Source organism: Carlito syrichta, unplaced genomic scaffold (genome assembly GCF_000164805.1).
Source record: "Carlito syrichta isolate Samal-C Ts95f unplaced genomic scaffold, Tarsius_syrichta-2.0.1 Scaffold308120, whole genome shotgun sequence".
Taxonomy (NCBI): domain Eukaryota; kingdom Metazoa; phylum Chordata; class Mammalia; order Primates; family Tarsiidae; genus Carlito; species Carlito syrichta.
In genome coordinates, this window is record NW_007252216.1 from 1 (window position 1) to 72,089 (window position 72,089).

At 36.6% G+C, this 72,089-nt stretch overlaps 1 protein-coding gene across 1 annotated transcript; it reads left to right on the forward strand.

Moving 5' to 3' along the window:
- Nucleotides 1–50: 50 nt before the first annotated feature.
- Nucleotides 51–35,700, forward strand: SH3BGRL (SH3 domain binding glutamate rich protein like; the record flags this gene model as incomplete). Its single annotated transcript, XM_021716036.1, has 4 exons — nt 51–176; nt 16,920–17,105; nt 28,799–28,879; nt 34,393–35,700. Coding segments are annotated over 4 exons (426 nt in total), but the record flags the coding sequence as incomplete, so codon positions are not given.
- Nucleotides 35,701–72,089: the final 36,389 nt, after the last annotated feature.

Genomic DNA, 72,089 nt, shown 5'->3' on the forward strand with positions numbered 1-72,089 from the left:
GCGATCCCAGCAGATCTTCCCTGAAGCGGTTTGATGTGGATCTCCTCCAGCCGGGTTGTGATGAGCTACCCGTGCCAGAGGCCGCGGCGGGCGCGGCGACGGCGGTGGCGGCGGCGGCGGCGGCGGGAGCGCTGGTGGGAGGAGGGGCTGCGGCAGCAGCGGGAGAGGACGATGCAGTAAAAATGTCCAGTCCTTGCGATGTTCCAGTGATAGCGATGGCCGAGCTCTGTTTGAGGAGTAGGCTGCAATGCTGGGGTCCCCAGCCTCCCGGGGGCGAGAGTCAGAGACCCACTGCAGATCTCCCTTGCAGAGGGCTTCAGACACCGGGTTGCCAGGTCGCCATCTTGCCCCCCCCAGCTAATTTTTTGATTTATTGTAGAGACAAAGTCTCACCATGTTGCCCAGGCTGGTCTCAAACCCACGGGCTCTATCAATCCTCTCGCCTCGGCCTCCCAAAGTGCTGGGATTATAGGCTTGAGCCACTGCACCCGGCTCTTAAGATATTTTTATTGTATTGAGAGAGAATTTGGTTCTAGCAAAGAGACGTTTTACTGGGCTGAAAATGCAGCAAGACGTATGTAAAAACAAGTTACTTTCTCATTGAAAAAATAAAGGAAATTGGAAAAATAATTTTGTTTCAACCTAGAATCATTAAGAATTGCATTTCAAAGAATTTGCTGTGTCTCTTCATGAGTATTATTGAACTTCTTCATAGAATGATTCTGGGGACTTTCAAAGTTTAAGTCAATTACTTCCTTATTCATTGTTTCACAACATTTTTGGTCTTCCCTTTTTCTCAGAAACAAATTTTGGTAGATTTTCACAGTGAACACTAGCTGAGCACTTGAGTACGTTTTAAGTATAGGGATTGAGGTTCAGATTGCTTTAACTTTTTTACTACTTCAGATTTATCTTTCCATTGAGAGTGATATAGTTCTTCTGCATTTGTAGCAATTTAATAGATACAAAGTATGTCAAAATCTAATAAAAAGAATAATTTTATATTTGACAGGATATTTTCTATTGAAATTGACTTTAGGGCTCAAGCAATGTATTGCTTGACAGTATTTAATTTAACTGTTTCTTATTATACTCTCTTACATTAGAAGCTCCTTTTAATGAACCATTATCAGAGTATAATTTCTTACTTTGGTCAACCCTTTTTCTGAGCACAATACTTTTGGAGTTTTACTGTAATACAGTAATATTTTTTTTTCTAAGTTTCTCAAGGAGAAACAGTCTCCTAGTGTTCCTTCAAACATTTCTTGGGCATTCCATCTTGTTCTTAGAGCTCTATGATGTGAGCAAGGAAAGTCACTAAGCTTCATGAATGTTCAGGGATTAGCCTAGCATATAAAAAACCACTTGCCTTATAGTGACTAACAGATACACTGCTTTCCTTAAACACCTTATCATCCTCATATGTCGTTTCCAGAGCCTGGGCTCTTTCATATATATATATATTACATGAATACAAGGGAATGAATATCAGGAGATAGGGATTATGAAGGGGCCACATTAGAGTGTGTCTGCCACAGGTTCCACAGCCAGTGGTTTTTTTACTATAGCATGCTGTTTCTAGTAAAAGCTCAATATATATGAATATACTTTTTAAAATTATGTAAAGCATTATAACACTACTGGAAAAGTTTAGAGGTAAAATCCTCATAATCTCATAATCTCTTAATGGGTCTCTTGAGCAGGGTGCTAAGTACTGATTCTTGCTATCTCTAGGCAGTCATAATAATTGTATTTGACTTTATGTTAGTCTTTTAAAAATACCCACAATTCTCCTTTTTATGGTTGAAATCAGAACAAGTACATTATACTCCAGACTTACTTTTTCATGTTTGATATCATTAACATTTGTTCTCATTTCTATATAATTGTGCAGTGGCCACTTTCAGTGTTCTCATTGCATTCTTTCCATTGACTGCATCACCAAATGTTTAGTTAACCAGGTCCAATTGGTTGACTGTGTAGGCAATTTTCAGTCCTCCACTATTGAAAACAAACATATGAACAACAATAACAGCAAAACATTGCATAACTTCTACAGGCACATAATTCGTCCCTCTTTTGTATTATCTACTTAGATTGGAAATCCAGAAGTATAAAATTATCGGATTAAAGAACAGGAACATTTCCATGACTTTTGGTGCATGCTATCAAAATGCTTCTAATTTTATTTGACTTTGACTAAATTAATAGTCTTCAAAATTAACTCTGTGTTCACTGGAAAGAAAGACAATATCTTTACTTATTCTTAATCCAGGAATTTTGGTAGAGAGAAGTATGAGGGATTATTTATCTTCTCTTCATGACCAAGGGGCACCTCTTAGGTCTTGTTCTACACTGGAGTTCAAGTAGAGGACATGGATTCCCTCAGGACTTATCCTTTATACCAAATGATGTCATATCTATGAATATTTTTCCTGGCCACACTGTAAGATGGCATCTTTTCTACAATGAGGCAGAAGTTGTTCTCACTGGATTCTTGGGAAATCTGTATTTTATTCTGTACAGAGACAAATTGCACTAATTTATTTATTTAGATGCAATACTCTCCTGTTGTATGTATCCACTTTGGCAGCATATTTTGCAATAGGCTTTTCTGTAGTAGAAAAGGAAAATAAAAAGTCATAGCTAATGTAACACAGTAGAAAGGCTCATATTTGTCATCCAGTTAACACTAATAAGAACAGATTAATTACTATTTTCCTTATGATTCAAGAACTGATAGTTTGTAGTTTGTAGTTACAGCTTTTTTAAAAAAATTTAAGTATCTGTTGTGAGCTGGAGAGTTTAGTTACCATATTCGGTCCTCATATGCCTGCCCTGTGACCTCACATCAGCCTGTTTGAAGAATTGTGTGTTTTTGCTTATCTTTATATGGAAAGACTGCCTGGAAAATCTGTCTGACCAGAATTAGAAGCCCTGTAGCATTTGTAGGAAGTGCTGTTTTAGGACATGGATCATCTAATTGAGTTTCCTTGCTGCCAGAATTTGTTGCATAGAGAAGGTGATAAGTTGGAAAACATCTTACTGATTATAAAATCACTATATTTTATAGCTCTTAGTAGTCCTTATAGCCAATCAAACTTGCTTGATTCCATTATGACAAAGTTATCTCAAAGAGGATTGAAATCTATACAGGAACTCACTGTACTGTGTTGATAATGATAGTGATTAGGACAGGGAGATGGGAGCTAGAATTACTTTGTTTATTTTTCAATTTGTAGTGCAACCTTGGTCTAAAATTTTTCGAATGGAAGGTTTACATGTGCTAGATTAGCAATTGTTAAAAATATTTAGCTTTGGTAGTTAATTGTAATAGTATGATATGTTTTAAGGAAGATTTTCTTTAAGGGCACTCCCAACACTGCCAGAACAACCTAAAGCACCTGCTGCCCAGTTTCCCTCCGGGCACCGATTTCCTGTAGCCATCTATGTTCACAAGCCACTGACACTGTTGTGAAAGCACTTTGGAATATTCTTAACTTCATACTTTATTTGTCCAAATTCATAAAAACTATTTTAAGTAAAGATACAAATCCTTAAAAAAGTGATTGTAGTTCATATGAATTACTGCTACTTTTCAGTAAGTATTTTTTTTTAACCAAGTCTTAAAGTTCCAGGAGGCCTTTATTGCTGTTGGCTAGTTTCTTTGTTTTAGTGTAACAGAACCTCAGAGTCAGAAAGAACGGAAGGATCATTTAAGAAAACTTACTGTGTATAAAACCCTTACAAAATCAAGTTTCCTTGTTCTTACTTTAGACCAAACTTTAAAATTAAGAATGATACAAAAGTATTATGAACCGTATCTGTGCACAAGGAGCCTTCAGTAAGTTGACAGTCGAATTAACATGAAATAACATACATGGTAGTCCATTATTTTGGATGCTTAGTGTTTAAGTGTACTTTTTACTCTTAACAGAACTTGGGCAAGTGTGTGATTTGGAGCAAGTTCCATAATCCATCTGAGTGTAAGTTTCTTTGTCTGTGAATCTGAAATGGAAATAATAGCAGCTACCTCATAAGACTATTATGAGACTTAAATAAAATATGCATGTAAGGAGCTTAGCACAGTACCTGGCCCATATAAAGTAATTAATAATTAAGAATTATTGTATTATACTATACAGTGAGATTTCATATGGTACAATGCAGATAGGGACTTGATGCATATAGAATTCTGCAGCTCATTGCTAGCACTCTCTAAAGCGAGGTCTGTGTTACAGTGTTTCTTCTTATCAGCTTAGCCCTAATCTGCCCACTTCCCAGCAGGAGAAAGAGGCCAGACTTTGATTAAGTGCTGGTGAGAGTCCATCATTTATATTATCTGCTAGTATAGAATTTATAACCCTATAATTATAATTTATAAATTCATTGAGACAAAAACTAATATCATTATTTTATTTTACTTCAATCAGGGTAAGAACAGTGGCACTGAAGCCCAATGTATACTCTGTAGCAACATTCTTGATTTAATGGTAGCCCCTAACATTACTAGGAAAGGATTGAACACTGATCCTTTCCTAATAACAAAGGATCCTAGAGTTGGAATAGAGCATTCCATTCATTTTTGTTCATAATATGTAGAGATTGATTAAATTATTTACATGGTCATTTGGATAATAAAAGAAGCAAAATCACAGTTTGGCAAGTAGAAGTTAGAATTAAATTACACCAAGAAGACATCAAAAATGACATTCTTTGTAATACATTGTTGGCCTTATGTAAAATTTAAAAAAAAAATCCATACAGCCTATCATGAAACTCAATGGGGAAATGTAGTGGAACAAATTTAAGATTTAGAGTTAAAGATATTTAAATTTGAATTTAACCCTGCCACCCACTTGCTTTGTGACCTTGGGTAAATTTATTTAACTCCAGTCAATAAAATGGAGTCAATAATATCTACCTTACAGGACTATTATGCATATTACTTGAAATTGTGTAATGCATCCACTATAGCTGCTATCATTTAATTGGGCTTCTACAAGTGGTAGCTATTATTGGTATGAATGATATGAAGACAATATATGTCTCCAGTTTTTTCAGAACACAAGCTACAACTTGACATTTTCATGGATTTGGAGATAATTTCTAAGCACCTTCCGATGTTTCAGCGTGTCTTTCTATGCTGGATGAGCTCATAACTTCTGTGAAACCAGAGTTCTAAATCTTGTAAAAATTTTGAGTTTCAACTTTTCTGTGTTTTGATTAGAGCAGTTATTCTCTTCTGACTGTGGGATAGACTAGCATTGAGGTACTCTCTAGGGATCTGGAGATTTATGAATATTATCTTCTGATCAGCTTGGTTCTAGGATTTCCAAGTGGTGTTTTGAAGAATAAGGACTTACATTGGTAGTTGAAAATGGACGAGAGTCTGTATGCAAACAATGATTATTAACATTATCTCCCTGCATTCAAACATTAAGTAAAAAGAAGATATGAAGGCATAGTGCACATTCCACAGGCATTAGTAATTAAGGGTGGCAGAAATACAGGCATCAAAAAAGGTAGCTAGAACATAACTAGATCCTATTAATAAATGAAGTTTTCTCCAACTCATCATTCTAATTTGATATGAAATGTTTAAGCCAGGTAACTTGTTTTTGAAGAAATATTTCCAAATAACAGTTGAACTGTGAAAAATCCAGCCCAGTTATCCTCAAAGACTGATGTGTATTACTTTAGAATAAACTGTCATAGATTGCTGATTATAACTATCTGACTTTTCTCAAACTTCTAGGAACTCTGGAAAGTACTGTTAAGTACTGTTAGATTAGCGGTATACAGTAGTTTATAAAAGCACCTTGACTGCTTTAGTGTGGGCTCAATTTATTTGCTTGCTTCCAAATATACAGTGTGGAAAGGGGGAAAACAGTGGGGGACCCTGGCAGACACTACTTTAACCAAGTAATCAAGGTTAATATGACTATCAATAATTCATGTTGCCATCATGTACCCTCTGATATGGTGTGATGAGAAAGGCACTTCTTTGTGGTATTCATCTCATGTATCTATAATCCCAGGTTAAGTATCAGAAAAACATCAGACAAACCTGACTTAAGGTGTATTATACAAAATACCTGGCCAGTACTCCTCAAAACTGTCAAGGTTACGGGAAACAAGAAAAGTCTGAGACGTGACAACTAAATGTAACATAGCATCCTGGAAAGGGAACAGAAAAAGAACATTATTGGGAAAACTGATGAAATTCAAGTAGACTGGAATTAAGTTAAAAGTATTGTGCCAGTGTTAGTTTCTAGTTGTGACAAATGTACCACTGCAGTGTAAGATGTTAACAATAGAGGACACCGAGTAAAAGATATATGGGAACTCTCTGTAATTTATTTGCAAGTTTTCTGAAAATCTAAAATTATTCAAAAACTAAAATTTATTAAAATTAAAAGCTAAAAACTTACATTTTGGTGGTGCTGAATTTAAAATAAAATTGTGAGATCAATCGTATTGAATTTCTACTTTGTATCTAGACATATGGTGAGCACCTGGGGAGACAAAAAGCTAAAGGCATGGCCCCTACCTCCTGGTGGCTTATCAACTAACTGAAGAGATGTGACTTTGACATATGAAACAATTGGCAAACATTGGCACTCTTTGGTTAAGCTTCAAACAGGGTGATACAAACTGCAGGAGGTCAGAAGATAGAAATGGAGTGGCCATAGAGGACTTCACAGAGAGAGTGGACTAGGATGAATAGTTTAGAATGGCATCAGTGGAGAGAGGGATCACTTTTTCAGATAAAGGGAACAAAATGAGGTAAAGCAGAGGTCTTGGACACAGCATGTTCAGGAGAGAGCAAAGGTATCCTGATCTGAACTGGGGGCGGGAGGGGTAGCTGCATTTTTTTAGAGAGGTAAGTCGAGCAGTGCATCATTATGCAGGACTCTGAAAGTTAAGCAGTGGGGCAGGGGAGGAGTTGGAGCTGGTCATTGAGAACCAGTGTAGCAGTTGGATTACTGTTATGTGTTTTGATTCTGTGGATTTCAACCTATGGTCAAGTTTATGTCTATCATATATTAATTTGCTAACAGCTCTCTTGGCATGTACATTTGATAAGACCATGTAGGAGTGATGTTTACCTACAAGAGATCAAAGTAAAGTCATGCTCATTTTCTGGATCAAAAAAGCTTTTCTTAACTAAATGAAATATCAGTTCGGAATAATCCTGGGTATTCGGCCCTCTCTTATCTGGATCATTTCTCTGACCATACTGTGTTTTTGGAGTCAAAAGAAGCTTTAGTCTGTCTCCTTGTTACTGACTCAGTTATAAAGCTTGTTTCTACTGTCAAGAACAATGCACTGTAATTAGTTCATTTTCCTCTTTGAAAACATTGCTGGGCATCTTTTTAAAATAATGGGTATGTTGCTTATAAAGCAAAATAAAAAGAAAGAATGGGAGGGTTCTGATGACGTTACAGTTTCTTGCATGTTTCTTTGTAAATTTAAAGTAGAGAAATTATATCTTCCACACTAACTTGGTCCACTCAAAACTATTAAGTGACTGAGCTCTTGAAAAAGGGGAGGCATGGGCTTCGTTGTTCTAAGTGCAGTCAACGAGAAACCAGAGGCTTCGAGGCCATTCAGTTCTCCTGTGTGCATGCTTCCTGTGTTCATGAAAACCCACATAATGGTGGACTTAGGATGTAATTGAGGTAAATTTAGACTGATCAAGGGGAATAAGATCATAATAACTAGAAATTCATATTTACTAATTAAGGATATTTGGAATGGAACATAAGATGCCTCAAACTTTGTTGTCTCATTAATCAACTTCACATAGCTTAGAAGGAACTCTCTAATATAGGTCAGTCTGTTCTCTAGCTAGTTTTGGAATTCTAGTATATCTCACCCATGGAAGTAGCAGACTTTATACAATGAAAAAGAACAGCGCTTTCTAGTCAAATTTGTAATTTGACTTATCAGCAATAAATAACTTTTTTTTTTTTTTTTTTTTTGAGTTGGAGTCTCACTCTGTCGCCCAGACTGCAGTGCAGTGGCCGCTCCCGGCCACCGCAGCCTCGGCCTGCTGGGCTCCAGCGATCCTTCTGCCTCAGCCTTCCGAGTAGCCAGAACTACAGGCATGTGCTACCATGCCTGGCTGATTTTTTGATTTATTGTAGAGATGAGGTCTCACTGCCCAGGCGGGTCTTGAACCCGCGAGCTCAGGCAATCCACTCACCTCAGCCTCCCAAAGGCGCGGGATTACAGGCTGAGCCACCGAGCCCAGCTAATAAATAACTTTTATTGAGCCACAGTTTCCTTTACTGTAAACAAATAGCCATATTTTGGATTTACTGTGAAGATTTGAGTGGATATATGTAAATAGGCTCACAAAAATTTGATGCTTAGCAAACACTCAGCAAGCTTTAGTCTCCCTTTTCTCTTAAATATTTTTATCTGATGCAAAACTTACCAGAGTACTAACATACAGTGAGGCTTGGAAATTTCCCCTTGGGATTATCTGGGGAGGCTGTTCCTGTCCTTTTATAATGTAGCCCTCTGTTAGATTATATATAGGGACAACTCTAGGCAAAATTCTAAGACAGACCAAGAAACTTCACTGTCTTCCTTGCCTGCCTCTCTCTAGGCCTCCCTCCCTCTACTGTAAATATGCACACTGTATACTATTTCTGTGAAGACCAGAGGAGTGAATAAGTAATGGGAGGGTTTCAGGCATTAAGAGAAGAAGTGCATTTAGAGTAGGATGGTACTCCCAATGCCCCTTAGTTCACAGTCTTCGAGATCCACACATAAAGCCTTCTCTGAAGAAATGGGAGGCAGACTAAAGTTCTGACTCTGGAAAAAAGGATGAACAGATAAGTGTTCCAGATAAGAAAGATTTGGATGGATAAGATTATTCAGAACTGATATTTCTTAGTTAATAAAAACCTTTTTAACTCAGAAACTGGACATGAGTGGTTTTTAAATTTTTTTTTAATTGTGATCACCTGAAGACATAGGGGTGTGTGGTGTGTGTGTGTGTGTGTGTGTGTGTGTGTGTGTGTGTGTGTGTGTGTGTTTGGAGAAACTACCTTTAAAGATCTGCTTTTTTCTCTTTTCACACTAGAATCTATTTTTAAAACTTTAATGTCTCTTTAGAAATGGCACTGCAGACATAATTGTGGTAGAAGTGCAAGTGAAAAAGCAAACAATTACAGTAGAGCTTTTTTTCTTTTAGCAACAGTAAAATAGCAGCCTGAGATTGTGCTCTCATGCTGCCACATCTTGGAACATCTGTCAAGAGAACACCAGAGAGGTAGGGTCGGAGGTGGGAGATTGATGAAAATTTTTATTAGTTATTTTAACCCAGATTTGTTGCTTGTTGGTAAAGAGATATGAATTACAGGTTTTATTTGACTGATTGTAATCAAACCATGATTTGAAAATACTGCGAGGCAGACAAGCTGAAAACAAGTGTCTTTTGCTATAGTTGTGCAATCAGAAGCCAGTGGTTTAAGGACTCATGATAGTATTAATTTTAAAATGAACATGGATCTGTCTAACAAAAGACTACCCAGTGGCAATGCTGCACTGATTTAGTGCCAAACAAACTAAGGTTTCAAATTTTATTTTCCTTGTAGGTATATTTTGTAAGTGGAGTGAACAGGCAGCTTTAAATGCTATTTGTTCATTCCTCCTCCACCCCACTATTAAATCCTTAGGTATCGACTAGGCAAAGACCAGCTAATTATTTTCCTAAAAAACAGAGGGGATCTTCCTAGGGCAGTGTTTGAATTAAACAGAACCAACTGGAGAAAGACAATATATCCAAATTTCTCCTTGAGAAAGTTGACTAGGTCACACATCCTAACGTGTTTTAAAAAGACAAGCTATATACATATCCACACAATTATTTATTCATTTATAGACTTCAATTATTTGTATTTAGTATGAGTAATTATGAGCACACATTTAGAAAGTGTCCAAGTTCATTCTGTAATACAGTAGTTTAATTGCTCTAGTATAATAGGCTGCCACCTTTGTGAGTTCAGTTTTTACACATAGCCAGTTATACTAAACTTTACTAAGCACCACTTCCTTTTACTAAAACTATAAATTTCAAGCAATATAGATGGGTGGAAAATCTAGCGTTTGTGCTATACTTATTAAGGTTAGTCTAAGTGGTTTGCTAATAGCAGTAAGTGCTTGTTCTCTCTTCTCTATTGCCTTTGTCATTTACTTGACCCCTCTCACCTAGCCACCTTGTCTTAGCTTCTTATTTGAATACCCTACTGTAATTGAACTTTTAAATATATCTATGTCTGATACCTTCCACTAGGAATTTAATATTGGGAGATAGAGGATCACTGTTGCTTTTCTTTAGACATTTCAGACAACCTGGTAAAGTTCTTTGGATACCATTTAACAGGCATCCAAGAAATATTGTTGAATAACTCCTAAATACAATTTCCTTTTTTTTATTTTTTATAATCAATATTTTTTATTATGATATTGTGGGGTACAGTTAAGGGTTAGGTATACAAATATGCTTTGTTCAGGTACCCTTGTTGATAAGAGGTGTCTCCCCGTCCCCAGACAGATGTTTACTATCATTAATCCCATCTCCCTTCCCCTCTCCCCCCATAGTTTCCCACCACTATCAGTCATTTTCTTATGGTAATACGTTGAATGATCAAGGTCCACTATATGAGTGAGAACATGTGATACTCAGATCTTTGTTTCTGTAAGAGGTCACTCAGTATTATAGACTCTAGTTCCATCCAGGTAGCTGTAAAATTCATGATTTTGTTCTTTTTTATGGTTGCGTAGTATTCCATCGTGTATATGCACCACATTTTTTAAATCCAGTTCTCTTTAGATGGACAGCATGGTTGGTTCCAGGTTCTTGCTATTGTGAACAATGCTGCGATAAACATTCGTGTGTGGGTATCTTTTTGATAGAGTGATTTGAGTTCTTCAGGGTATATTCCCAATAGGAGGGTTGTAGGGTCGTATGGGAGGTCAATATTTAGAGCTTTTAGGAATTGCCACACTGCTTTCCACAGAGGTTGCACTAGTTTACACTCCCACCAACAGTGTAGAATTGTTCCCTTTTGACCACACCCTCTCCAGCAACTGTTATTTTTTGAGTTATTGATAATTGCCATTCTGACTGGAGTTAGGTGGTATCTCAGTGTGGTTTAGATTTACATCTCCCTGATAATAGTGAGGTTGAACATTTCTTCATGTGTCTGTTGGCTGCTCGGATGTCGTCCTTTCAGAAGTGTCTGTACATATCTTTTGTCCATTTTATAATGTGATTTTTTTTTTTCTTTTCAGCACATTTGAGTTCCTTGTAGATCCAAGATGTTAAGCCTTTGTTAGACCTGGAATTGGCAAATACTTTTTCCCAGTCTGTAGGCTGTCTCCCTGCTCTCTTGATGGTTTCTTTGGCTTTGCAGAAGCTTGTCAGTTTAATGAGGTCCCATTTGTCTATCTTATCTCTTATGGTCTGTGGGTTTTGGGTTTTGTTCAGGAATTGGAGGCCAGTTCCAATTTCCATGAGGGTATTTCCTTCATTTTCTAAGGTTCTTATGGTTTGAGGTTTTACATTTAGGTCTCTGATCCATTTGGAGTTAATTTTTGTGTATGGGGATAGATAGGGGTCCTGTTTCAATCTTCTGCATGTGGTCAGCCAGTTTTCCCAGCACCATTTACTGAATAGGTTCTCCTCTCCCCAGTGTTAGGTGGTGGAGGCTTTGTTGAAGATGAGTTGGTTGAGAAACTGAGGTTTTGCTTCTGGAATCTCAATTCTATTCCATTGGTTTATATGCCTGTTCCTATACCAGTACCAAGCTGTTTTGATGATTGTAGCTTTATAGTAAAGTTTGAAGTCTGGTAATGTGATACTGCCTGCTGCCGGAGACCAGCTCCAGCCGGGTTCAGGGTACCCCAAAGGTGGAGACAGTGTCGGCAATTGGGGGGAAGAAGAGAGAAAGAGAGAAAGAAAGAGACTGGACTCCGGTCTAGTGCAGAAGCAATGTGTGTTATTGGGAATTACAATGGGTCTTTTATACACAAAATCAGATGTGGAAGGGGCGTCCCCCACCCACCAGAAACCTTAATCCATGAAAACTTAATCAATGATTGCTTTTAAACCCTTTTCATAGTATAATCTTAAAATTCCATAAAAAAGGATAACCTAATCTGTGACTGACATATTCTATAAACCTTTTTCATCCTAAGCTGATTGATTTATGCCAAGTTAAACAATTCTATAGAAGCTTAAGTATTTACTTTACAAATGAAAGTGCCCATCCCAGAATGTTTGGAATGTGGCCCAGTCCAAAGTTCACAGTGGGCTACCTGTAAGTAACCCAGCCTCATTCTTTCAACAAAATGGCTGTCTTCTAAAACTATATTCTACAATTTACACCTTCAATAAATCCTAAGATCATGACCCAGAAGCCTGTGACCAATACTAAGGCTCTTAGATGTGACACGAGTTTGAATTACAAGTTGTATGAAAGCCAGAACTGCAGTTTGAGGAAGAATGGGAGCAATGAGCTTCTAAAGTTAGCTTGTGTTCGTCCCGATCTCAGAGTTTCTATGTTTTGAGCTCACAGGAGCTTAATCTGGTTAGTGCTGAGTAGAAAGGGAGAGGAAATGGGGTCAATAGCTCCCGAACGCATCCTAGTGGTCTCGGGATCAATGGCCCTTCCTGATCCCTAATGCTCAGTGGGCCTCCATGGCCGGCTCCCAACAGCCTGCTTTGTTTTTTTTGCTGAGGATTGTTCTGGCTATTCTTGGTCGTTTGTGTTTCCATATGAATTCCTGTGTTGTTTTTTCTAGGTCTGAGAAGAATGTTGCTGGTAATTTGATGGGTATTGCATTGAATCTGTAGATTGCCTTAGGTAAAATGGACATCTTCATAATGTTGATTCTTCCAACCCATGAGCATGGAATATTTTTCCACTTGTTTGTGTCATCTTTGATTTCTTTGAGCAGTGTTTTGTAGTTTTCATTGTAAAGGTCTTTCACGTCTCTGGTAAGGAAGATGCCAAGGTGTTTCATTTTTTTTGTGGCTATTGTGAATGGAATTGTGCTTTTTATTTGGGTTTCTGTTTGTTTATTATTGGTATAAAGAAATGCGATTGTCTTTTGCACATTTATTTCATATCCTGAGACTTTGCCAAAGTCCTTTATCAGTGTAAGGTTTTTGACAGATTCTCTTGGGTTTTCAAGGTACACAATCATGTCGTCTGCAAAGAGAGATAACTTGATTTCCTCTTTTCCTATTTGGATACCCCTGATTGCCTTCTCTTCTCTGATTGTTCTAGCCAGGACTTCCAATACTATATTGAACAGGAGGGGTGAGAGTGGGCATCCTTGTCTTGTTCCAGTTTTCAGGGGAAATTGTTCCAGTTTTTGTCTATTTAGGAGTATGCTGGCTGTGGGTGAATGGACTAAATGCACCATTGAAAAGACATAGAATGGCAAAATAGATAAAATATCACCAGGCAGCAATATACTGCCTTCAAGAGACCCATCTCACTAGAAAGGACATGCACAGACTCAAAGTAAGAAGATGGGAAACAAATTTTCAGGTGAATGGAACACAAAAGAAAGGAAGAGTCACGATCCTAATTTCAGACAAAATACCGTTTAAGCTATCAAAAATTTAAAAAGATACAGAGGGCCACTACATAATGATAAAAGGTTCACTCCATCAACAAGAAATATCTATCCTAAAATATATGCACCCAACATAGGTGCGCCAACTTTCATAAAGCAACTTCTAGGAAAACTAAAGAAAGATATTGACTCTAACACCATCATAACTAGGGACTTTAATACAATTTCTTACCGTTATTTTAGATTTTAGCACATTGTAGTCAGAACTGTCAATACTCATTATATATCAGTGGAGACAATATGACAGAGTTTAATTATAAAACAAGGCAAATACTCCACCTTGATTAAATGTTTTGCAGTACATCGGTACTTTCTTTCATGAAAAAGATTTCTTATTTTTCCATCTGAAGTATGATTAGTGAAGTTTTGTTCTTTCTTTGATATTTGGATCATTCATACTGGCACCTTGTAAAGCAGAAACCTTGTCAGTATCCTTTCTTTAAAAGAAACTTAACCCTTAATATGGCAGATAAGAAGTTTACTGGGATAGCTGTTTTCCTCCAGGAAAAAATTGTTCAATAGTCCTGCTTTGTGTCTTTGCATTGACGAATACTCTGAATATCAAACCTCTGACATGTGGGAACAAATGGCTTGGCATTCTTTGGGTGGAAGTGAGGAGTATGGTTTATACTTTGACTTAAATTCCTGGACAATGCTATTGTCCACTTGCAAATACATTTGTGTGCTGAAAAGTTTATCAATAACATTTTTGCTTGAACATCACTTTTTTCTGTAGGAAAATTAAATTTTATTCCTTATTGAACCCTTATGACACCCATTCCTATTTTTTCTGGCAGTGTACGGTTTTCAGTCACATCTATTCACTGTGCCCCTTTATTTTAAGTTCTCTTATGAAAATTAGGAAATCAGCATCACTAGATGGCCCCTTGTCGGTGTGTTGGAGTGAATATGTGCCTAAAGGCATATAAGAAAAACAGTAATTCCTCATATATTTAATATCCTTTCTTAAAAATAAACTTAATATGTGAAATTTTGTACTGCGATTTTGGATGTAATCGAGTTAAGAAACTTTTTTTAATATTCCCAGAAGATTCAAAGCTGAAAAAATGTTCATATTTGACATGACAGAACCTTTTGGCAATGTATAAATATGTCCCATTCTGTTCAGACTTATGGAGATATAGAACACTCTGGGAGGTATGTGTACTTGTTAACAGGCAATCTTACAGCATGAAAGAAATGCTTGTGCTCCAGAACTGATAGCTGAAGGGTAATGACCCCAGTCAAGGTATACTGTCATGCCCAGTGATACCAAGACTGACCACCATCTTACCTGAGCTGTACTGGTGTTTTCAGCATAGTAAGCATTCATTAATGTGGGATAAACCTCAAAGGGTCATAGAACTTAAGGGTCCTCTGTTTTCTGTCTGCTCACACAAAGATGACTGGTGACATTCTTTCAAGGTGATGTATAATTCTTAACATGCTGGCTATAATGTTAGTTATTCACTCATTTGAAAAAATCTCTTGGAATATCAGGTTCTTGAAAGTACCAGATTATTGAGACATCTTTATATGTACTCAAATTTGTAAATATTCTAATGATCAACAAATTACTTGATGAATCCCCCCTACTGTATTACAGAGGTTAAAAATTGAACCATTCATTAAGTGCATTAGTCCATTAGATGTTTCTATTTATTAATTTATATTGATTTTCCTCAAAATTGAAAAAAGGGATATGTTGTATTTAGGAATGAAAGTTTGATTTTGTAAGCCAGTAAAGAAGTAGAATTTCCATTAGAAAAATTACCTTATAGCAAATTTTGCTGGATTCAGACTGATCTTTAAAGAAGGGCATTCAGTCTTCTGATCTAAATAGCCTTTTAAAATTCCAGTTTCTATTGGGAAAAAATTGAGAATTACTTTCCCGAATTATGTGATAAGAGAAAAATTATTTAGCCACAAAATCACAAGCAATTTAGAAGGACAAAAGTACAGTTTCTGTGCATTTATGCATGTACGGGAGAGAGCAATGGGGAGTGTAAATTCAGAGGGGAAATGACTGTATGTGAATTTCTTATTTTGCATTTTCATTCTCATTGGCAGGTCTACTTCATTTTATTTTACTTTTGATGCTTCCACCCCATGTGTCTTTCTAGTGTGACTCTATGAAGAATCTTGCTTATTGATTGTGCTCCTGCAGCTCAGAAATGTTATGTGAATTCATGTTCTCAAAGAAATACATATCAGAGGAGAAACCTAGCTGAAGAATATTAATTTACCATTTCCAAAACTTTTTCTTAGGTATAAGAAGGAGACAAAATAAGTGTGCATTCCTTTTTTTTTTTTTTGAGTTGGAGTCTCACTGGGTCGCCCAGACTGGATTTCAGCGGCCACTTCCGGCCACCACAGCCTCAACCTGCTGGGCTCCAGTGATCCTTCTGCCTCAGCCTTCCAAATAGCCGGAATTACAGGCATGCGCTACCATGCCCGGCTGATTTTTTGATTTACTGTAGAGATGAAGTCTCGCTGCCCAGGCGGGTCTCGAACCCGCGGGCTCAGGCAATCCACTCACCTCAGCCTCCCAAAGGTGCGGGATTACAGGCTGAGCCACCAAGCCTGGCTAAGTGTGCATTTCTAACTGTTGATCTAGTTGAACATACATGACATACATGAAAGATACTTAGTAGCACATGTTAGGGACTAATTAGTGGTATAGCTATATTCCAAACTTAGTATACAGGCAGACTTAGCTCATATCTTCTTACTCAGTTTCTGTTTTAAACAATGAAAATTGAGACTTGAATGACTCCTTAAGGAAATGATTCTTTTCTATTGACTATGTGATGCCTGTTAAGGTGGGAAGCAGGCTTGGGTTGTTTGAAAACACTTTCAATAAGGGCTGAAACTAAAAGAGGCTTGTAGATAATCAGAAAACATAGCTTCCAACAACATACAATTTTGAACTAACTGAATTTTGTTTAGGTTACTGATATGTGTCAACTAGCCTTGCATTTGCATCAATTAGATAATGAGAATTTTCAATGGGAAACAAGAAAAAAGCTTGATAAAAGGACCTATGAACTGTGCTCTTCAGTCCACTTATGATAAATCATTAACAAGACAGTAATAGAGGGAGAATTATATATCTTCTGTGAAACCACAGATTTTGTTCCGTGTCTGAATTTGTTTCTGCCAGCTCACAAACACTGACTTTTGTTGAAAAGTAAAAACAACAAAAGCTGTTTGCTAAGCAATATATATTTTTTTTATCCTCTGGGTCCTAGATTAAGAAGAAACAGCAAGATGTGCTTGGTTTCTTAGAAGCCAACAAAATAGGATTTGAAGAAAAAGATATTGCAGCCAATGAAGAGAATCGGAAGTGGATGAGAGAAAACATACCTGAAAATAGTCGACCGGCCACAGGGTATCCCCTGCCACCTCAGATTTTCAATGAAAGCCAGTACCGTGGGGTAAGAAAACAATTTAAGTTCTTGTTTTTTGAAATAGATTGCCCAAAATTTATCCTATTACTTTCACCCCTACCTCCAAATCTACATGATCGATTCTTCTGCAGTCATTTGTCCTCTGGATCCACTCTAAGCAGCTGAAGAATTTTATCTCCTGCTAGGAGACAAATTATTGAGTCATACACATACACACATATGCACACGTGCGCACACACACATACACACACACACACACACACACACACACACACACATATATTACCAGTACATGTATGAATACAGACCTTGAACATATAGTTGGTTGTACATTTTTAAATCTTGATTCCAACCAAAGCAGTTGTGTTTCTAGTGTGTCCATAGAGAGCCTCTGAAGAAGTCAGTTGTGTTATCTAGATTAAAATTAGTTTAAAAAGAGAAATATCTTGTTTTCTGTTTGCAGCTAGTAATATTTGTATTTTGGTATCATTAGTAGATTTTCATAAAATTTTAAGTTAATTAATTAACTCATATAAGGAATGACAGAAACAAAAAAAATGAGTTTTTATCTTAATTACAGGGGCTATCAAGTATGCCATCTCATTTAATCTTCATTTTACCCATTGAGTAGTTTACTTCATTATTAAATCTTCTTTCACTCTATATTTAAGTAACTATTGTAGCTTATGGTCATTCTAGGTACCAAGACACATACATGCATAAATAAATCACAGTCTTTTCTCTGAGGAGCTGGTTGGGAGTAAGGTATGGGAAGAATAATACACACCTGAAACAATTTGAGAGTGATTATAAAGCCACATACATATGATGCTTTGGTATAGAAAGCATATGAGGGATCTAGGAATTTGGAACAAATAACTGTTTGCATTGCTAGGTCATCAGGTGTAGAATGACTGAGGAGCACATGATTTTACAGGCACTGATTCAAATTTTCTGCCTTATAGTTTTTGTTTTTTAAATTTAATTTTATTTCATTTTAAAGTTGTGGGGTACAAGTCAGGATTGTGCATATAAGTGGTTTTGATACAGGTGAATTTTTGGGCCTCCAATGGACCTCACTTTGCCTGAATGAGGATCAGACATCCTTATTGATGTTATGTGCCCCCCTTCCTGGTCAGTGTTCCGCTACTGTCAATCCCTTTTATTGTAGTATTATGATAGGTGATCAGGGTCCACTTATGAATGAGAACATGCGGTACTCAGTTCTTCGTTTCTGTGACAGATCACTGAGTATTATAGACCCTGAATCCATCCAAGTTGCTGCAAAGTCCATGTTTGTCCTTCTTTATGACTGCATAATATTCCATCATGTACATGTACCACTTTTTTTTTATCCAGCCCAGTTTCGATAAGTAGCATCGTTGGTTCCATGTTTTTGCTCTTATAAATAGTGCTGCAATAAACATGTGTTTGCAGGTATCTTTTTGATAGAATCATTTGAGTTCTTCTGGGTATATTCCCAGAAGGGAGATTGCTGGGTCATATGGAAGGTCAATTTCCATTTCTTTTAGAAATCGCCACACTGTTTTCCATAGAGGTTAACTAGTTTCCATTTCTATCAGCAGTGTAGAAAAGTTATCTTTTCTCCATGTCCTTGCCAACATCTGTTGTTTTTTGTTTAATTAATGATGGCCATTCTTACTGGGATTAGGTGGTATCTCAATATAGTTTTGATTTGCATTTCTCTGAAGATGAGTGAGGCTGAACACGTTTCCATGTGTCTGTTGGCTGCCTGTATGTCTTCTGAGAAGTGTCTGTTCATTTCTTTTGCCCACTTTTTAATGGGGCTGGGTTTTTTTGTTGTTTGCTTGTTTGTTGTTGTTGTTGTTTTTTCCTTTTGGCACATTTGAGTTCCTTGTAGATTCTGGTTGTTGGACCTTTGTCAGATATACAGTTGGCAAATATTTTTTTCCCTTTCTGTAGACTGCCTCCCCACTCTCTCTCCTTTGCTTTACGTAAGATTTTGAGATTTGTGAGGTCCCACTTGTGTATCTTATCTCTTATGGCATGGATATCTGGGGTTTTGATTAGGAATTGGTTGCTTATTTTGATTCCCGTAAGGGTGTCTCCTGAGTTTTCTAAGATTCTTAGAATTTGAGAAAGTTTTATGTTTAGGTCTTTGATCCATTTAGAGTTGATTTTTGTATATGGTAATAGGTAGGGGACCTGTTTAATTCTTCTGCATGTGGTCAGCCAGTTATCCCAGAACCATTTACTGAATAGATTCTCCTCTCCTCAGTGTTTGTTGGTCAAGGCTTTATCAAAGTTGGAGTTGGGTGGGAAATTGAAGTTTTGCTTCTGGAATCTCTATTCTGTTCCATTGGTCTATATGCCTATTCTTGTACCAATACCATGCTGTTTTGATTATTGTGACCTTATAAAAAGGCTTAAAGTTTGGGAGTGCAATATTTCCCACTTTGTTTTGCTAAGGACTGTTTTGACTATTTGTGTGTTTTTTTTTTTTTTCATATGAATTTCTCTATTGTTTCCAAGTCTGAGAAGAACGATGATGGTAATTTAATGGATATTGCTTTGAATCTATAGGTTGCCTTGGGTAGTATGGACATCTTAACAATGTCGATTCTTTTAATTTGTGAACATGGAATATTTCTCCATTTGTTTGTGTTATCTTTGATTTCTTTTCATTTTTTTTTTTTACATTACAAAATAGAGTTTATTTAAAATTAAATTAGAGTGAGAGAAAATTCACCCCCCCAAGGTGGGAGGAGGCAAAGCCAGGAAGTATGACAACAGCCATTGTTCAAAGAGCACAGGGCCATACCAGAGTCTAGGAAGGCAGTGACCATCTTTTTTTTCTTTGAGCATTGTTTTGTAATTTTCATTTTAAAGGTCTCTCTTCTCTGTTCAGTAAGATGCCAAGGTATTTCATATTTGTGTGTGTGTGTGTGTGTGGCTATTGTGAATGACATTGTACTTTTTATTTGTTTCTCTGCCTGTTTGTTGTTCGTATATAAATGCCACTGTCTTTTGTATGTTGATTTTATACACTGAGACTTTCCAAAGTCCTTTATCAGTGCAAGGAGGTTTTTGACAGATTTCCTTGGATTTTCCAGGTATAGGATCATATCATCTGCAAAGAGGGATAGCTTAACTTTCTCTTTTCCTATTTGGATACCCCTGATATCCTTCTCTTGTCTGATTGCTTTAGCTAGGACTTCTAACTCTATGCTGAACAGGAGGCGTTAGAGTGGACAGCCTTGTGTTGTTTTGGTTTTCAGGTGAAGTTATTCCAATTTCTGTCTATTTAGTAATATGTTGGCTATAGGTTTATCATAGATGGCTTTTGATATTTTGAGGTATGCTCCGTCTATACCTAGGTGTTCAAGCTTGTTTTTTTTTAAATCAAACACTTTTTCTGCATCTAATGATAAAATCATGTGCTTCCTGTTTTTATATCTGTTAAGTTTTTAATTACATTTATGGTCTTGTGGATATTAAACCAGCCCTACATCCCAGGAATAAAGCCTACTTGGTCTTGGTGGGTAATTTTTGAGATGTTGTTGAGATGTTGGGTGTAATTTGCTAGAATCTTGTTGAGAATTTTTACTTCTATGTTCATCAAGGATATTGGCCTGTAGTTTTCTTTCTTTGTTGGGTCTTTCCCAGTTTGGTATTAGTGTAATGTTAGCTTCATAAAATGTTTTGGGGGAGAGTTCTGTCTTTCTCAATTGCCTAGAATATTTTTTCAATTGCCTGGAATATTTTGAATAGGATTAGTATCATCTCCCCCTTGTATGTTTTGCAGAATTCTGTAGGAAAGCCATCTGGTGTTGGGCTTTTTTTGTAGGTAGTTTTTTTATGATAGAGTCAATTTCCTGGGTTATTGGTCTATTTATGGTCTCTGTTTCTTCTTGAATCAATCTTGGGAATTTGTGTGACGTCAGAAATTTCTGCATCTCATTTTGGTTTTCAAATCTGTTTCCATACAGGTGTGCATTGTAATTTCTGATAATTTTATGTGTTTCTTCAGGGTCAGTTGTGACCTGACCTTTTGCTTTTGTGCTTGTGTCTATTTGGGCTCTTTGTCTCTTTTTCTTGGTCAGTCTGTCTGGGGATCCATCAATCTTGTTTATCCTTTCAAAGAACCAGCTTTTTGTGTCAGTTATTTTTTTTTTGTGATATTTTTGTCTTCTATGTCCTGTACTTGAGCTTTTACTTTGGTTATCTGGATTCTTCTACTGAAGTTATGGGTTTGGTGGTTTGCCTTTCCAGCTCCCTTAGTTGATTTGTTAGGCTGTTAACTTGTGATCTTTTAATTTTTTTGATGTTTGTTCGTAGAGATATAAATTCCCCTCTTAGTACAGATTTCATGGCATTCCAGAGCTGTTAGTAAGATATTTTTGTTTTCATTTGTTTCCAAGAAGTTCGATTTCTGTGTTGATCCAGGATTTGTTCATCATTGTGCTGTCTAGTATCTATGTCTTTGTGTGTTTGGGGGGATTTCATTTGTGATGATATTTATTTTTATTCCACTGTGGTCTGAGAAGTTGCTAGGTAGTATTTTGATCTTATGAACATTTTTAATGCTTGATTTATGGCTGAGGATATGGTTGTTCTTGGAGTATTTTCCATGTGGTGATGAGTAGAATGTATATTCAGTTTTTGTTGGGTGGAATGTTCTGTAGGTATCTATTAAGTCCATTTGGTCAAGCATCAATTTGCCATTCTATGTCTTTTCAGTGGTGCATTTAATCCATTGACATTTAGATTGGTTATTAAAATGTTGGGGTTTATCCCTGTCATGAGGCTTCTATAACATGATTTTGTTTTCTTTTAACTTTTGGATTGATATATGAGTGAATATTCCATTTTGCTGTCACTAGGTGTGTTGTGCTAATTCTGCTTTCCTGTATTCATGGAAAGTGCATGTTGTTCTTTCTTTCTTTCCTTCTGTGGTTATACCTTCTGGAGCATCTCTTGTAGAGCTGCTCTGGAAGCAGCATAATCTTTAAGGCATTAGATGTCTGAGGATGATTTTAATTCTCCATCACTAATGAAGCTGAGCTTGGTAGGAAATTCTTGGTTGAATTGCTTAACTTTGGGGATTTTGAAAATTGAACTCCAGTCCCTTCTAGCTTGTAGTGTTTCTGTTGATAAGTCTGCTGCTATTCTGATTGGTCTTTCCCAGTAGGTAGTCTGACCTTTCTCTCTTGCTGCTTTTATGATTTTTTCTTTTATACCTACTTTGTGTAGGTAAACTACTTTGTATCTAGGGGTTGGTCTTCTCATTTGATATCTTATGGGGGGTTCTCTGAATGTCTTGTGTTTGCATGGTCATATCTCTGGTGAGATGCGGAATGTTTTCTCTGATAACTTCTTGGCATATTTATTCCAAGGTGTTCTCCATTTCCCCTTTTTTTTTCTGGGACACCAATCAGACGTAAGTTTGGCCTCTTGATATAATTGCACATCTCTTGGAGGCTTTGTTCTTTCTGAGTTTTTTCTATGTTTTTAACAGATCAGGTTAATTCTATTTTTTCTTCTTCAACCTCTGAGATATTTTTCTTCTGCTTGGTTGATTCTGCTTTCCGTGCTTATCATTTATTTTCCGGATGAAGTTTTTATGGCAAAAATCTCTGTTAAAAGTTCTTTCAGTGTTTCATCTTGTCTTTCTTGGGTCTTATTCACTCCTTCTATACATTCCCTAGTCTCTGTTGTATTCTGGGGACAACAGTTGGTGATTTCCAGTTTTGGGGCTTTAAGACCTGATTTTTTGGATGTTGCCTCTTTGGTACACTGGGTATTACCTGTGTTCTTATATTGATTTTTCCTCATTTGTGACAGCTCTCCCTCTTTCCTCTTTAATTTTGTTATTCAGTGGGAGTGGGCAGAGATTTCACTTTTGTTGTTTGCTCAGCCCTTTATTTTGTCCTGATCAGAACCTCCAAATTTGCTCTGTTTTGAAACAGTTGAGGGTGGGAAGCTTTGCTGTTTCTTGTAGTTTTGAGAGTCCAATAAGGTAGAGGGTGAGGAGTTAGAATTCAGAAACTACTTGCAATTACACTGTTCACTGACTGATGTAGGGGCCTCCTGAGACTCACTCCCCACAACCATTCTATGTGATGACTCAAGGGGGTACATGTGTGTATCCCCTGAATCCAAGATAAAGTAATAGTAATGAGGAGAAAATTATAATGAAATAAAATGGACAGAAATAGTAAAAAATGAAACAAGCCACAGAAAAACAAATGCAAAAATAAGACCAAAAAAGGAATAAAGAAAAACCCAAATCAAAACCAACAGAAAAAAAACACAAAAAAACCCAAAAACAGAAAACAAGAAAACTGGAAAACTGAACACACACACACACACACACACACACACACACACACACACACACAACAAGGAAGAGGAAGAAGAAAAGGGGGGGGAACATAAATCGAACCCTCACATATACATTCACACACATTAAACAAAAACAAAAGAAGAACAAAACAAAACAAAAACAAAAGAAAAAGGGGGAATGAAAATCAACCCCTCACATGCACATTCACACACACACCCTAATCCAAAACAAAAGAAGAATAAAAAGGAAAAAAAAGAATTAAAACTTATTTCTAGGCACTAACCTGTCCTTTTGTGGCAGATTCTGTAATTATTCTTCTGAGATGCTCACAGGTAAGCCCCCTGCTATCTCCTGTGAGACTGTAGCCCCATTCACAATTTTCTTGGCCCATAGTCCTGGAGGGGAAGAGGGAGCAGTGGAGGTGGATGTGGCAACAGTTCTCCCTTCCCACTCTCGTAAGGTCAAGGGGATTCCCTCCAGTGGGGAGGTGTGGGATCATCTCCTCTCCAGTTGCTGGTGGTAGGCACTCCAGTCAGGTTTATCCCAGAGTAGAGCTCTCCTAGTGTGGCTGCCATCCAGGCTCCACCTGAGTTCTTCCTTCTCTGTTGTACCCCAGCAGTTTGAGTCTGATGCTCAGAGGATTGCTGGGGAGGAGGGGTTTGGGCCAGCCAAGGACTCACTACTGATTTCTTGGGGAGGTCTTCCTTGTCCTTTTCTGGTCACACTCTGTCTTATGGCTGGATCAGGGTAGGGAGTGGGGCACCTGAGATTCCACACTCATTCTGTCTCTCCACACTCATTCTATCTCTTGAAGTTTGTGCTTTTGGGATATTCCCTCCCTGAGTAGTTAACCTGCCAGTCACAGAAAGCAGGTTTATTGCTCTGTGATGAGCAAGCCGGAGTACTTCCCTGCCTAGTTTTCTAGATGGTGGCAGGGTGCCTGTTTCATCTTCTCCAATGGGACTCTGCCTTTCGTTCCCTCACTGCATTCCCTCCACAACCCTCACTGCCAGTGTCCAGCTTGGTGCTGTAGTGGCCAGGTAGTATGGCAATGGCTGTCACTCCTAGCAGTTTCTCTTCTGGAAAAAGTTTGTTGGTTTTAGAAAATGGCACTTGGCTTCAGTGTGCCAGGTGGCACTAAGGTACAAGCAGAGCAGCTGCTGGCATCAGCCTCTTCACTGGGAGATCTCTGGCCACTTGCTCTGGAGTTTGCACTCAGTCAGCCTCTTACATGCACACTTACAAACAGACACACATGAAAATTTGTCCATGTACTCACTCAGTCACACAGGGACTCACACAGTCTGACTGGCTCCACTGCCATCTTTTTTCTCCCCCTACCTCATAGGTTTATATGGAAGTGAGAGGAATGTGTTTTTGGCAAAAACCTTTTATGTGCTAATTCAGAGCATCTAGGAGAAAAGTGTGATAAAAAATGAGAAAATGCATTGGTATAAAATATTTTCTCTATGAATTAATTTGTCCTCTCTGTGGAGGGACCTGTAGACTTCATTTGTTGCTGCAAATAGAGCCAATATACAAAGATATACTTTGTAGATAAGGAGGAGGCATTTAACCTATTCTTTTTAATAACGAAGCATCAGTGCCTGCATATTTGAAATTTCTGTGAATCATTGAATCTTAGTGACTGAAAGAGGTATCAGGGGTCATTCATTCTACTCTAAGCCAGCATACGTGGTCTTAGTCTCTTCTCTTTGAAGCAGAATTTTCAATTGTTTGGGTTTTGAAAGCAAACACATTTGAGATTATAAGGGTATATTTGAGAAACCACATTTACATGGTTTCTTGATTATTTGCAGGCTGCACTGCAGGGTAGTGGAGTGTGTTATAGAAATAAGGCAAGTTTCACTGGGAAATGGGAAAATGGATATGAAGGGGCAGGAGATGAGACTCAATCAAATACATATTTGTTAATGAAGAATCCAACTTACAGAGGGCCTGCATTGTGCTGAGTTAGGAGTTTAACATATATATGGCTTGCTATTTTACAAAAGGTGAAGAGCAATCATCAATAGAGAGATTATAGCAGAATTTGTGCTATATGCTTTATGTGTATTATAACAATCCATTTTTATACTAATTTAGTGAAGTAAGTATTGTTATTATTATTTTATAGATAAATAATTTGAAGCCTAGAAGAGGTTTACTGACTTTGTAAGTCACATAACTAGTAAGTAGTGATGCAACTAAGATTTAAACCTAGATTTGTCTTACCCTGAAGTTCTATTACACCATTGTATTGTTCATTTTTTATTTAGTCAAGAATCTCTTCTTTTTTTGCTCTACTCTATATTATTTGGGGGTTACCTGCAAATTACATTTTCCAGTCCATATTGCTAACTGGTTCCCTGTTATGTTTGGGAAATAACAGTAAGCACTGCTTGAAAGATTAGGGGACAGGAGGAGGTGAAAAGTCATGATACCTCATCCTCCCTGTTTCTGAAGGTGTCCATTACAGTGGTTGCATCACTTTTGTGGTAACTTTGCCAGGTGTCTCAGCTTTAGGTTCTATAATACCACCTTCTTCACTTTTTCCTTTGGAGCTGTGTGGTAGCAGTTTTCTGCTGTTGCTAACCTCTGGGTTGTCTCTCCATCTCCTGTATACCTTTCAGCTCTTTAATCCTTTGTAATTAGGTCTCCATATTAAATTCCCTTAATTAAACTACCTCACAGTTTCACAACCTTAACACTACTGACATCCTAGGTGGACACTTTTTTGTTGTGGGGGCTTGCCATGTGTATTTTAAAATTTTTGGTAGCATCTATTGCTTCTATTCACAAGTTGCCAGTAGCACATCCACTTGTGAACAACCAAAAATTTCTCCAGGTGTTTTCTGAGGGGAACATTTCATTATGTTGACAAACACTGAATTATGGCTGAGATTCTTATTTCCTGACTGAAGCACGATGAACCTACTACCCTATCCACATGTGTGAGGCTCTGCTATAGAAGACAAAAAATCAATAAGCATAATCTTTGTTTTGAAAGAACTTAAATTATGTATATGAAGAACTAAAACACATTTCTGTTACATGATAATTAATATGATACCAATATATGGTTTAATACATTATGAAGCAATGTTATTGAAATCCCATAGATGTAAAATATTGTTACTTTTTTTCTCTCACGAGACTTCTTATAGAAGAAGCAGGCTATGCCACAGTCTGTATTGTTTATTCTTGTATTCCTAATACCAAGAACAGTGCTTGGCATGTAGTAGATGCTCAAGAAATATTTCTGGATGAAATTAATTAATCTGACTTAATTAAGAAACTAATGTTCTCTTATATTCACAAACCTGTGAGTGTCTATGCTAAGTTTGGGACCAACCAATGATAATATACTCTGACACCAATATACATGTAACAGAGGCAAGTAGAGTCCCCTGCATTGCATTATATAATCAGATTTCAATCTAGTTGAAGACTTGCTTTCTTTCCCATGGCTCTAAATACTGACATGAGTTGTTTTGTTGCTTTGATGATTGTAAGAAATATGTCTCCTGAGCCGGGCTCAGTGGCTCAGCCTGTAATCCTGAGCTTTGGGAGGCTGACGTGAGTCAATTGCCTGAGCCTGAGGGTTTGAGACCCGCCTGGGCAAGACCTCATCTCTACAATAAATAAAAAAATTAGCTGGGTGTGGTAGTGTGCACCTGTAGTTCCAGCTACTTGGAAGGCAGAGGTGGAAGGATCGCCGGAGCCCAGCAGGTCGAGGCTGTGGTGGCCGGGAACGGCCACTGCACTCTAGTCTGGGTGACAGAGTGAGACTCCAACTCAAAAAAAAAGAATAAGAAATTTGTTTCCTGGATTCTTTTAATTAGTTTTTAGGTTACTTCCAAGTGGTCGAGTAAGGACATGATATATATTGTTTGTTTACCTTGAATAGCTTATCAGCCATGTTTCTCAATATGAAATTAGTGTTAGAATCTAGTTAGTTCCACTTTCTTTTATTAAAAGATAAGGTCTCACTTTGTTGCTCAGTCTGACAAGCAGAAGACAATCATGGTTCACTGTAATCCCAAACTCCTGTGCTTAAGCGAGCCTCCCACCTCAGCCACCCGAGCTGCTAGGACTACAGGTATACACTACCATACCAGGATAATTTTAAAATATTGTTTGTAGATATGAGGCCTCGTTATGTTGCCAGGCTGGTCTCCAACTTCTGGCCTCAAGAAATCCTCCAACTTAGACCTCCCAAAGCACTAGGATTGCAGGTGTGAGCCACAGCTTCTGGTCTAGTTTTCCACTTTGGGATAGTGAACTCAAAGAGTACAGGAGGCTGCTCATATATGCTTGTTGTTTAGGATTCATTCTTTTGTCAACATCTAGAGTACACAAAAAGAAACCGTGAATCAATCCTTGTGGAGATTGCAGTGGCTCCAAACAATTCCAGTTGTGTTAAAGGAAACTCTAAATAAGAGAAAAATGACTTGCAATATGTCTTGGGGTAAGGTTCAAACTTTTAGCGTCATCATTTGTTTGAGAAGCTCGAAAATTTTTATCTCCAGATCTTCCAAGTTCCTGGAAAAGAAACGGTGGTGCTTGAAAAGAACCTTGCAATTGATAATCTACTGACGAGGCAGTCTTTAAAGAGGACAGCAAATAGTAAATGCTTTTCAACTCTAGTAAATCAGCCAAAGTGCCAAGCTTATCTTTATGTGTTTAAAAATCAAATAAATTAAGGTCACATGTAGACCATGGCTATGTTTTCTAAGAATGTTTGCTATTGAGTATAAGTCACCATCAAATTTAGGCAAGTCTATTTGTTACTTTTGAGAAGACTTGGAGAATTAAAGGATGACAGTAGGAAACGCAATCAAATTCAGTCATCTGGTGCTTCTCTTGTCAAGGTTGAAACCTCTTAGTGTTTTGGTTGCTCTTCTGGTCATATTTCATGTACATCTCATTCATTTCCTCAAAGCATTCTACAGATTCACTGTTCTTCTGACCTTGGTCATGTGTAGCTAATATCTTGTCTGCTATAGGCTCTGAGGAAATCTCTACCTAAATGAATTGTGGAAGAGAAAGATGGGTAACTGGAACAACAGTTTCCCATCAGATATATGCATCTGAGAAATAAAAGACCATTTTGGGAAGTGGAGGAAGCTGCAGGCAAATTTGAATTCTGTGTGATGTGGAATAAAGCATTTTGAAGTTTCTGTCCCACAGAACAGCATACTGTTAACTCATTTAAATGGAATACAGAAGCCTTGGCTGTTTACTATGCCTTCCAGAATTTTAGCACTCTGTAAATTAGCCTGTCTTTCCTCAGGGAGCTAGTTGATCCTGTAAGGTCATTCTGAATAAATCTTTTTTTTTCCTTTGTTGGCTGGACATTGCTAATTCTTCTTGTCTTCTTTTCTCCAAGGACTATGATGCCTTCTTTGAAGCCAGAGAAAATAATGCAGTATATGCCTTTTTAGGTTTGACCGCGCCACCTGGTTCAAAGGTATGATACCCTTTTCATTTTGCTTTATAGATTATCTTTTTGCTGCTGAGCTTTTTTTAAAGGCCTTTATCTTTTACAGTAGGTCTTCTCCAGACAAACTGGCTTAATGAAAATGTATGTCCTCTGCTCTATCACTTTATTCTTTGCTCTTAGCAACTGAACTTATGTTAAACAGATTATTTGAACTCCAGTTCCTTCTCCAGTTTTGAGGGTCTGTGTTGTCTGTGTTTTCAGCAGACACAGTTTACTAGCATTTTGTTTACATCGCTGTGAAATTCTGTTTCTTTGCCAAACTTTCTTTTCACATGGATAAAATGTTGTATTGTAGGCTTTATATAATTTGAGTCATAAGAAAAGTTAGATAAGGCACTGTTATTTAAATAAGTTAGTAAGACCCAATTTAAGTCATAGAGCTCAGTGCAGATTAGAAGAAATATGAAAGAAGGGATAATGTGTTTTCAGTTAAAATTAGGATTCATTTATTTATTTGTTCATTCAACAAGTATGTTTTGAGTGTCAAGCACTGACTGGTTATTAATGGTGGGACAAATACAGAGACTGTAGCATAGTTTCTAGATTCAAAGTGTTTACACCTAGTGTGGAATATGTGTGTGTGTGTGTGTGTGTGTAGTCTGCCAATAACTATAATCAAAACATTTTGTGAAAAATTTTATAAGATCGTGTGAATAAAATGCTGTAATAGTCCAGAGGAAATGATCTAATTCCTACTCAAGAGGTTGTGAAAGGTTTCATGGAGGAAATGGCATTGGTGCTGTAGGGGATTCCAAAATATTGAAGTGACACTAAGGCATTTTTCACAAAAGCAATAACAGAAACCACTGCATTGGGGTATAGCTGCACATGATGGTGTGTTAAGGGAGTAGAGTATAGTACAGGATGTCTCCAGAATAGAGCATATTAAATAGAGGAAGCTGTATTAGGAGGTAAGATTGGCTATGTATTTGGGTCAGATTATGATTGCTGTGATAGGTAGTTTCAACTTTATCCTCTAGGCATCCAAAAGTCATGATGGAGAACAGAGAAAGACAATGATGTGATTATACCTGTATTTTAAGATGTGATTTAATCTGTCTTAAGAAAATAAATTTGGCAGCAGTATGGATTGTGAAATATTGGAGAAATGAGATATAAGAGATAGGCAGACTCACAGGAGGATGCATTAAGAGTACAGAAAATGATTGAGAGGGCCTAAAGTGGGACAGCAATCTTAGAAAGGGAAAGGTGAATTTGGGAGGCACAAAAAAAAATCACACTTATAGGACTTAGCAATTAATGAGATGCTTGTGCCTATTAAAAACTGAAAGGGATTAAAGCTATCTCTGGGACCTGTTTAACCCTCGTGATTAGGAAAAGCAAAGGTCCTCAAGGAAATAGAAAAATGAGTGATTCAGGAAAGAAGTTAGTTTTGGGAAGGAGAGAGCATGCAGTGTTCTGATAGTGAGAGAATGAGGCAAGAAGGATAAAAATAAAAATTTTAGTGTGTAGGAAGATTAGAGAAGTTCACATATGAAAGTATCTTATCTTCAGTGTGTGGTGGGAGAAAAAGTTATCTGAGAGTAGTGAGAGAAAATTTGGGACATTAGAACCTTGAGAAGAATTAAAAGGATTCACTTGTTGAGAATAGGCTAAGATCATGAATGGAAGGGAAGCTAAACAGGGCCCAGCTGTAGTTAGAATTGATAAGCTCATAGGGGAGCCAGTAAGTTTGGTTATAATGTGTTTTTCAAACATTGTCTAAGCCTAGGAGTATGAAAAGAGTAGAAGAACAGTAGGTGTTATGAAGGATTGGGCAAGAGGGAGCTGATTGGGTTCACAGGAAGATGTATGAATTAACAATGGAAATGAAGAAGAGATCGGGAGACAGGGAGATTTCCAATGTGAGTATTTAATGTTTTGGCTTTTTTTTTTTTTTTTTTTTGGCCAAGACTAAAAGTGATCAATTTGATAACAGAATGATTTTTTTTTAATCCTTCAGTTCCACTTCAAGAGTTTCCCCCCTTTAACAGGACAATGAGCCTTCAAGAAAGAATGGGCTGAACAGAAAGTATACCAAATAAGAAATAGATTAGTTAACTCACATTGGAAAAATGCACCGATAATAAAAGAAATGTGATAAAATAAAATACAATTTTCATCAGTGAAATCAACAAAAATAAAACAAAATGATAATATTCAGTTCTGAAAAAAGTACATTGAAACAGTTGTTCTAATATATTAATGGTGATGGTATAAATTGGCATTTCCTTCTGAAAACCAGAATGCCAAATACGTATCAAAAACCTCAAAAATGTATATGTTAGGTCAGAATGCTAAGTCGGTGCTTCAGGTAAGCAAAAATTTGCAGAGAGAGTAAGAAAGCAAAGAGTTTATTCACTTCCCAAGGGAGGAAAGGAGCCAGACACTTAAAGGAAGCATCTATTGTAAATGCTTAGGGCTAAGGGTTTATAAGGTTTTTGTTTTTGTTTTTGCTTTCAGGAGGGCAGCAAACATTCTTGGGCAAGATTATAAGAGACCTGGCACCATGGTGATGGTCCATTTCTCATGTCTCTGGAGACTAGATTTATGGTGGCCAGATCACATAGACAAAGACTGCACTGTTAACTGGAAAACACATTGTTGGAACAAAGATGTTAATGAAACTTCCCTGGTGGTGGGAGTGGCTGGAAAACTGATTTTTCTTTTAGTTAATGATTGATACCATGCACTTAGCAATGGCCTGAGTACATAACCAGCTTACTCAAGATGACCAGAGTAACTCCATTTTGGCTTCGTCCTTTCAGTATATAGTTCTTCACTCAGTAGTTTCATACTTGGTACTTTAGTCTAATGAAATAATCCCATACATGGAAAAAGTTTTATGGGTAAAAACATAACTAACACTTATAATCTTAAAGCTTTAAAAACTAGTTAAATGCTTACCAGGAAGGTCAACCAAATTAATTCATCCATTGAATGACCTTAATGAATAAAATGTGAATCAAAGTGTTATATTGTATATAATCCCGAACTTTGGAAAAAAGTTAAATATCCAACAACAGGGTCAACATAGTTTGTTCATTGAATGAACTCATGCAGTCATTAAATAAATAATAGTTTGTGAAAGGATATATTAAAATGAGCTATAGAATTATTCTACACTATAATTAATATCCTAATTATGTTTTAAATCTGTGCATAAAATAAAAAGGAGGCTAAAAGAAACCATAGTTAACATACATGCTTTTTCCCCATTTTCTATTTTCTAAATAATTAGCATACATTCTGTTTACATTTAAAAATTATTGAAAACCAATGCACTGGGAGCTTGATATTTAAAAGTACTCTATGGCCATCCTTCTGTGGAAGACAAGTAATTTTGATATTCTTTTATGTATTTGAGGTATTTAAAACAAAGTATATAAATATTTAGTTTTAATTACTCTAGATTATCTATACAAAAGAGCATTTAGTAGCACTGGCATTTCTTTGAAATGGAGGTGATGATTTTCAGATATGAAATAAAATAATTGATATTTTTACTAAAATAAAAATTTAGTGATACAGAGAGGAAAATGACTCTTCAGGAAAATTCATGTTCACTAATATGTTGAATAAATAAAGGGTGCTGATTAGTGAAATGTTCTCATTAGCTTTAATTGAATTACCCTGCTCTGGAAGGGACTATAGAATCTACTTCTGTTGTGAGTTTTGAATCAGTCTTATTTCCACTGAATTTATTTTATTCTTCATCTCCAAGAGAGACTACAAGTTAACAACACTTACCTGTGGTCTTGGTTTCAGTAAATAGGCAAAAAAGAAGAGAGGAGAAAAGCAGAAAAAGAGAATGAATGCGTGCAATGGGCCAAGCACTGAGCTAGGCACTTCACGTACATATCATTTATTCTCTATATCATCCCTGTGAGCTAGGTGCCCTTGGAGCCATTTCACAGAGAAGAAAACTGATACTAAAATAATTTAATTTTTCTAAGGATATTTATTAATTGTATAGCAGCGCTGGTATTTTAACTTAGAATTATCTGACTCAACGCCAGTGCATTTATGGAATGATGATTACAATGGAAATGGGGAAGGGGAGCACCTCATATGCTTGCTTCTAAAGCTCTGTGGTTGATTAGATGACCATAATTTTATAAATATTGACTACTTACTTTTAGGTACTAATAAAGCTCTCAGCATTTTTTAAATGCTTGATACATAAAACATAGTTTAAAAAGAAATACTTTATTTTAAATATGATGTATTCTAAAGACAAATTACAAATAATTTTGAATTGCATTTTGTTTTGGATGCCTGTGCTAGTAATTTCTTTCATTAAAAAGGGTAAATAAGAGTCAATGAATTTATGAAAAATTACAGGAACGATTAGTAGGATGTGACTTTAGGAACATAAGCTGCTTCCAGATTACTAGTTATTCAGTGGTGTTAGGTCCTCATAGAAAGAAAGACTTCATGTTAAGATGTATTCATATTATTTTACAACTGTTTCTTCATCTATATATGCTAGGCCTTGGAGGGCTCTTAGTATAATTCATCGTGTTATCTGTGGAAATTCTTGAAAGCTTGTTATTTAAAATGAGACAGATGCATAATGTGATTCATTTTGACAGCAAACACTATTTTAGAAGCTCCAAAAGAGCTTAGGGACCTTTTTTCTTTTTTGACTAGGTGCTTTGGAAGATGAATTTCATCTCCTTTTTAAAAGATGTATTAATAATGGATAACAGTATCTTTTCTTGTTTTCTTCTTTCCTTCCTTTTTTTCCTTTTTGAATAAAAATTTAGTGTCTCTTTCGCGTTTTTTCTTCTTTTGGACCTGATGTGATAGACCCATTTATTCAGCTGCTCCTGGATCCTCCTGACACTGTCAAATCTACACAGCTAGAAAGATATTTCTACAACTTAGTCTTATGTTTCTTTCTCCAAAGTCTCTCTTGTCAATATTTAGTTCACCAAATGTCCTTGAAGTTTATTTTGTGTCAAGTAGTATGTTGGGCACCAGGGCACATATATAGAGCAGAGTTCCTGTGCTGGAGGTGAGTATCTCATTGTTCAAAGGAGTGGGGAAACAACCTGTTCTTTTTTGTGTGTGTACTGTCGTAAAACATAAAGGTAACAATAAAAGAACACATTTTCTATGTAATTTAAAATTTAATTATGCAAAACCTAACTAACTTTTGATAACAGTGTTTTTTGAACACTCAGTTTTAGTGAAAAATCTCACAAAACGAAAACTAGCTGACTTTTTCATATAAAAGATCAATTTTAACTGTAAATCACATGCTTTTATGGAATTATTTTATATCATTAGTAATGATTCTAGAAAGCAGTCTTTATTCTATAGTCTTTAAATAATTTGTAAAGCAACTTTTTTTTCTGTAGGCTGTTGGATATTCTTCATAATTTGAGCTAATGTAGTCTAACAGAAATGTACATGCCTGTCTGCTCTGTGATATTTGCACTTATCTTTTTTTGTTTGTTTGTTTTTCATTTCAGGAAGCAGAAGCCCAAGCAAAGCAGCAAGCATAATCCTTAAGAATTCTTCCTTAAGCATCCTGAGTCTCTATTGCTTTTATAAAATAGCAAAATTATCTTGGCTTCAAAAGAAATAGGCTTAATGTTGACATAATAGAGTAGTGGTGTTTTTGCATGCAAATAATACAAGTGAATACATAATTAAATATAAGCTTTATGGTGAGGAGAATGGGAGATGAACATAAAATTTTAAGTAGATATCTTAGGATAGTATGTTATCTGCCAAGGCATTTTATGTACTTCAGTAATTTTACAAAGAAAACATCTTTTGTTATTATTACCACAGTCTAAATATATCTGCGCTACAACATTTAACAATTTTAAAAGGAGAGAGACAAAGAGCGAGAGCAAGAGTGAGTAAGAGAGAGAGAGAGAAAAAAATGTGTCTCTTATTCTCAAATTGCCTAATTAATTTTAGTGAAAAAGAATATGTACCTTTTTGATGTGATGTTTTTGTGATTATAAACATTGTACTTTTCTGTGGTAATTATAACTTTCCCATTCTTTTGTAGATGAAGCTTCTGTGTACTGAACCATAAATTTTCCGTGCTTCTAAATGTAGCCTTTCATTGCATATTTCAGTGATTAGAATAGATGACTTTCCACAAAGAAAAAGCAGTAGATACATACAGTTGACAAGTTCCTTGTTTAACTACACAGCTTTGATAGAATCATGTTTCTAACTTGTTTGCCTCAGTGAAATAAGAATGTGTATATTACAGAAACGGGATGGCAAATTAGTTTTAAATGGCATCCTCTTTCAAAGATCTCAGACTTTTAATGAAATATTGTAAAATAAGTTGACAGTCATTGTCCAAGATTGATTTTCCTTGGGATTTTGCTAAAATAAATTTTAGTGTTTCTCCCTCTTTAAAAGAACTTGTGATCATGAATGTCACTAGCTCTCAGATATCTGACCTTTTATTTTTGTTTAGGAATATATCATGTGAGTGTATTAATCTAAACAGAGAGAGAATCTTTTCTATGCATCTATTTCAGCAAAAAGCACAAGTATCAGATAAAGGGGACAACTCTTAAAATAAACTTTCTAAAGACATCTAGAAAGACAAGAAACATGGCCCAAATCACTTACACAGAAGATATGTAATTGCATACTACTTGATTGCTAAAAACAATCAATTTTTACTTTAAGCCACTTTATGGTGTCTATTGCATGCAAGTCTGTACTCTTTGCCAAAATCAACATACAATGAAGAGATGACTTTGTTTATTGATACGATGCTTTAAAATAAACTCAGTACTTTTAGAAATATAATTTATGTGTTCCTGGAGTTTCTAAATAATATAATAGTAATTTTAGATAAGTTAGTAGCTTTTTTTTAGTGAGTTGGGAAAGAGAAAAGAAAAAAATAACAGAAAACCTTTAGAATGCAATTTATGTTTTATTTCTTTAAGTTTTCTTTTTAGGGTTTTGAATTTTGCAGTTCACACTGGAGTCAAATGAACTATTCCATTGTGTGTGTGTGTGTGTGTGTGTGTGTGTGTGCACACGTGTGTGCGTTTTTTGTTTTGTTTTGTTTTTTGTTGTTGTTTTTGTTTTTACAAAAAATGTGCTGTAGAGAACTCTAGAGAAAACAAAGTGCTTTGTAATAGATTCTGGAAAATGCTAAAAAAATTTAGGCAATATTTTCTCTTGATCTTTATTAAATGCCGCAGGTGATACTTGCATTATTTTATATGGCCATGTTTACTTTTGTTTTAATATCAAATAATTAACAATGTCACAAATAGGCAATCTTAAAAAGTATATGCATTTTTGTATGTGCTCTGGTGGCTTCTTTTTCGTGTGCTGTCTCTTTAAAACTCTGAGAATTGCTTGCTCTTCCCTTCCTCATTTGTCTCAGATCTATCTTTATTTAGTGAGAGAAGTACAGCTCCATTCTGTGGCAGGTTCTAGTTACTGCAGATTTTCTCTCAGTTTCTAAACTAGTTGGACTCGTTTCTCCATCTCTCACTAGGTGTGTTGATAGCTGGTGTGTGTGTGTGTGTGTGTGTGTGTGTGTGTGTGTGTGTGTGTGTGTGTGTGTGTGAGAATTGCTCATCTCCCTCCCTCACCCAGTTCGTACTCAGCTCCTATACACGCCTAGCTCATAGTGGGGGAATGGGGCACCTGAATTTCTGTACCTGCTCTTTTGGTCTCTTTGTGTTCAAGGAGACCACCACTGGGTGTGAGGAGTTTCACCCTTCCAAATGTGTTTAGGATGCCTCCTTCTATCAGTAGCTGAATCTCCATTGTCTGCCCTGCAAGAGAAGCACTGGTCTGTTGTTCCACCAGGTGTGAGCAGTGAGGGTGTCAGTCAGATTCATTCTGTAGGTGGGCCTTCTCTGTGCAGGAACTGCTCCTTGTTCCATCTGGGCCCTGGCACTTACTACTGTATCCTGACCAAGTTTCCTCCTGTGTGAAACTGTTATTTCATGCACTGTTTTGAGAGGGTGATCTGATTTAAAGTGTCTTATAATCACTTACCACTCTCCTTTTCTGAACAGATCTTTGTTTTCTGTGCATGCCTGGTCCAGGTCAGGGTGGGGTGCCTGGAATTCCATACTTGCCATGACTTTCTGGAGTCTGTGCACTCAGACCTTTGCTGGGTTCATGATATTTACTCATCTAAAAGTGCTCTGAGTAACCTTCTCTAACAACAGCAGAACCCCTACTCTCTCTAGGTGAGAGTGGCACTGGTCTACTGCTCCACAGAGGCCATCTTGGCTCCTCTCCTTTCCTCCAACATGTTATTTTGCTTTTTGTTTTGTGTTTCATTTCCTTTTGGTTTTTTTCCTGCCTTCTTTATTGTCTTTTAAAAAAATACATAGGATATTTTCTAGTGTAACCATTTAATTCTTTTAACAATTTAAACATTTTAAAAGTTATTTTCTTAATGTTTTTTGTCTAGGGCTTACAATGTACATTTTAATTTCTCAAAATTACCTTTAGATTTACATTAAGTTGATTCCAGTGTGATATAGAAACTTTACTCCCATAAGCTCCAATCATTTTTTCTCCTCTTGTTTTATTATCATTGTACAAGTTAATCTTATGTATGTTACAAATCCAACAGTACATTGTGTTAATTATAACTTTATAGAATCTTAGGTATTTTAAAGTGTCTATGACAAGAGAGAAGGGCACAAATACAGAGTTTGTAAAATGTGTATATTAATCTTATTTACTGTTTTAGTTCTCTTCTTTCTGAGGAATATAGTTCCTATCTGTTGTCATTTCCTCACTAAAGTATGGCTGTATTCCTTTAGGACAGCTTTCAGAAACTTTAAATTGCTTTTTAAAATAATTTTATTTAGTTGAACTGTTGTCTTGTTGGGGTAAACTCTGCCCATGCTCCTCACTCTCTCATTACAAAAGTTGGGCATGACTCCCTTTCATAATAGAATATACCTGATTATCACAGAAACAAAGAACTGAGTATCACATGTTCTCACTCATAAGTAGACCTCGAACAACTTTCATAGCATAAGAAAGGAATTGGCAGTAGTGTGGAATTGGCAGGGGAGTGTGGGGGCAGGATTGGCAGCAGTGGGAAACTGCCAGAGGAAGGAGTGGCACACCTCATCAACAAGGGTACCTGTATAATGAACATTTGTATACTTAACCCTGAATTGTACTCCACATATTTAAAATAAAAAAAAAATTCAAATAAAAATTTTGACCTATCCTGAACTCAAATGCTAGTTTTCATATTAGCAGCTAACTGGGTGCATCATAGCAGCACTGTTCATAGTAACTCCAAAATGGAAACTACCCAAATGCTCATCAACAGAAGAACAGATACATTCTAGCTTATTCATCCAAAGGAATTCTGTGTACCTGTAAAGACAAATGATCTATAACTTCTAGCTTCATTTATGGATGAATATCACAGAGTGTTGAACCAAGAGAACTGGACACAAGTGAAAATCTTCCATGTGACTCTATTGATAGACACAGAAAACAAAGGCAAAATGAATCTCTTTTGTTAGAAGCAAGGTTGTACTTATCCCTGCAGACTAGTAGTGACCAAAGGAGAGCACACGTGGTGCTTCCTAGGTGCAGATAATATTTTATTTCTGGATTTTCTGGTTAGAATGGTATTTTCAGTCTGAAAATTCAATAAGCTGTTCACTTCAGCATCCTTTTAGTATCTGTATTTCAATTACAAATACAAAAACATTCATTGGATGGATGTTTAAATAGTAACTTTCACAAAGAGACTAAGAAAATTGTAACCTGTATGCATTTGGGACCCCAGATGAATGAGTTTGGTGCAAATATAACCTGTCCAAGAAACAGAGGTGAACAGTCTACAGTAATCAAAATGCAGTCCTGGTCTTACCCGTCTGCTCACCTTTTCCCTGTCTTGCTGCTCTGCTCTGGAGTGTCCTGTTCACTGAAGCCCAGTTTCCTCTTTCTTCTCCAGCCCATCCTTGAGTTCCAAGCCCCATGGTCCTTGGGGTGGCTCTCCTGCCTCTCTCCTGCTTTTCCAGGCCTGTCTGTTTCAACTCACTCTCCTTCTTCTAATTTGGTAGTATTAACACTACTATGTGCTGCTTCTTTATTTAAAAAAAAAGATATACTAAGCCATTATAATCCTTTGGAGGAGAACGTTCTGAAGGTCTAAGGAAAAAAGTTGTGATGCAAAGAGCTCTTTTAAAGGTAACTATGAGAACCTTAGAAAATGCAGGAGACACCCGTATGGAAATTGAAACTGGGAGCCCATTCCTGATCAAAACCCCAAATGCCCATGCCTTAAGAGACAAGAAAGACAAATGGGACCAAATCAAACTGACAAACTTCTAAGAGAGCAGGGAGACAGCCCACAGACTGGGAAAAAATATTTGCCAACTGTATATCTGACAAAGGCTTAAAATCTAGGATCTACAAGGAATTCAAACATGCCAAAAAGAAAAAAAACAAACAGCCCCATTACAAAGTGGGCAAAAGAATTCTGCTGGAAAGGCATCAGTCCAGGGCTTTTTTTTTTTTGTAGGTAGTTTTTTTATGACAGAGTCAATTTCCTGGGTTGTTATTGGTTTGTTTAATGTCTCAATGTCTTCTTTTTCAACCCAGGGAGGTTGTGTGTTGTCAGAAAGTCCTCTGTCTCATTGAGGTTATCAAGTTTGTTTCCATATAGGTGTACATAGTAATCTCTGATAATCTTTTGTGATTCTTTGGGGTCAGTTGTGATTTGATATTTTGTATTTCTGAGTATGTTTATTTGTGCTTTTTCTCTTTTTTTCTTGGTCATTCTTGCTAGGGGTCCATCAATCTTGTTAATTCTTTAAAAGAACTAACTTTTTGTTTTGTTGATGTTTTCTATGATATTTTTGTCTTCTATGTCCTGCACTTGGGCTCTTATTTTGGTGATTTGGATTCTTCTGCTAAAGTTAGGGTTTTGGTTGTCTTCTTTTTCTAGCTCTCTCAGGTGATTTTTTTAGGCTCTCAACATGTGATCTTTTCATTTTTTTGACGTGTGCTCATAGAGATATAAATTTCCCCAAAAACTGCTTTCATGGCATCCCAGAGGTTTTGGAAAGATGTTTCTTCATTTGTTTCCAGGAGCCTTTTAATTTCTGCTTTGATTTCAGTGTTGACCTATTAGTTTTTCAGCATCATGTTGTTTAGTGTCCATGACTTTGTGGGCTTTGTGGAGATTTTGTTAGTGTTGATATTTGTTTTTATTCCACTGTGGTCTGAAAAAGTACATGGCAATATTTCAACCTTATGGAATTTTTTTATGCTTGATTTATGACCAAGGATGTGACCGATCTTGGAGTACATTACATGTGGTGATGAGTAGAATGTATATTCTGTGATTGCTGGGTGGAATAATCTGCAGGTATCTATTAAGTCCATTTGGTCCAGTGGGAGACAGTCCACAAAATGGGAAAATATATTTGCCAACTGTATTTCTGACTAAGACCTAACATCTGGTATCTACAATGAACTCAAATGCACCAAAAGGAAAAGAACAAACAGCCTCATTAAAAAGTGGTCAAAAGACATGCATAGGCACTTCTTAAAAGAAGATATATGGACAGCCAACAGACACATGAAAAATTGCTCATCCTGACTAACCATCAGAAAAATGCAAATCAAAACCACATTGAGATACCACCTAACCCCAGTAAAAATCACCACCATTAATAATACAAACAACAGCACATGCTGGCAAAGATGTGGAGAAAAAGGAATGGCTTCTACACTGCTGGTGGGAATGCAAACTTGTGAAACCTCTTTGAAAGACAGTGTGGCAATTTCTGAAAGAACTAAAATTGACCTTCCATATGACCCAGCAATCCCCCTATTGGGAATATACCCAGAGGAACTCAAATTCTACAAAAAAGATGCCTGCACATGCATGTTTGTTGCAGCTCTAGTCACAATAGCAAAAACATGGAACCAACCATGCCACCCATCGAAGCTGGACTGGATAAAAAAAGTGTGGTACATATACACAATGGAATATTATGCAACCATAAAGAAGGACAAACATACAGACTTCACGACAACTTGGATGTATTTAGAATCTATCCTACTCAGTGTTCTATCACAGTAACAAAGAATAGTACCTATGTTCTCACTCATAAGTGAACCTTGAACAATTATCATAATACTATAAGAAAGGGATTGGCAGTAGTAGGAAACCACTGGGTGGGGAGGGGGTGGGATTGGTAGTTGAGGGAAACTGCCTGGGGAGGGAGGGACACACCTCATCAACAAGGATACCTGTGTAATGAACATTTGTATACCTAACCCTGAGTTGTACCCCACAGTTTAAAAATAAAAAACTAAAAATTTAAAAATAAGTCGGCAAAAATATGAATAGACATTTCTTAAAAGAAGACATACCAGCAGCCAACAAATACATGAAAAAATGCTCAGCCTTATTAGTCATCAGAGAAATGCAAATTAAACCACACTGAGATACCACCTAACTCCAGTTTGGATGACTGTCATCAATAACTCAAAAAGCAACAAATGCTGGAAAGGATACAGGGAGAAGGGAACACTGCTATACTGTTGGTGGGAGTGTAAACCTGTACAACCTCTGTGGAAAATAGTGTGGCAATTCCTAAAAGATCTAAAAATCAACCTTCCATGTGACCCTACTATCTCCCTATTGGTTGTATACCAGGGGGATCTCAAATCACTCTGAAAAAGATCCCTGCCCACACATGTTTATTGCAGCATTATTTACAATAGCAAAAACATGGATCCAACTGTGCTGCCCATTGAACAAGGACTAGATAAAAAAAGTGGTACATATACACGATGAAACATGACACAGCCATAAAGAAGGACAAAATTATGAACTTCACAGTGACTTGGATGGACTTAGAGTCTATAATACTGAGTGATCAATCACAGAAACAACCGACTATCACATGTTCTCACTCATAAGCGGACCTTGAACAACTAACTATTGTAATACTGGAAGAAAGGGGTTGGCAGTAGTGGGAAACTGCCAGGGGAGGGAAGGCATACGTCATCAACAAGGGTACCTGCATAATGAGAATCTGTATACTTAACTCTGAATTTTATCCCACATATTTGAAATAAAAAATTTAAATATATATATATATATAAAACTGATTTCCTCCACAAATTCTAAAATTTTAACATGAAAATCATTTGAGTTTTTTTAAACCCATTGAAAGGACATGATATGAATTCAATATACCCAATGAGCAGCCATTTTAACATTGCCTAAATCTCATGCTTTTCTAGCAGTTTATTTACTATCCTCTAATCACTAGCCAAGGACAGAACTGGTTTTTCAGAGGTAACTATTGATAATTGTTTTTACAATCCTCCTCCCCAGCTTGTTTTATGCTACTTAGCTTTTTTATTTCAAGTATTTGCCTCCACCCATAAGACCCAAGTTAAGCTAAGCCACCCATCTGCCTGCTGTCCATCTCCTGATCTCCGTACCTGCACTCACTCACCTGCCCCTTCATGGTGACGTGGAGCAGACCATCACCCAACCACCTTAATGGCCTGCCCCAATCAAAGTGTAATGTTTAAAAGATCCAAGCTTGAGCAGCCATTTGACATTGCTTTGCTAAACTCTGATGTGGCCATATACTCTTTGAGCTATGGCCACCACCATGTTTCCTAGCTTTGGCCCCCTTCCCTACCTTGCAGAGGTGAATCTCCTCTCTCTCTCATTTACTTTCTAAATAAAATATATTTTCCAATCTAACTTCTGTGCAATTTTTTGCATCTTTCACATGGCACCAGATTGCACACACCAGACACCCACACCCCCAGCAGGTCTGACCTAACATTCTGGAGGCCCTACTGGGAATGTGACCTGACACCTGTAATTATTAATGGCCATTACTGCTTGAGTAATGTAAGAGAAGCAACAGAGAGACAGCAATGGACACTTGTTTATTGCACATTTATTTTCATTTCTGCACTTTTGAGTAAGACATAATGGCTTCAAAACTTACATAGAACACCTTTGGTTTCTCCAATTTTTATCTTCACCCAAGTTCCAATTGTTAGATTGTCGCTGGGCATGAAGACTGAATGAACTCTGGGAACACTACTAGGGGAAGATTTCTCATGAATGGCTTGGGGTTTTCACGGTAGTGAGCAGGTTCTGTCTCTGGAAAGACTGGATTTGTTTTCACAGGAATAAATTAGTTCAGTTTTCATAGAAATGGATTAGTTCCCTCAATAATGAGTTGTTATGAAGCCATGAGGTTTTTTGTGTTTTTTAATTGCACTCTTCACTTTATTGTGCTGGTCTGGACCTGGACCCCACAATATTTCCAAGGTTTTCCTGTACATAATGTAACAATTGAAGAAAGGATAAATTGTTTGACAAAAGAAAACCTTCCAATGGCTGTCTTTTCCACAAAAGCAGTTATCTTCAAAAGAGTGCAAATATGATAATTTTTTAAAAACCCTGAACAGGATAGATAAAATCTTATCTATAGTTACAAAGGACCACAGTAAGCTTGGACTGGCTGACACAATCTTTTTTTTTCACCTCCTCCTCAATTTTTTGGAGTAATTTTAGTTGAATTGGTACCAGCTCGCTCTTGTACATCTGATAGAATTTGGCTGTGAATCCTTGTGATTCAGGATGGTTTTTGGTTTGTAGTTTTTTGTTTGTTTGTTTTACCCATTTAATTCTGTGACTCATTATTGGTCCATTCAAGGTTTCCATTTATTACTGTTTCAATCTTAGGAGACATGTGTCTCAGGAATTTATCCATATCCTCTAAATGTCTAATTTGCACACACTTAGGTGCTGATAGAAATCTCAGAATCTTTTGTATTTCTATGGGATCAGTTGTAATAAGACCTTTTTATATCTGATTGTACTTTTTTGTGTTTTCTCTCTATTATTTTTTATTAATTTGGGCAGTGGTCTGTCAATCTCATTTATCCTTTTAAAGAACTAGGTGACTGGTCTTGGTGGCTTATGCTTATAATCTCAGCACTTTGGGATGCTAAGGAGAGAGGATTGTCTAAGCCAATGAGTTCAAGATCACCTGGGCAACTTGGAGAGACCTTGTCTCTACAATAAACAAAAACTTAGCTGGGTAAGGTAGTGTGCACTTGTAATCCAAGCTACTTGGAAGACTGAGGTGGAAGGATCGCCTGAGCTCACCAGGCTATTGCATTCTGGCCTAGGCAACAGAGACCCCAACTCAAAAAAACAAAAAAGTAAACTTGATTTTTGGCTCATTGATTCTTTGTATTATTGTTTGCCAATTTCATTTAATTATGTTTTGACTTGGCTATTACTTTTTTTTGTTAGCTTTGGATTTAGTTTGTTTTTGTTTTTCCTCTAAGCACTGATTTTGTAGAATATCAGAGGTTTTGGTGTTTTGTTTTCATTTTCATTTAATTCAAAGATTTTTTAAATTTTCTGTCTTGATCTCACTGTTTACCCAAAAGTCATTCAGGAACAAGTTATTTAATTTCTATATATCATTGTGGTTTTGAGTGTTCCTCATGGTGTTGATACAGATTTTTATCCTGCTATGGTCAGAAAAGATGTTTGATATAATTCCCTTATTTGTGAATTTATTAAGACTTGCTTTATGACTGAGCATGCGGTTGATCTTAGAATGTGTTCCATGTGCACATGAGAAGAATAAATATTCTGTGCTTCTTGAGTGACATATTCTGTCGATACTCATTATGTCCAATTGATTGTGTCAAATTTAAGTCCAGAATTTTGGTGTTTTCTGCTGCAATGATCTGCATAAAGCTGTTAATGAAGTGTTGAAGACTTCTACTCCTATTGTGTGGCTATTTAAATCCTCTCTTAGGTAATTGTTTCATATATCTGGGTGATACAATGTTGGGTGTGTATATTTTGAGGATAGTTAAGATTTCTTGTTGGATTGAATCCTTTATCATTATGCAATGCCCTTTCTTTTTCTTTTTCTTTTCTTTCTTTTTTTTACTCTTATTGGCTTGAAGTCTGTTTTATCTAATGCAAGAAAATTGACCCCTGATTTTTTCTGTGGTTCTTCTTTTTCCATCCTTCTATTTTGAGCATGTGGTTGTCATTAAAAGTAGAATGGGCCTGCTGAAGGTCACAGAAGAATGGGCGTTGTTGTTTGATTAACTTGCTGCTCTGTGTCTTTTAAGTGGAGCATTTAGGTTGTTGACATTTAAGATTATAATTGATATGTGAGAGTTTGTTCCTATCTTAGTCTTTCTAGGTAGAATCTTTCTACTTTGTTTTGTAGTAATTTATAGGGTCTGTGAGCTACATATTTACATGTGGTTTTGTGTTAAGTAGTGTTATTCTTTCATTTCTATGTTCAGAACCCCCTTAAGCATTTTCTAAAGGGTTAATCTGGTGGTAATGACTTCTCTTGGTAATGGCTTATCCGAGAAAGACTTTATTTCTTCTTCATTAGCTTACTTTGGTGGGGTAAGAATTTCTTGGCTGGCAATCCTTTTCTTTAAGGATGTTGAAAACGGGTATTCAATCTCTTATGGGTTATAAGATTTCTGGTGAGATGTCTGCTCTTAGTATGAAGAGTCTCCATTGGTGGGTAGTCTGACCTTGCTCTCTATCTAGCTGCCTTTAAGATGTTTTCTTAGCCGGACTCGGTAGCTCAGCCTGTAATCCTATGCTTTGGGAGGCTGAGGTGAGTGAATTGCCTGAACCCGCGGGTTTGAGACCTGCATGGGTAACTTGGCAAGACTTCATCTCTACAATAAATCAAAAAATCAGCTGGGCATGGTAGCGCATACCTGTAATTCTGGCTACTCGAAAGGCTGAGGCAGAAGGATCGCTGGAGCCCAGCAGGTCGAGGCAGCAGTGGCCAGGAGCAGCCACTGCACTCCAGTCTGGGCAACAGAGTGAGACTCCAACTCAAAAAAGAAAAAAAAAGATGTTTTCTTTTCTGTTGACTTTGGATAGTCTGACAACTATGTGCCTTGGGAATGGTGGTCTTATATACTATCTCACAGGAGTTTTCTGAATTTCTTGTATCTGCATGTCAGCAAGATTGGGAAAGTTTCTTGGATTATATCCTCAAATACTTTTTGAAGGTTATTTTCATTCTTTTTTCTCTCAGGGATCAAAATCAGTCGTAGCTTCGATGTCTTTAGAAAAATTATATATTTATTGAAGATTTTGTTCATTTTTCTTTATTCTTTTTTCTGACTGGTTAAATTCTAGTGATTTGTTTTTAAGCTCTGACATTTTTTTCTTATACTTGGTCTAGTTTGGTGTTAAGGCCTTCCACTGTATTTTTAAATTCTTGCAGTGAATTCAGGGCAGTTTCCCTGTGGGTGGTCAAGTGGTACAGCGCCTGCTCTCTCAGCTTGGACCTGTGATTCTTTCTCATTATGACCAGTTCTTTCAGTACTTGAATGGCCTTAGGGGCGTCTCTTCTTTGGATTTTTACTTTCTCTTGAATTCTATTGAGTTTTTTGCCTTTTCTATTCTAAATCCTATAACTGACATTTTGGACATGTTATTCTGATTAGGATTCATTGTTGGAGAGATGGAATGATTCTTTAGAGGTGACAGAACACTCTGACTTGTTATGTTGTTGGAGTTCTTGCGCTGGTTTCTTCTCATATGCAGGAGCTAATGCTTTTTTTAAAAAAATTTTCTATTATTTGGATGGAGCTTTTTTATATTTTTATTTTTTCTCCTTGAGTGTATTACTTATAATGTATGTTATGTATAGCTGATTGCCTTTGTTTCTGGATACTTTCAGAGGGCTACAGCTCTGTAAATGTTTCTTGGTTGCAGATAAGTGTGTGGTGACTTTCTAAGCTAATTGGCTGTAGTGGTGAATTTTTGTTTGGTATGGTAATTTAGGCTTCCATCTAGTAGATGGCACTTAAAATAAGAACCCATTGGTGATGTCATTACTCTGCTCACTGACCCTCAGCATAGGGCAGAGCACCAGAAAGAGCACAAAATTTGCCCTCTGCACATAGTTTCCTTAGGAGCAGCAGGAGTTGCTGGAGAAGTGCATGTACTGATTTCTTTCTGTGAAGCTTTTTACACTCTGGAGAAAGAGCTACATGTTTGCAGTTGTGAGGAAAACGGGATGTGGAAGACAGCCTCTTCTCTGAGTCCATTTTTGGGCTTGCGGCTGCCTTTCTTGACAACTGGGTCTGTGCCCACATTCCCTTTGTCCCAAAGGGGACTTTGGTGGACTGCGTTATTCCTCCATTGGAGTGGCCCATGCTGAGGACCAGGTCTCCAGGAAACCCACTATAGTACTTCCTGGGGGTCTGTCAGACCACTGTGCTTGCCAAAGGCAGTGCAGTTTGTAGAATTCTGCTGGTGGCCTATTGGTGTAGTGGTTCATGGGCAGACAGGGCAAGTGTCCACATGGGTAGACAAGTGGTATGGGGCCCACTCTTGGCTTGTGCCTGGGGTGAAGGAGTGGCACAGCTGTTCAGATGGTAACTTGGTTCTCCAATCCCAGGAAGATCTCCAGTTGCCACTGACAGTGAAGTCCTGGAGCCCAGAGACAGAAGAGTTAACTGTTTAAGAGTCAGCAGAAAGAGTTAACTCTGGAGCCCAGAGACAGAAGAGTTAACTGTTTAAGAGTCAGCAGAATGTTGGAGAGGTGGAGGGGGAATGGAAAGTGCTATCACTTACTCTTTCTAGGGGCTTATGAACACATCAAGAGTTAATCTCAAGCAAACTCTTGCCATTTTCCTTTATTCTGTGTGCCCCAGCCTCCTCAAATGGGCCTTCCAGTGGTTCTGATTTCATATCCCTCTGTTTTCCACTCAAAACTAGAGCATTCTCCAGCAACTTCAATCTTCCTTCTAAGAAGAACTGGAATGGATGTCCTTAGTCAACCATCTTGAAAAATCCTGGATTTTGTCAAATGTTCTTTTATGCATCATTTCAGATTATTATCATTATCATTATTATTATTGCCCCTCTTTCTATTAGAATGTATCAAAATAATTTATTTTCTTATGTTGATTCATTCTTCCATTTTTGGGATAACTCTTATTTGGTCATGTGTATAATCATTTTTAAATGCTATGGGATTCAATCTGCAAGTAATTTGTTGAAGATTTTGCACTATTATTCATAAGAAACATTGGTCTGTAATTATTTATGTGATGTCTCTCTGGCTTTAGTATCAGGTAATCCTGCCCTTATCAAATACATTAAAAAAGCAATCCATGCTCTTTTATTTTTTGGAAGAGCTTAAGATGTATTGGAGTAATTTTTTTAACGTTTGGTTGAATTCATTGGTAAAGCCATTTGGTTCTGGACCTTTATTCAAGAGGATTTTAATTACAGATTTAATCTCTTGTTATATTTCTGTTCAGATTTTCTATTTTTTAAAACATTGTTTGCTAGTTTGTGTGTCTCAGAATTTGTCCCTTGAATATAGGTTATCTTATTTGTTGTATTACTATTATTTTTTGATTCAGGGCATACACCTGTGTATTCATTACATGGACATATTGTGTAGTCAAGGATATTGGGTCTCAGGTGGCCCATTTCCCACATCCATTAGCTTTTTCAGTATATTTAATATAGTTTATTTAAAGTCTTTGCCTAGTATATGTAATTTCTGGTTTTCTCGAGGATGGTTTGTTTTTCCCCTTGAATGAGTACACTTTCTTGATTCTTTGTATGCTTATGATTTTATTTTGAAAACTGCACATTTGAATATTACTGTGTGTTAAATGTAAAAATAAGATTCTCCCCTCTTCTCCAGGGTTTGCTATTCTTGATTCTTGAAAGCTACATTTATCTATTTTTGTATTTTTCTATTTTTGCAAATACTATATTTTTTGCATGTGTATGTGCTGAAGTTGCTATTTCATTAGCTTCTGTTCAGCTAGTATTTGCCAAGATTTTCTTAAATGCCAGGAGCTGAAAAACAAACACATACAAAACAAAACATCTCTCCCAGTCTGTGTTGTAACATTATTTTAAGGCTTCATTAAGCCTTATGAAACTCTGACTTAACTTTCTGTTTTTGCTTGCCTTGAACCTAGCTATTAGAAGTGAAATCTTAGGGTGTTCTCAGGTTTTTTTGAGCATGCCCGTCTTTGGCATTAAGACACATTTTAAATTTCTCAGCATACAACAGGAATTTTGAATGCCCGGATTACCCAAAGAAACTCTCCCAAGGCTTTCTTTCTAGGCTTTACACAGTGTTTGTTTCAATCATAATCATTTGCTACAGGTGGCAGTGGGTTTTTCATTCACCTTACAGTGTTTTGAAGCAATGATAACTGCTTTTCCACCCTGAATTCTGAGTTAAGTACTTTTTAATATGTGCCATATACTGTATTTTCTAGTGTTTTATTTCTTTCTTTCAAAAGTGCTTGTAGTAAACTACTAGATTAATTCCATGCAGCCACCTGCGTTTTTAAAAACTCTGCGTTACAGAGCTAATAATGTAAAACGTATGTGGCATTCGGGAGTGACTCTTGCCCTAGTTTGCTAACTTTCTCACACATAATGTGATCCTATAAAGATCTCTGTGTCCATCCCTTAATGGTGTAAAGAGAAACTTCTTCTTTCAACCTCACCTATTATACCAGAATTTTTATTCCCTTCTGTCTTAATTCTGGGAAATGGCACTTGAAGGATATATTATTTTCTTTGAATTTCATAATAAACTACTGCGAATCAAGTGGTTTAAAATAACATTTTTTTAATTAACAGTTCTGAAGGCCAGACATTTGAAATAAAAGTATCAAAGGTTTATATCTCTTTGGAAAGCTCTGGGGGAGAAAATACTTTGCTTCCACTTTGATTGGTTTTAGGTAGTCCTGGCATGTGGCTGCATCACTCTATCTGCAGCCATGGTCACGGTGCCTCTTTTTCTTCTGTCTAATCTCCCTCTTCCTCACACTTGTAAGAACACTAGTCATTAGATTTAGAGTTTACCTGGATAATCCAGGATGATTGCCTCATCTCAAAATAATTTTTTTAATTTTTAATTTTAAAGATGTGAGGTACAATCCAGGGTTAGTTATACAAATGGTCATTATGAAGGTATGCTTGTTGATAAGGTGTGCTCCCCGCTACCCCCGGCAGTTTCCAACTACTGCCAATTCCTTTCTTATAGTATTATGATAGTTGTTCAAGGTCTGCTTACGAGTGAGAACATAAGACACTTGGTTCTTTGTTTCTGTGAACGATCACTCAGTATTATAGCCTCTAAGTCCATCCAAGTTGCTGTGAAGTTCATAAGTTTGTCCTTCTTATGGCTGTGTAATATTCCATCATGTATATGTACCACTTTTTTTATCCAGTCCTCTTTGGATGGGCAGAACAGTTGGTTCCATTTTTTTACTAATGTAAACAATGTTGCAATAAACATGCGTGTGCAGGTGTCTTTTTCATAGAGTGATTTGAGTTCCTCCGGGTATATTCCTAGTAGGGAGATTGCAGGATCACATGGGAAGTCGATTTTTAGATCTTTTAGGAATTGCCATACTGTTTTCCACAGAAGCTGTAGTAGTTTACACTCCCACCAATAGTGTAGGATTGTTCCCTTTTCCCCGCATCCTCACTGACATCTTTTGTTTTTAGATTTATTGATGATGGCTATCCTGATTGGAGTTAGGTGGTATTTCAGTGTGCTTTTAATTTGCATTTATTTGATGACTAGTGAGGCTGAGCATTTTTTTATGCATCTGTTGGTTGCTCCTATGTCTTCTTTTGAGAAGTGTCTATTTATATCTTTTTCCCACTTTGTAATGGGGCTATTTATTTTTTTTCTTTTCAGCATGTTTGAGTTCCTTGTAGATCGTAGATGTTAAGCCATTGTCAGATACACAGTTGGCAAATATTTTTTCCCAGTCTGTGAGCTATCTCCTCACTCTCTCAATGGTTTCTTGGCTTTGCAGAAGCTTGTCAGTTTGATGAGGTCCCACTTATTTATCTTATCTCTTATGGCATGGGCACTTGGGATTTTGAACAGGAATTGGTTGCCAGTTCCTATTTCCATAAGGGTGTTTCCTGCGTTTTCTAAGCTTTTTATAGTTTGAGGCTTTACATTTAGGTCTTTGATTCATTTAGATTTGATTTTTGTGTATGGTAATAGGTAGGGGTCTTGTTTTAATCTGCATGCGGTCATCCAGTTTTCCCAGCACCATTTACTGAATAGGTAGGTTTTCCCCTCCTCAGTTGTTGATGGTGGGGGCATTTTCAAAGATGAGTTGGTTGAGAAATTGAGGTTTTACTTCTGGAATCTCCATCCTGTTCCATTGGTCTTTATGCTGATTCTTGTGCCAATACCAGGCTGTTTTGATTATTGTAGCTTTATAATACAGCTTAAAGTTTGGAGTGTGATGCCTCCCACTTTGTTTGTTTGTTTGTTTTGCTGATGATTGTTTTGGCCATTCCTGGTTGTTTATGTTTCCATATGAATTCCTGTATTGCTGTTTCCAGGTCTGAGAATGCTGCTGGTAATTTAATGGTGTTGTGTTAAATCTGTAGACTGCCTTGGGAAGGATAGACATCTTAACAATGTTGATTCTTCCAATCCACGAGCATGGAATATTTTTCCATTTGCTTGTGTCATCTTTGATTTCTTTAAGCAGTGTTTTATAGTTTTCATTGTAAAGGTCTTTGACTTCTCTGGTTAGGAAGATGCTAAGGCATTTCATTGTGTGTGTGTGTGTGTGTGTGTGTGTGTGTGTGTGTGTGTGTGTGTGTGTGTGGCTATTGTGAATGCGATTGTGCTTTTTATTTGGGTTTCTGCTTGTTTAATGTTGGTGTATAGGAATACAACTGACTTTTGTACATTATTTTATACCCTGAGACTTTGCCAAAGTTATTTATCAGTGCAAGGAGGTTTTTGACAGAGTTTTTTGGATTTCCAATGTATAGAATCATGTCATCTGCAAAGAGAGATAACTTAGCTTCCTCTTTTCCTATTTGGATACCCCTGATTTCCTTCTCTTGTCTAATTGCTCTAGCTAGGGCTACCAATACTATGTTGAACAGGAGGCATGAAAGTGGGCATCCTTTTCTTGTTTTAGTGTTCAGGTGAAATGGTTCCAATTCCTGTCTGTTTAGCGGTATGTTGGCTGTGGGTTTCTCGTAGATGGCTCTTACTATTTCTAGGTATGTTCCATCTATGCCTAGAGGTTTGAGGGTTTTTACCAAGAGGGGTGCTAGATTTTATCCAAAGCTTTTTCTGTGTCTAATGATATAATCATTTTTTTTATCTTTACATCTGCTGATGTATTTAATTGCTGATGTTGAACCAGCCCTGCATCCTAGGGATGAAGCCTACTTGATCATGGTGGATGATTTTTGAGATGTGTTGTTGGATCTGGTTTGCTAGAATCCAGTGGAGGAGTTTAGCATCTATGTTCATCAAGGATATTGGCCTGTAGTTCTCTTTCTTTGTTGCATCTTTACCAAGCTTGGGTGTCAGTGTGATGTTAGCCTCATACAATGATTTATAGAGTGTTGCATCTTTCTTGATTGCCCGGAATGCTTTCAATAGGATTGGTATCAGCTCCTCCTTGTATGTTTTGTAAAATTCTGCCAGAAAGCCATCTGGTCCAGGACTTTTTATTGTAGGTAGTTTTCTTATGACATAGTTGATTTCCTGGGTTGTTATTTTTCTATTTAGGATCTTGATTTCTTCTTGTTTCAACCTGAAGAGTTTGTGTGATGTCAGAAAGTCCTCCATTTTATTTAGGTTTTCAAGTTTCTTTCTATACAGGTGTACATAGTAATCTCTGATAATCCTTTGTATTTCTTTAGGGTCAGTTGTGACTTGATCTTTTGCATTTCTTGTTCTGTTTATTTGGATTTTTTCTCTCTTTTCTTGGTCAATCTAACTATGTGTCCAATAATCTTGTTTACACTTTCAAAGAAACTGCTTTTGGTTTCATTGATTTTTTAAAAATATTTTTTGTATATATTTTCTATGTCCCTAATTTGGGCTTTTATTTTGGTGATCTGGATTCTTCTGCTGAAGTTAGGGTTTTGGCAGTCTTGCTTTTTCATCTTCCTTAGGTGATTTGTTAGACTGTTAACTTGTGATCTTTCCATTTTCTTCATGTGTGATTGTAAAGATATGAATTTCCCTCTTAGTACTACTTTCATGGCATCCTAGAGATTTTGTTAAAATATTTCTTTGTTTTAGTTTGTTTCCAGATATCTTTTAGTCTTTGTTTTGATTTCCTTGTTGACCCAGGAGTTGTTTAGCAACATATGTTTAGTGTTCATGTCTTTGTGGGCTTTTGGGGAACTTTGTTGATGTTGATATTTGTTTTTATTCCACTGTGGTCTGAGAAGGTGCATGATGGAATTTTAATCTTATGGAATTTCTTTATGCTAGATTTATGGCTGATGATGTGGTCGATCTTAGAGTACATTCCATGTAGTGATAAGTAGAATGTATATTCCATAGTTTTTGAGTTGAGTGTCCTGTAGGTATCAATAAAGTTCATTTGGCCAAGCATCACTGTTGAGGTTCCAGATCTCCTTGTTGAATTTTTGTCTTAATGATCTGTTTAGGGTTGTGAGTGGGGTGTTTACATCCCCACCTATGATAGTGTTAGAGTCAATATCTTTTTTTAGTTTACCTAGAAGCTGCTGTATGAAAGTTGGTGCTCCTATGTTGGGTGCATATATGTTTAGGATGGATATTTCTTGTTGGTGGATTGAACCTTTCATCATTATGTAGTGACTTTCTGTATCTTTTAAAATTTTTAATAGCTTAAAGGGTATTTTGTCTGATATCAAGGTCATGACTCCTGCTTTCTTTTGTGTTCCATTCACCAGAAATTTTGTTTCCTATCCTCTTACTTTGAGTCTGTGAGTGTCCTTCTGGTGAGATGAGTCTATTGGAGACAATATATTGTTGCCTCATGATATTTTATGCATTTTGCCATTCTATGTCTTTTCAATGATGCATTTAGTCTATTCACTTTCAGATTCAGGCTAATTATTGAGATGTGAGAGTTTATCCCTGTCATGAGATTCTTACAGAGTCTGTTGTTCTTGCTGCTGTCTGTCTGTCTGTTTGTTGTCTTTCTTTTGATTTTTGGGTTGATTCATGTGTGTTTTCAGTCTTTTTCCTGCATTCTTGGGAAGGGCATTGATGTTCTTTTTTTTCTTTCTTTTGTGTTTAATATTTTCTTAAGTGTTTATTGTAGAGCTCGTTGGGAGACAATATAAACTCTTAGGGATTGAATGTCTGTGAAATATTTTAATTTTCCCATACTGATGAATCTTAACCTAGCTGGTTGGTAATTCTTAGTTGAAATTGTTTATGTTTGAGAACTTTGAAGATTGAAGTGTCTCTGTATTTAAGTCTGTTGCTATTCTAATTGCTCTTCCCCAGTAGGTAGTCTGACCTTTCTCTCTTTCTGCTTTTAGGATTTTTTCTTTTATACGTACTTTATGTAGGTGAATTAATATGTATCTAGAAGTTGGTCTTCTCATTTGTTGTCTTATAGGGGTTCTCTGAATCTCTTGTGTTTGAATGGTCCTATCACTGTTGATTTGAGGGAAAATTTCTTGGATAATTTCATGGAATGTTTGTTCCAGTGTGGTCTTTGGCTCTCTATTTGCCTCAGGGATTCCAATTAATCTTAGATTCTGCTTCTTGAAATAATCACTCAACTCTTGAAGGTTTTGTTCTGTCTTTTTAAGCTTCTTTTCTATGTTTTTAACAGTTTGGGTTAGTTCCATATTGGTCCTCAACCTCTGAGATTCTTTTTTTCTTTTCTAATTTTTGTTTTTTTATTATAAGATGTAGGGTACAATTAACCTCTGAGATTCTTTCTTCTGCTTGGTTAATTCTGGTTTCCTTGCTTATCAGTTTGTCATTTATTTCAATCACTGTATTGTTTATTGCTGTTATCTCAGTAATCAACTCCTTCATTCTTTCCTCTTATCTCTCTTCATTTCTATTTGTTCTCTCTATTAATATCTCAATATCTTGGTTTGTGATTTGAGACCAATCATTCTGTGGGCTCTTCATTGTTTGAGTTCCAAAGTCTATTCTCAGCGGTTGACCTCCCAAGGGTCTGTGTGAGACTCATATTCTTCCTTTGGTTTCTCTTTATTTATATAGGTTTTCCTCCCCCCCCCTTTTTTACTGCATCTTTAATTCTGTTTTTCAGTGATAGGAGGATAGCTTTTATTTCTATCTGTTCAATCTCCTATTCTTCCTTATGTAGATCAACTCTGAAGCTGGACTTCGGGTGGGGGCCTGTGCTTTTTATGGTTTTGAGATTTAATTAAATGGGGGTATGCTGTGATTCAGAAGCTATCTGCAGATCCCAGGTATGTGGGCCCCTTTGAATCCACAATCTGTCTATGCAATGAGGTGTCCTTTGCCCCTTGAAAGCAACATGAGATAAGCAAAGAGAAAATAATGGAAAAGAGAAAGATGAAATAGAGGTGGAGAGAGAGTAGATCAAGAGAAGAAACAGGCATACCAACTAACAAATAAACAGAGATACAAACATAGACAGAAAAGACAAAATAGACAAAAACATACAGACAATCAAACATAAAACCCTCCCTGTTTGTGTACTCTCCCTCAAAAATACTCATACATAAACAGAAAATCTAAAAAAAAAAAAAAAAACTCATTAAAATAATGGAAATAAAGCAAGTACAAAAATCTAAACAAAAATAGAAAAAGAGAAGAAAAAAATCTAAAACTAAAACAAAAAACAAGCAAGAAAAAAGAACTCACTCTGTTTCCTTTTCTGTGACTCCAGGTTCCATTCAGGCCTCTGCCTTAGAGAACGGCTCTAGTCTCCAACCTCTCTCTTCTGCTCTCAGTACAGGTTGATATGGTTGCTCTCAGTGTGGGTCAGTTGCCCCATATGGACTACTGTGGGAAGAGGATGGATCCGATTCAGACTCACCCTGCTAGCTGCTTCTGCTGTCAAGTTTCACACTCAGATCTGACGTGTCTGTGCCTGTTCCAGCATGGGGGAGGGGTGTCTATCTCTTCCAGTCTGATGAGAAGTTAGCCTCTGGGTTTCAAAATGGAGACTGGGTGGAGCTGGGTGGAGCAATGCAGGCTTTCTTCCTCTTCAATACATTCATAGTCAACTTTTTCAGCCTTTATTTTCGAGTTTAATCTCTTTCAATAGTGTAAAATAGGGACAATATTTATAGAATTTGGGGGGAGGGTTCCAAAAATGGGGAATAGAGATTGGCAGTGAAGGGTCAAAGAACCTGCGCTTCAGATTTTGAGTTAGACACATTTGCATACTATGGCTCTACCACTTAATGACTATGGATCTTGAGCAAATTACTTCTTTCTGAGTGTCAGTTTATTTATTGTTCAAGTGAGGATGGTGATACCAACCCAACAATATTGTTGTGAGGATTAAATGAATTGGATATGTATATGTGTTTGGCACACAGTCTGACACATTGTAAGTAGTTCAGAAAATGATAATAATTATTATTGATAATGAGTGCCAGACTTATTACAGACTGCTTGGGAACACATTTATAAATAAAATATTTACCTTCAAGGAATTCACAGAGCGATAATAGATAGGATGAATTAAATATAATGTAAATAAACCTAAATTGTTAGGTCGATCAAGACAGGCATCTTTAAAGAATTGAAACCTGAAAGATGTGTAGCCTGCCAGGAAATCATGATAGTAAAAATTTTAGGTAGAAGGAACTGTCATAAAGCAATATGGCAATTGGAGCTTTGGAGGCTGAGGAAGTAAACAAGGCAAATCACAGAGGCTTTTAGGTTTTATGTTGTATTTTGATTTTTAATCTTTTGGAGGCTATTTCCTGTTTTGTAAAATTATGGATACTTGTAACTTGCATATTTTCTGTGAAGATTAAGTGCAGAAGTTGCTTAAAAGTATCTTTCACTTATGAGGCCCTAAATAAATTCTATCTATTCTTATTATTAATCCATGGGTGATTAGAAGCCATTGAAGACTTTAGCATGTTTTGTATGATAGGTGGACTGATCTAGCATAGAAAGTGTATTAGAAAAGGGCAAGATTTGAAGCAGCTACAACAATGTAAGAACAAAAAGTCATGACAATAGTGAAAGGTAAAGATTCTGAGGACAGGATATTACTACAACTTGGATCAATGGGATATAGAATTGAGGAAGGTGAACTAGATGGGATATAGCCAATGAAGCAGTGCAGATCAGGAGTAACTTGAGATTCTTATGTTCTTGTAATATTTCTTTGTGATAGCATTAGTAGATTTTTTTTACAATTGTTTTTGTTGTAGTTCTGGAATTGTGTCTACGTTCTCATTTCACTAGGAGCTATTTCCTTGACTCCAAGCTAAATTTATGTGCTATTTCTTACAAGAGAGTACCTTTCCCAACTTAAAAAGTTTGGTTGGTGTCACATACAAAGTTAGAATTCACCTTTTCTATAGTATGTTTATGATAATTGTTTAAAATGGCACAACACTGTATTGATAATTTTAACCAGAATATCCACTATGTAGAAATTTTGGTTATACTTCACAGTCTACTTTATTAGTTTGTTTCTGGGTTTAAAATCATTATAAAAAATGGGCAAGACATTTGTGAGGCTGGAAAAATACATTATAAAGAAGGCAGTAAAGGGTTTTTTTTTGTCATTTTAAGGTTTGAATTATTTTGTTTGGTCATTCAAATAATTCATGACTAATGCTCATTTGTACAATAATTAAATCACATAGAAATATAGGGAGTATAAAGTAAAATCATCCCATCACCTACTTCCTGCCACTCTGCCCCCAGAGGGAACTATTAACAGTTTGATTTGTATCCTTTCCCATCAGCATGGTTACGTATATGAAGGCAATTAAAAGGGAGAACAATTTAGCATGGACGTTAAGCACACAGGTTTTGAAGATAGGCTGCTTGATTTAAAACTCAGACTCTACTACTAACATCTGTGTGATATTAGGTGTGTTATTTAACTTCTCTGTGCCTGAGTTTTCTCATAGGTAAAATGGAGATATTATCTATTTCAGAGATGTTATGAGGAATAAATTACCATGTGTGAAACATTTAGAATAGTGTCTGGCACATAGCACATACAATTTGTGATGGAATCATCCTGAATATATTCTTTTTTGCAGCTTGTATTCTATATACATAGAGGAAATATAGTGAAGTGATTACGAGCATGAGTTCTGGTTCTGAATCCAATTTTCAGATGCAAATCTTCATTCCATCATTTACTATCTTTGTGACCATCTACAAGTATAAAGCCTTTCTCTGTCTTTTTTTTTTGAGTTGGAGTCTCACCCTGTCGCCCAGACTGGAGTGCAGTGGCCGCTCCCAGCCACCGCAGCCTCAACCTGCTGGGTTCCGGCGATCCTTCCCCCTCAGCCTTCCAAGTAGCCAGAACTACAGGCATGTGCTACTACGCCCCGCTGATTTTTTTATTTATTGTAGAGATGAGGTCTCGCTGCCCAGGCGGGTCTACAGGCTGAGCAACCGAGCCCGGCTCTTTCTCTGTCTTTGATCTGTAAAATGGTTATAATAGCTTTAGCTTTAAATTCATGAATATATATAGAGCATTCAGAATGACTGTGATGTGGTAGTTACTCAATAGTTTATTATCGCATCAATTTGCTCAGTTTAGTATTTCATATCATAGATGTATTATAATTGATTGTTATTTCATTGATGGTCATTTAGATTACTGCTAATTATTATAATTGATTGTTATTTCATTGATGGTCATTTAGATTACTGCTAATTATTCCTTTTACAACATATTCTGTTTACCATATTGCTTTTTCCTTTTTCTATGCTGCTTTTTTCTACTTAAACAATTAAAATAACCTTGTCTCTACCTTCACTTGCATGAAGAAAGTTATTGCTGTTAACATTTCCCACCTGCTTTGTCATTCAAAGCTTGGATAAACACTTTCAAGATCCTCTTTTGGATCCTTACCACGCCATTCATGTGATCAATCCACATCATTTTCCTATTAGTTTGGTTTAGTCCCAGGGTATGAGTGGAAAGTAGAACCGTTTTGTGTGGTTAAAGCTATCTTACTGAGGAATAAGTAAAAGCTGAAAAACAAATGAGCCAAACGAGACTTCTGTGTTTGGATTGTTGAAATCTCAGAAGACTGAATCTTTAGATATATTGACATTTGAAAAAGGTAAGTCTAAATTCTTACATATTTTGGTTCCTATTGTTTTATTTTCTTCCAAAAAGTTAAACAATTTGATATATTCATATATACATATATAATATATTAATATTAATCTACTTACATAGTAGAGCTTCTTGAAATATTTATATTAAACACTATAGACTTATAAGAGGAACACTGTGTGTTAAATAAGGTCTGCTCTTTTTTGCCTTTCACTCACTTATAGAGTTTATATAGAAAATTAGAAGTCTAAAAATTTTAGTAAAGAATCATGAAAAAGACTGAAATACATGCTTAAGAAAGTAAAATTTGAGTCTAAAAAATGAGAAAGATGAAGAAAGAAAGGGAAAAAGCAAAATAAAAAATGGCAATGAATTTGACAAATCTATGTGTAATTACTATTTGTATCATTATTGTTTTTATTTGATTTTTTAACTTGGCAGATAACACTGTTAATTCTTATCACGTACATGTTGTAAATGTTTTGAAGTATATATAATACATTGTGGAATGGTTAAATCTAGCTAATTAAAAAATGCGTGATCTCACCCAGCTGTCACCACAGAAATCATAACTATGCATTTACAATATAAAAAAGTAAAGTGGCTGGGCTCAGTGGCTCAGCCTGTAATCCTGTGCCTTTGGGAGGCTGAGGTGAGTGGATTACCTGAGCCCGCGGGTTCAAGACCCGCCTGGGCAACTTGGCGAGACCTCATCTCTATAATAAATTAAAAATTAGCCGGGCATGGTAGCGCACGCCTGTAGATACAGCTACTTGGAAGGCTGAGGCGGAAGGATCGCCAGAGCCCAGTAGGTCAAGGCTGCGGTGGCCGGGAGCGGCCACTGCACTCCAGTCTGGGTGACAGAGTGAGACTCCAACTCAAAAAAAAAAAAAAAAAAAAGTAAAGTGATTATATTTATGATTTATATCAGAAAATTTGCTTAAGTCCAAACTCTATATAAATTTCCACATGTTCCATATATCCTAATGTATAATAATTTGTTTCAATGTATGACTCAAATGACACTAATTAAAAATACAGTTGAGCAACCCCCTCGGGTCCCCTCCCACTATGGGAGCTTTTCTGTCCTCTCAATAAATCCTGCATAAAAAACAAAACAAAACACGAGCTGGGCTCGGTGGCTCAGCCTGTAATCCCGCGCTTTGGGAGGCCGAGGTGAGTGGATTGCATGAGTCCGCGGGTTCGAGACCCGCCTGGGCAACTTGGTGAGACCTCATCTCTACAATAAATCAAAAAATTAGCTGGGTGTGGTAGCGCGCGCCTGTGGTTCTAGCAACTTGTAAGGCTGAGGTGGAAGGATCGCAGGAGCCCAGCAGGTCAAGGCTGCAGTGGCCGGAAGCGGCCACTGCACTCCAGTCTGGCGACAGAGTGAGACTCCAACTCAAAAAAAACCAAAAAAAACAAAAAGAAAAACAACAACAACAACAGCAACAACAGAAAACACAGTTAAAACTAATTCCTTGACAGCAGCCTTGATTTTAAATAGACCCTTTAAAGAGAAAGAACTTATCATTGCTAAATAAACCTTTAAAGACAATCAAATATAATAATTATACATGTGTATAAGTTTGTACTTTTTAAAACACTTGCATGTCCACCATATAATATTATCCTGACAATAACTCTGTGAAGATTAATTAAATAATGTTCAGTATCATCAGTTAATTAAGGAGAAAATTGTGACCCCAGAAACTGTTAAATTAATTACCTGATGTTAAAAGTTTGTGATGAACTAAAACCCGAGTTTTCTTATTCCTGGTCCTAGTTTCTTCTTCTTCTTCTTCTTATAAAGGTGTGGCATATAATTCAGGATTAGGTATCAAACGTTGATTATGCAGGTACCCTTGTTGATGAGGTATGCCCATCCCTCCCCTAGCAGTTTCCCTCAACTGCCAATCTCACCCCCCATCCCCTAACAGTTTCTCACTAGGGATTCCCAGTTTGCCAATCCCTTTCTTATAGTATTATGATAGTTGTTCAAGGTCCACTTATGAATGAAAACATATGGTACTCTGTTCTTTGTTTCTGTGAAAAATCACTGAGTATGATTGACTCTAAATCCATTCAAGTTGCTGCAAAGTCCATATGTTTATCCTTCTTTATGACTGCATAATATTCCATTGTATATGTGTACCACATTTTTTTTATCCAGTCCAGCTTTGATGGGCAACATGGCTGGTTCCATGTTTTTGCTATTGTGAATAGAGCTACAACAAACATATGTACAGGTATCTTTTTTTGTAGAATGATTTGAGTTTCTTCGGGTATATTCCCAATAGTGGAATTGCTGGGTCATATGGAAGGTCAATTTCTACTTCTTTCAGAGATCGCCACACTGTCTTTGGTCCTAGTTTCTATCCTTTTAGGAACACTGCCTCCCTAAATCACTTTTGTTGCACATAGGAGATAAATACTCATTTGACATTTTTTTTTTTTTTTGAGTTGGACTCTCATTCTATCGCTCAGACTGGAGTGCAGTGGCTGCTCCCGGCCACCGCAGCCTCGCCTGCTGGGATCCGGCGATCCTTCCACCTCAGCCTTCCGAGTAGCTGGAACTACAGGCGCGCGCTACCACGCCCGGCTGATATTTTTATTTTTTGTAGAGATGAGGTCTCGCCAATTTGCCCAGGCGGGTCTCGAACCCGCGGGCTCAGGCAATCCACTCACCTCAGCCTCCCAAAGTGCTGGGATTACAGGCTGAACCACCTAGCCCGGTTCATTTGGCATTTTAATGTACTCTACCTTAATGAGATTTTTTAAAATATTATGGAAATATACTACACTCTTCTTTTTAGAAAACTTGTCTAATAAAATGCTTGGAGAAGTCTTCCTAATTGATCTCTTCTACAAAGAACAGAAATATACAAAGTTTTGCAAACCACTAGTATGTAAGAACACTTTAAAGAATGAAAGGGAAACTTGGAAAAAGATTTTAGTTATAGATTTGTCACCTTCGTATGATAAGATGGAAAATAAAGAAAAAGTTATGAAAAAACATTTAACAGCAAAGTAATGATACAAATCAAATAAAATTTATGGATGAGATAACTGTAGGAAAATGCAAATGTACACCTCTTCCAGGAAATGTGTCTGTTGCATTGCCCATTCCAAATAGAGAACAACACGATGAAAGACAACTGGATTTATATCGATCCTGGTATTGCACAAGTATTTGCAAAAATTATCCTGACCTACAGATTGGAGGTGACCATGTAGGGAACATGCATGATTCAGGCTGCTTTATGGAACTCACACATGATGATGCTTTTAATGGTTCCCTTTTACTTTCAGTGGATATGCCACTGGGTCATTCTCCTATCATTGAGCTTCTAGAAAAACTACCTGCCTCAAAGTTATCAAATGGGGAAGAAATCCAAGAAAAAAGTATGTTCTTTCATAAACAGCCCCTCTCTCATTCTGTGCTTAATAGTTACATGGAAAAAAAAGGTGAACAAACCCAACAAACAATTTTTGGAAGAAAATCTCACCAGGTGCCACTGCATAACTAATCTTATGGCTTCTAGTCTGCTATTGAATAATGTAAATCAGATTAGCCTTCATATGTCTCAAGAGCAGAACATAGAAGTATTGAAAGCTCAGGAAGCGCTCTTACATTCTTCAGCACTATGTAATCTCTTTAACATTTCCCACGGACACAGTTCTGAATTCAGTACTCCTAACATACAAATATCAAACAAGTCAAGCAGGGAACATGCATCATATCTACAGTAGGAATCAATCGTAGGTTGATTAGACAGAACTTAAAAAACTACAGTAACAGCAATTTTCTCTGACTTATCATGTCACATCAGGCCTTCTTTGGGGTGTGGTTATTATATTTTTTGAGAAGTTATTTGACCTGTGATATATCTGAATTATTGTAGAAGAAAACTATAATAATTAAGTTTTATGACTGAATTTTAATATTGTTTTGACTTCTTTAATAGTTGCCACATTCAATGTCGTATGTAACTACCTAATTGTCACTGGCACCCCGATTCAGTTACCTTATTGCTACTCAGTTGTATTTAGCACAAAAGTGGGAAGAGGAGTAAATTATTATTCTAAGCTTTCATTGACAGGACCGCAGAAGAGGGTCATTTATTTTTTCACAAATATGCATTTATAATGACAATCAGAATAGTTTAGGGGATATTATTGTATATCTAGATAGAAATGGATGTCTATATCTATCTGAAGATTGGATGTGAGAACATATATAAGGAAATATTTTCAACAAATGTAGAACTTAAATAATATTTGAAAGAAATATGGAGGGAGAGCTCAAAGAAAAATAAATAATTTACCAGTGCCATTTGTATTGAAACTTGGTGCTTTTGAACTTTTGTGGAATAATCATTAACTTTTAAAAAATATATTACTGTTATGCCTGGTGGTTTTCAGTGATGGGAGGAAGGAAAGAATATAAGAACAAACGGCATAGAAACCCACCATTTAGAAATGAAAAGGCTTTCTTGCTACACTTCTTAGACTGTCCTCAATCATGATCCTGGCTTAAAATAAAAGTCAGCAGGGTACCTTTTATGTTTTAGAATCTACATTAAATAAATTAACAAAATATACCTAAAGTAATGGTATGATTTATTGCAGACTTGGAAAGAAGACCCCCATACTTAACAGCTCACATTTCTTCTAAAAATAATAAAAAGATTGGCATGCACTTGTGTTTTTAAAACAAAGTGATATGAATTTATGTTATAAAATTATTGTGACTGCATTATATATTACTAAGATGTGTTCACTGGTAATCACATATCCTTTTTCCATTATCTCTTAAGTCTTTGATTAAATTTTACAGAATGTATGGTCTCAATGCCCTCACAATTTGTTCTTTTTGACTACATAGCCCTTAGTTAATTTTCAATCTTTAAATTTCTATGATCTAATAATAAATACTACTGACTTATCTTCTGTTTTTCTCTTTACCACTCTTTTCCCCACCATCTCCCATCATTCTCCCAAACAATTTTTGTCCTTTAGAAAATTGATTCTGAAGAGACAATGGGTAAGGGTTTTGGAAAAACTGGCCTAATGTCTTGTAAATGCTGAAAAATAGTTGTATGTATGCCCTCTTTTATATTGTTAAATTTCTGCATTTTAATATGAGTTACTGAAGTGATAGAATATTAATGTTAAACTTTATATTTATTAAAATGAATTAAATGTCATTGGACAGCATTGTTAGTATGAGTAGTTTTCTTAGGTACAAAGATATGTATTAATACTTTATGAAGCAGTTATATTCATTAAAAATACAGAGACTATATAGCCTACATAAAAAGCTAGAGTATTTAGTGAATACCAAACTTAGAAATGCATTTAATTATACTTTCATATTTTAAAATATATCTTCTTGTTTATGTCATCAAAATACTTATTATCTAAAGATACTTATAGTTAGAATGGTCTAAAAATTTAATGCAGTACTTCAATAAGGAAAGATGATGAATTTGTAATTATGTTTCATCCTGAATTCATACCTACTGACTTCAGTGCTTGAATGAAATATGCATATGAGGTTGTGATTGAGTATAATTTGGCTTTAAGTAGTCACGCTTTATTCTGTTTTTCACTATGAGTAAGACTAATATAACCATACTGTTCCCTTTCAAAACATTTTTGAGTGTATGAAATAATACATTTTGGGGGAGTCTCACTTTGCAGGAGTTGAAAGTATTAATTTTGTTCTTCTATAAATTATGGAATGTTAATGATCAGCAGTTGGGGAGAATTATTATGTTTCTTGGCAGGAAATAAGTCAAGGAGGTTAAGAATTATATTGAATACAGCATTGCTCCTCACCTATATAGGTCAGTTTAATTTATGTTCCATTTTTTTAGGATTTCAGGTCACTGTTGTAGGCCAGAATAGGTTTGATCCAGTTTCAGGAATGTTTTTGAAACATCAAAGTGTATTCAAGAGATAAAGTCTGTGCTGGACTCCTGGAATTTTCAGGCTCAATGTGTCTCACAGGTTAATCCCCAAGGGAATTTGGTCTCCCTGATGTTCTTAAGACTAGAGCGAACACTGAGATGCTCCATTCAAGGTTGTAAGCAGACTAAATCTTTCTAAATCTGTTTTTTGTAAATGGAAAAACAGAGTAAATAGTTCCTGCTTTGTGGGCAGAAGTACCAAATACTATGAATTTATTTTCCTTTTAAAAGATAAATCTGGGCCGGGCTCTGTGGCTCAGCCTGTAATTTCAGCACTTTGGGAGGCCGAGGTGAGTGGATTGCCTGAGCCTGTGGGTTCGAGACCCACCCGGGCAACTTAGTGAGACCTCATCTCTACAATAAAAAAAAAAAAAATTAATCGAGCATGGTAGCACACACCTGTAGTTCCAGCTACTTGGAAGGCTGAGGCGGAAGGTTCCCCGGTGCCCAGCAGGTTGAGGCTGCGGTGGCCGGGAGTCTGCCACTGCACTCCAGTCTGGACGACAGAGTGAGATTCCAACTCAAAAAAAAAAAGATAAATCTGGCTAACCTGGCATTACTACATAATGTGTGCTTGGATGAAGGGTGGAGGGGTGACTTGATGAGATTAGTGTGTGGAATAAACTAAAATAATCGTGCAGTTAAATGGACAATTGTTTTCAGTCAATGCAGGAAGAAAAGAAATCAACAATATCAATAGATATCCACTAAATCCAATTAAAAATGATATAATGTTTTCATGACTAATCATTTACATGATAAATTACCCAATCAGCTGTGTATGTGTGAAAATCAATGAAAGCAATATTATATTTGAAATCAAAAGATGACAAAAAAGTTCTCATAATGTTAAAATAAAGTTAACTGTTCTTTTAAAAACCACCTAGGGGCAAGTTTGGACTTTTTGGTCCCCAATCATGTTGTGATCTTTTCCTCAAGGCCTGGTAGAAATTTGTAAAGATGATTTTATTATTATGTGTTGCTTTAGTATTTGTTACAGTGTAAATTTACAGCATCACTTTTTGGAGTTTTATCAATGTAGCCTTTAAATCATTATATTTAAGAACACATCTGTAAAAATGATGAAAACCAAATTAAGGCATATTGATTTCAGCTTTAGAAATACTGAATTATTGTTGAGGGCAGCTAATTCTTTGAATTGTTCTGTAATTTATACCTAAAGCTGTGACATTTGTAGCTTGCAGGACTGCGGTGTAGTTCTGGTTTTTACTTCCGCAAATGAGAGGAGGCAGTTTATTATGAGAAACATACATTGTAAAAGACCTTGGTTTTATCTGAGAGTGACTGAAGTTCATAGGCAGGCTATTTCCTGAAACCATTTCTCTCTACAATTATAATCTGGATTCATTTCTGCTAAATAGACTGAGTAGAATTGGGGAAAAAAATGATTACAGCTCAAGTTTCCAGGGACTTTTGTGATTCTGCCTCTCTTCTTGAAGGGTTTCAGCTCTCCTTTGGATAAGTAAAATAATTGAAGAACATCCTTGTGGTCTTCTTTATAGGAGAAGCTTAGGAATTGATGCTATAAGGGTTCTAATGATATAGGACCTGACTGAGTATGGAGCAGACCTCCAAGGCCAGTCCAAAGCCAGAAGTTCTAAGAGCTTTCTGTCTTTCAGAGAGATATATCCCCAGGACACTCCAGTTACCAGAAAAAATTGCCTGGCTCTCCATTCATTAAACAAATATTTACTGACTACTCTTATAGGTGACAGGAATAAATGGTGAAGAAAAAAATGATGCAATGCCTGCTTTTTCATTAAGCGTATATGAGGGAGAAGGGCAAAAAAACCCCGGACATTTATAAAAACATGTGTATTTATTCTTACATGTTTAAACTTCAGTCATCATCAAAGCACTCTCCATTTAATGCACTATACCTACTGAGATACTTTTTTCACTGCTCAAAACAGTTTTGAGCTTTTGATGCTTTTTAGTGCTTCTGTGTTTTTGGTTTCACCTTTTCCACATCACCAAAACATTTCCCTGTGAGAACTGTTTGCATCCAGGGAAACAAAAATAAGTCACTTGGGGTGAGATCAGGTGAATAGGGAGGGTGGGGCACTGGGATCATGGAGTTTTTGGTCAAAAACTGCTGAATACTCTGTGCGATATGGACAGGTGCACTCATAAATCGCCCATAATTAAACGTCCAAATGCGTTGAAAGAATTTTCCCAAAATAAATAATAATAATAATTCACTGAAGCCAAATGCAGCCTCTCACAACAACACTACCTGGTACACAGATGCCAGTGGATTCCTAGAACATTTAACTAGTGGAGGAAACCTGTACTACAAGGAGTCTGCCCTTCAAAAAGATAATTCCATTTTGGGGGAATTCCCTCTCATAGTCAAGCTGATGTAGAATCAGAGTAAATTATCAATTTAACTTTAGAGCTATGAGAGGTAGAAGCATGCGGCTCTAGATATTCTACATTGGTAGCTCTGTCTGCTTGGCCTGTTCATGCTGTAGTCTGGATCTTGTATCCAAGTCTGCTGTTTAGTCAATATCTACCAGTTTGGCTCTAATGGTCATTAAGCATGTTTAATTATTTCCATGCCAGCTGCTATGAAGCTGCTGCCCTAATCTTTCAAGTCCTCACACCACAATAATCCTGGACACTCTTGCCCCTCATGATCCGCTAGTAGCCGCTAGTAGCCAGCTCCACAGATAATACTATCTGTGGTACTTCCTGTCCATATGAGTTGTTAAATATTTTAACTCTCATTTCTGCTTGTATCTACTTCAGAATTGAGATTCCTGATCCCAAATCCTTCTTAGTAACAATATTATTCCTAAACTTGAGCTCTGTTTTTTGCTTAAAATTTCTAAGTAAATGAAGACCTATTCCTGAACCTCAAACTTTTGACTGACTCAATTTTAGTCACCTTCCTTGATTCTCTTTTGGTTTGTTTTGAATATTTTTGTGTGTTTTTTTAAGGTCACTTGCTTCTTGGTATACTACACAGATGTAAGCTAATTTTGGAATTATTTATTGCCTGACAATCATTGACCAAAATGAGTGACCTGAAATACTAAATGATCCCAGAGGATCGATCATATCTTGGGTGTTGGACATTGATTATCCTGGAAATTCTACTTTACATTATTCTGGGTTTATATGTCATGTCAGACTTAAAAAACACTGAAAGTGCATGTGCTTCATAATGAAAGTTATTTGTTTCAGATACTGAAGACATACTTTAGGGCTTAACTATGAAAATGTCCACGCCCTGAGAAGACCTGCTGTCTATGTGGTTTCCAAAATTTTTACCACAGAGCTTTATCCATGTAACTGTATATTTTATTACCTATTAAATTCCGATCTACTTAACAAAAACATACTCGTATTAGTCATCGTCATTTCATGATAATAATAGTTACCATTAGGAGTATCTATTATGTGGTAGGCATCCTACTAAGAACTTTGCTCCTATTATTTTATTTAATTATTTTAATAATTTTATTTTATTATTAGCCCTGTTTTAGACAGGAGGAAATTAAAGTTCAGAGAAGTCAAAACATTGCTCAATATTATATAGCTCTTCAGAGTCAATATTCAGATGAAGTTTTTTTATTTTTATTTTATATTCAGGGGTACACATGTGTAATCATTACATGGACATATTACGTAGTGGTGGGGATTGGGTCTCAGGTGGCCCATTCCTCAGACAGTGAGCATGTGTCCTGTAGTTAGTATCTGAATCCTAACCCCCTCTACTCCCTCTTATTTGTGTCTCAGTATTTTCCATCTTTGTGGCCATTTAGCTCCCACATATGAGTGAGAACATGCAGTGGTTGGTTTTCTGTTTCTGAAGCAGTCTCCTTAGGTGATAATCTCCAGCTCCATCCATGTTGCTGCAAAGGACATAGTTTAATTCTTTTTTTTTTTTTTTTGCATTGGAGTCTCAGTCTGTCACCCAGACTGGAATGCAGTGGCCACTCCCGGCCACTGCAGCCTCGACCTGCTGGGCTCCGGCAATCCTTTCTTCTCAGCCTTCGAAGTAGCTGGAACTACAAGTAACACCCGGCTAATATTTTTGATTTATTGTAGAGATGAGGTCTCTCCAAGTAGCCCAGGCAGGTCTCGAACCCACGGGCTCAGGCAATCCACTCACCTCAGCCTCCCAAAGCGCAAGATTACAGGCTGAGCCACTGAGCCCGGCTAATTTAATTCTTTTTTATGGCTGTATAGTATTCCATGGTATATCTATATCACATTTTCATTATCCACTGATCAGCTGATGGGCATGTAGGTTGATTCCATATCTTTGCACTTGTGAATTGTACTGTGATGAACATGCGGGTGCAGGAATCTTTTAAAAAATGTAATAACCTCTGTTCCTTAGAGTAGATACCTAGTAGTGGGATTGCTGGATCAAATGGTAGATCTACTTTAGTCCTTTGAGTAATCTCCATGACACTTTCCATAGAGGCTGTACTAATTTATACTCCCACCAGCAATATGTATAAGTGTTCTCATTTTTCTGCATCTGTACTAGCATCTATTGTCTTTTTTATTTTTTAAGAAAGGCCATTCTGACTGGTGTAAGGTGATATCTCACGGTGGTTTCAATTTGCATTTCTCTGATTATGAATGATGTTGACCATTTTTTTCTCTGCACAAGAAAAGAAATACTCACAGAGCAACCAGGCAACCTACAGAATGAGAGAAGATATTGGCAAACTAAACATCTGACAAAGGACTAATATCCAGAATCTACAAAGAACTCAAACAAATCAGCAAGAAAAAAGCAGATAGGCTGGACTCGGTGGCTCAGCCTGTAATCCCAGCACTCTGGGAGGCCGAGGCAAGTGGATTGCCTGAGCCCTCGGGTTCGAGATCCACCTGGGCAACTTGGCGAGACCTTGTCTCTACAATAAATCAAAAATGAGCTGGGTGTGGTAGCTAACGCCTGTAGTTCTGGCTACTTGGAAGGCTGAGGTAGAAGGATCGCTAGAGCCCAGCAGGTCGAGGCTGTGTTGTCCGGGAGCGTGCCACTGCACTCCAGTTTGGGTGACAAAGTGAGACTGCAACTCAACAACAACAACAACAAAAGCAAATAACCCCATTAAGCAGTGGGCAAATGACATGAATAGACATCTCTCAAAAGAAGATATACAAATGGCCAACAAACATGCAAAAATGCTTCACATCACTAATAATGAATATGAATGATGAATATAAATAATAACCTGACATAAGAACCTGTGCTGTTAGTCTAGGGTTTCCAGATCTAGCAAAGAAAAATACAGGGTGCCCAGTTAAATTTAAATTTCAGATAAACAAGTTTCTTTTTAGTATAAATATGCTCTCATGTAATATTTAGTACATATTAATATTAAAACTTTATAGTTTATATGAAATTCGAATTTAACCAGGCATCCTTACCTTAAACACTACACTTTGTTTTTTTCCAGGGTTATTTAAGAATGAAGAGAATGCAAAAGGTAGAAAGGGAGCAGTGGAACAGAACGTGAAGGTAATGGGTGGAAAATTAAGGGACTCAATAAAGGGGGAAATCAAGAATTTGGGCGGCTGTAAATAGAAGATATATTTTTATAGAATGATTATTTTGAAGGAGAGCTGGGGAGTTTTCATCTCTTAAGAACTGTATAGCTAGCTGGAGCTTTTTTTCTATGGTACGTGTGTTGAAACATCCCTGTTTCAATCTTGTTACATAAATAAATCATTCATTGAAATATGTGGGAAGAAAGCTAGAAAAAGCAAAAGAAAGGTAATGAGAATATTTGTATTTTAGAACAGTTCCAACTCAGCCACTCACTAATTACCTGGCAAAGCATTTTGTTTCTCTCAGCCTCAACGTTCTTATCTGTAAAATTAGAAGAGCAACACTTGCTCCAACTATATTACAGGACTCTTATGAGAATGAAAGGAGGGTGAAACGATTTAGTAAGTGGTAAATCATTCTACAAATATAAGGACTGAACACAATTCTAACAAATTAATCATCATGTTCAAAGTTGGATTGAGGGAAATAATTTTTTTTTTTCCCAACCGAATTAACACCTGTAATAAATCTCTTCTGCTTACTTAACAGGATCATCTGAAAGTAAAATAAGAGATGGAAAACTACACAAGCAAGTAATGTTTACTGCTGAGAGAGACAGACCCATTTTTTTATTCTACTGGAATATAGTATATGAAGAAAAATATTTGCCTGGCTTTTTCCAAGTTCTTACAAAACTTTCTAGCATTTTTTATTTAAAATAGTATTTTAAATGCATAGATTTAAAATAGTATTTGACTTAAAATAATATTCCTAATCGAGAATAAAATGTTATCTGCTGTGTAGAGAAAAAATGCTCAACATTCTTGATTGAGAAAAATACATTTCTTAAAATAAATCATATTTTAAACACCGAATAAGCAAAATAGAAATTTTTAAGCTTAATGTACATTATCTCCTATTGCACTGAAGTTTATGAAAGCTGATGGAAACATTAGAAGAGTTGCAGGTTTCAGCAACAAAGGCTGTAGCTATAGTAGCTTATTTTTCTCAGTGAATTTAATATTGGCAGAAATTAGGATACCACATAAAAGAAAAAGGTGATTCCATATTGTCAAGTAAGTGTGACAACAGGACTGTGCAATTGGTAAAGTTTCTTTCTTTATCCTCTCCATCCCAAACCATAATAATAATAAAGTTATAAATAATAGAGGCCCTATCACTGCAATAGATAATTCCGCTAACCTATAAGGTTGTTCTGAGATCAAATTGGGATAGTGTAAGTCAAGTGTATAGTATGGTGCCTGATACTTCGTAAAGACTCAGTAAATGGTCAGTGTTTTTGTTATTTTTATTACATTTATCATTATTCCCACTTTACGCATAAATAAATTGAGACTTGTTCCAACCTGTGACTTGAGGCACTCGACTTTTTACTATCATCAAAAGCTCATTCTCAAATAAGTCACTTCTAAGTGAGTGTGAATGTGTCAGTGTTCCTTTTCCAGAAGGTTCTGCATTATAAATCTAAATTTTGCTTACATTCAGACTCCATCCATCCAGCAACCCAATCTGATGAGAATTTGAGCTT